The sequence below is a fragment of the Mus caroli genome, unplaced genomic scaffold, assembly GCF_978045245.1.
Source record: "Mus caroli unplaced genomic scaffold, Mus_caroli_1 scaffold_2, whole genome shotgun sequence".
In the NCBI taxonomy this organism is placed as follows: domain Eukaryota; kingdom Metazoa; phylum Chordata; class Mammalia; order Rodentia; family Muridae; genus Mus; species Mus caroli.
The window spans coordinates 135,560,514-135,632,602 of NW_028227257.1; the positions used below are offsets into that span (position 1 = coordinate 135,560,514).

The following is a 72,089-nucleotide window of genomic DNA, read 5'->3' on the forward strand; positions in this document are numbered from 1 at the left end:
CCATCCCTTCTCCCCCTGCCTCTGTCTTTAACACTGAGCTCAGAGGTGGCAGACAGGAGTAACAGGAGAAAGGTTATAGTTGTGGAGTTGATAGATGTCAGGGAGGGGGGGATATTGATGTCAGAATTAGAGGTGCAGGCTTCAAAGTGGACAAGACACTCAAAAAAAAATCAACTGAGATGTTAGAGCAGAATTTCCAAGATGAATTCATCAAGACTGAGGGGGTTGCAATCACCAAACCAAAGAAACATAAAACATCACCAAAGAATCAGATCAAATATCAAGGAAAGGTCAAAGCATAGTGTTGTGGAAGAGTTGTGGACTGAGGACTCAAACAAATCTCTATTTGGTTGTTTAATTTTGTGGCATAATCCCTTCACAGCCTTCTTCTCTTCACCTGGAAGAGATGTCTACCAAATAAAGTTGTTCAGAGAAACAAATGAATAAATGCAAACAAAACATCTGAAAAGAAATAGTCGATGAATTTTATCATTAGATGGCAATTGACTAAGTGTGGTGTCTCGGAATATCCCAAGAGGGTCAAACGTATCCTTGTTTCTGCTGTTCACTGACCTTTCCAGGCAAACTCCAGGAAAAGAATCAGTGGGACACATTAGAAGAACAACTTCAATCAAAATTTGCAAAAGCACCTTATTTTCTGTTACAGTTCTTACTGTTATTCCTTTTCAAAGAAATCATGGACAAAAAAGTCAAAATCAGTCAGGACAATGCAAAGAGATATAACTTAATGAACATCTGGATACCGAAACAACGAAAACACCATTTCTAAATATTAGTTTTTGCTCAAGTTTTCATTCCTGGTACTTATGCACTTCTTATGAAGATAACTGATGCCCTTAAGTTAGTTTTTCTAGTATGGCCTTTTATATCTGTATAACCTGGAATCTTCACACATATAAAATGTAGCCTAATAGGAGAGCCAAAATCAAGTATATCTTCTCTGTTGTAAAACACCTATATCCATTTTAACAGTAGATCAATCCTTCAACACCTCAAAGTACAGACACTTGCTTTTACTTAAAAGCAAGTGTGTGTGTGTGTGTGTGTGTGTGTGTGTGTGCATGTATGTATGCATGTATTGAGGCTTGTTTATGTTTCAGAAACCAATTCAATAATCTCAAATTTTTAAGTGGAAAATACTCAACTTTCCCTCATGAAAAAGGAGTTTTCTGTGAGATTGTGTCCCCCATTTATGTCAGAAGCTACTTTTATACAAAATCACCAACACAGCTATCTAAACTTGAACTGAACAAGGACAACAATAGTCCCACAAGTATGGAGAGAGAAAGCACAGGCAGCTTTAAACCTATACAAAGAATTACACGAAACTAAAGTAAAGAAGCTGAGAGTAGAAAGTAGAGTCTTCCCCAGGGAAGAGCACACTAATTGGTTATCCAATACCAAACGGTCAACCTTAAAAAGATACATACAAATAATAATTTACAAAGATATCATGATTTTGCAGGCAAATGGATGGATCTTAAGAATATCTTCCTGAGTGAAGTACCCCAGTCTCAAAATGACATTCACGGTATGTGTTCACTTATAAATGGATATTAGCTATAAAATCCAAGATGCTCATGCTACACTCCACAAATCCAAGGGGCCTGAACGGGAAGGAGGGCACAAGAAAGGATGTTTGAGTCTCATTTGAAAGTGGGAATGGAATGGTTGTGGAAGGCAGATAAAGGAAGAGAACTGGATGGGAGAGGGCATTGGGAGGGGCTTGATGGAGGGTGTGGGGAGAAGACTGGTGGAGGGGGTGGCAGGATGGCCATGAGAGTGAATGCAAATCTGCAACTGACAACTGACCAACTGAGTAAGGAAAAGTAGGGACCATCTCCAGGAAGAGACAGAGACCACAGACAAGGGAGGTGCCCAAGAATCAATGGGGGTGACTTTAGCTGTGACTCACAGCATAGGTGACATGGATCCTAGGGAGGCTGCCTCCTGTGGCCAGACAGAAACACCAGTGGAGCATAGAGTCACCAAACCACCCATAAAACTTTCGACCCAAAACTTAGCCTGTTTACAAAAAATGCAGGGATTGGCGATGGAGCAGTGACTGAGGGAATGGCTAACCCAACTTGAGACCCATCCCATGAACAAGCACCAATCCCTGCCATTATAATGATACTTTGTTATGCATGTAGACAGGAGTCTAGTATGGCTATCCTCTAAGAGGCTTTACCCACCAACTGGCTCAGACAGATAGAGACAACCACAGCCAAAGTGGATGGAACTTGGAGAAGAGGAATATGGAAGAATGAAAAGAAGGATTGCAGCTTCTAAGGGCATAGGAACTCCAAAGAAAGACCAATAGTCAACTAACCTGGACCCTTGGAGCTCTCTGAGTCTGTACCACTAACCAGAGAACATACAAGGGTCAGACCTAGGCCTCCACACATATATAGCAGATGTGCAGCACGGTTTTCATGTGGGTCCTGAACAACTAGAGCGTGGAGTATCCCAAAAGCTGTTGCCTGTATCTTGGCTCTGATGAGCTACCCTGATGCTTTGCCTGTTTTATATTTGGTTGATTTTAGAATTTTTATTGAGTTACAATAGTTGTTGTACACAGAGTTCTGAATACAACCCCTTTACCAAATGTGTTCTGAAGATAATTTTTTTCAGCTTTCATTTTCTTCACATTATTATCAAACAGCAGAGTTTTTAATTTTTAATAAGTTCTAAATTATGATTTTTTTTTCTTTTGTGGTATCTGCTTTTTTCCTTATCTAAGAAATATTTCCCTTGCCAAGATCACAAAGTGCTTTTGCCATTGTTTACTCTATAATATTCTAGTTTGGAGTTCTGCTTTTAAATCTAAAATACATTTCTGCTTTGTTTTTTTAAATGAGGTTAGGTATAAAGTCAATGTCAGTTCCCAGTACTTTATGGAGTTCGTTCGTACAATGTATTGAAAACACCATGGTTCTCTGCCACCTGCCAGTGACCGATGGTATATGAATCTGTCTCTGAAATTCCCATCCTGCACTCTTGGTCTGTGTCTGGACTGTTAACAAAACCATTGTTGCTCATTTCTGCAGAGCTATGACTCAGTTTACAATGGGAAGTGTGCATTGCTCACTTTGCCTGTTGAAACTGCTTATTCCAGAGCCTTCTCTGCAGCTGTTGATTTCTCCATGTTAGTTCTGGAATCACATTGTTGAAACCTACACAAAATCCTAATAAAGGTTGTATATTTTTCTTGTCAATATACAAACCTGGAGAGAAAAGGCATCTTAGAACATCACCTTCAGTCTGTGAACATGGAATGTTTCTTCATTTTTTTCTGGAACCCATGAATTTTTAAAAACTAGGTATTAGTTTTCAGCATTAAAGTAATTCAGTTTTTGTTTTATTCGTAAACTCTTTTGTCAACATTGTTGGGAAATGAATTGGTTTTTTTTAATTTTATTTTCAATTTTTTTCTTTTTTATTAGATATTTTCTTCATTTACATTTCAAATGCTAGCCCCAAGGCTCCCTATACCCTCCCCCTGCCCTTCTCCCCTACCCACCCACTCCCACTTCCTGGCCCTGGCATTCCCCTGTACTGGGGCATATGATCTTCGCAATACCAAGGGCCTCTCCTCCCATTGATGGCAGACTAGGCCATCTTCTGCTACATATGCAGCTAGAGACACGAGCTCTGGGGGGGTACTGGTTAGTTCATATTGTTGTTCCTCCTATAGGGTTGCAGACCCCTTCAGATCCTTGGGTATTTTCTCTAGCTCCTCCATTGGGGGCCTTGTGATCTATCCAATAGCTGACTGTGAGCATCCATTTTTTTTTCATTACAATATAAACACAATTAATTTTGGTAGATTCATACCTTGCTTCAAATCCAATACTAGCTGTTGTGTTTTGTATCTTATTTGGGTTTTCTGATGTGGACAGGCCTTTATACAATTTACACCCCCAAAACTGCCCCCCCCTCCAAGTCCCCCCCCACCATGGTCCCTCACAATATTTCCCTCTTTGATTTTCTTGTGAGAGGGCAGAGCTACCCTCTGAGTATTCCCCCACATCAAGTCCCTACAGGACTAGGCACATGCTTTCCCACTGAGGCCAGACAAGACAGCCCAGTTAGGGGAACAGGATCCACAGGCAGGCAGACACTCCAGCCTTGCTCTAGTTGTTGAAGGATATGCACAAAAACTGAGCTGCACATCTGCTACATATGTACAGGGAGCCCCTGACAGCCTCTAAGGGTCCAGGTTAGCTGACTCTGTTGATTTTTCTGTGGAGTTCCCATACCCTCTAGATCCCTCAATCCTTCTCCCAGATATTCCATAAGAATTTGCAAGCTCTGTCCAATGTTTGACTGGGAATTTACCCATCTGTTTCAGGCAATTGCTAGGTAGAGCCTCTCAGATGACAATTATACTAGGCTCATATCTGCAAGTAAACAGAATGTCATTAATAGTGTCATGGACTGGTGTTTGCCCATGGGATCAGCCTCAAATTGGGCTGGTATTGGTTGGCCATTCCTCCAGTCTCTACTCCATCTTTGTCCCTATGTTACTTTTAGACATGACAAATTTTGAGTTGAAAGTTTTGTTGGTAGATTGGTGGCCTATTCCTCCAATGAGGTCCTCCTTAGGTACAGGAAGTGGCTATTTTAGGTTCAATATCTTCACTGCAAGGTGTTTCAGCTAAAACCATCCCCATAGACTCCTAGGGGTCTCCTAAGTCCCAGGTCTCTGAAATTTCCTAGTGATGTCCCCCATGCCTCACCCTGGCTAGCAGCCTATTTTCATTCATTCTCCTGGCCCTCTGACCTTCTCTCCTATCTTTCCTTACCTGATCCTGAACCCTACCATTCCCCTCGCCGTTCCATCTCTCACCCAGTTGTCTTCCTCCATCTGCCTTACGTGACTATTGATTTCCCTTTCTAACTGAGATTCAAGCATCCTCATTTGGACATTCCTTCTCGCTAGCTTCCTTGGGTCTGTGAAGTACAACATGAGTATCCTTTACTTCTAGCTAACATCTACTTATACAACATACATGTCCTTTTTGGTCTAGGTCTCCTCACTCAGAATGGGGTGTGTGTGTGTGTGTGTGTGTGTGTGTCTGTACATATACATATGTGCATATATTTGATACTAGCTTTCTGTCATATGTAGAGATGGTAAAAATCTTTCCCCATTCTGTAGGCTGCCAGTTTTATCTTATTAATGGTGTCCTTCACCTTACAGAAGCTTTTCTGTTTCATGAGGTCCCATTTACTAATTGTCAATCTTGATGCCTTCATTATTGGTGTTTTGTTTAAGACCCCAGTGGGGAAAATAGGTCAAGGACTGTAGGAGTTGAAGGGGTTTGCAACCCCATAGGAAGAACAGCAATATCAACCAAAAGACACCCCACCACCACCAAAGCTCCCAGGGATAAACCACCAACCAAAGAGTACACATGGGGGCACCCATGGCTCCAGCTGGGTAGGTAGCAGAAGATTTCCTTATTAGGCATCACTGGGAAGGAGCCCATTAGTCCTATGGAGGCTCCATGACCCAGGGTAGGGGAATGCTAGGGCACTGAGGCATGAGTGGGTGGGCAGGTGGGGGAGCACCCTCATAGAAGCAGAGGCAAAGAGGATAGGGCACTTCTCAAGGGAAAACTGGGAAGGGGAATAACATTTGAAATGTAAACAAAATAACCAGTAAAAAATGGGGGGGGGGGGAAGGTTATCTCTTGTGCCAATGTGTTCAAGGCTATTTCCTATTTTCTCTTCTATCAAGTTCAGTGTATCTGGTTTTATGCTGAAGTCTTCGATGAACTTGGACTTGACTTTGGTGCGGGGTGATGAATGTGGGCCTATTTTGCATTCTTCTAAATGCAGACATACAGGTAGACCAGCACCATTTGGTGAACATGCTTTCTTTTTTCCATTGCATGTGGCTTCTTTACCAAAAGTCGGGCATGAGTAGGTATATGGATGTATATATGGATCTTCTATTGCTTTTGGTAGGATGACATTTTTAATATATTGATCTTACTAATCCATGAGCATGGGAGATGCTTTTGTCTTCTGATATCTTCTTCACTTCCATCTTCAAAGACTTGAGTTTATTATCACACAAGCCTTTCACTTGTTTATTAGAGTTACCCCAAGATATTTTATGTTGTTTGTGGCTATTGGGAAAGGTGTTCATTGCCTGATTTCTTTCTCACCCATTTGTCATTTCTATAGAGAAGGGCTACAGATATTTTGAGTTCATCTTGTATCCAGGTACTTTTGCTGGAAGTGTTAGCAGCCTTCTTTTTCCCGGTCCTGTGCATCTGTTTCATCTATCGTAGCTTCAACAACTGAGATTCCCTCTCCCATCTCTTGTATTCTATTGGTGAAGCTTGTATCTTCAGTTCAGATTTGCTTACATAGATTTTCCATTTCCAGAATGCGCTCAGTGTGTGTGTGTGTGTGTGTGTGTGTGTGTGTGTGTGTGTGTGTTTGTGTGTATTACTTTTGTTTCCATTTTGAGGTCTTGACCAGTTTTATTTGTTTCCTTCAACATTTTTTCTTGACTTTCTTGGCTTTCTTTAAGGTATGTATTCATTTCCTCTTTAAGGAACTTTATCACCTTCATAAAGTAGGTTTTGAGGTCTTTTTCTTGTGCTTCAGCTGTGTCAGAATATTCAGGGCTTGTTGTATGTGGTAGGATAGCTGGGCTCTGATCATGACATATTGCTTTGGCTGATGTTGTGATCTTATGCTAGTGTCTGGGCTCCTAAGTTTCAGATTATTATAGATCTAGGTGAGGATTCCTGAGATTATCTTTGTGGGATGGGTGTTGTGTCTCTGTTTCTTCTCGGGTCTTCTTGTCGGTGTGGCCTGTGGTTAAGGAGAGAGAGGGTCTCCACCCACATTTGGGACTGATACAGAGCTAGAATGAGGGTTGGGCAGATTGGTAATAGGGTTTGATGGCACCAAGAGAGTATGGAAGGTCTACAGGCAGGCAGCCTACCTGATGTTAAGGTAATCTGAACTCAGACTTTCACCCAAGTTGAGCAGGGCGTCTCTGTCCCAGTCTCTCTCATTTGTTTCCATTCTAGCTTCTTTTCTTTTGTTTTTGCAAGGCTGGGAATTTAATCCAAAGTCCCATTTATGCTAAGTGAGCATTCTATCACTAAAGTTTACTCCAGTTCTTGTTCTTATTTTTCATTTAAGACAGTGTCCAACTACAGCTGCCCAGCCAGGATCTGACCTCCTTCCATTGCAATGTGGACAGTTTTTCCTTTTGCTTTTCCTGTGTGTGAGATGTGTGCATACATGTCTGCATATGTATAGGGTGTGAAAACCCATGGCTGCCTGAGAATATGGTGGTCTGGGAATCATTGCCTCACTGGTCTACCTTGTTGTACTGGCTGGTTTTGTGTGTCAACTTGACACAGCTGGAGTTATCACAGAGAAAGGAGCTTCAGTTGAGGAAATGCCTCCATGAGATCCAACTGTAAGGCATTTTCTCAATTAGTGATCAAGGGGGAAAGGCTCCTTGTGGGTGGGACCATCCCTGGGCTGGTAGTCTTGGGTTCTATAAGAGAGTAGGCTGAGCAAGCCAGGGGAGGCAAGCCAGTAAAGAACATCCCTCCATGGCCTCTGTATCAGCCCCTGCTCCCTGACCTGTCTGAGTTCCAGTCCTGACTTCCTTTGGTGATGAACAGCAGCATGGAAGTGTAAGCCGAATAAACCCTTTCCTCCCCAACTTGCTTCTTGGTCATGGTGTTTGTGCAGGAATAGAAACCCTGACTAAGACACTTGTATTCACTGTGATGGGGTCTCCCAGTCAAAGCCAAAGCTTAAGGACGACAGCCTCAGTCCTACTAGCCATCTGGCTCTGGGATCCTCACCCCTCCTCCTTCCAAGGCTGGAATTAAAGAGAGTCACTGTGCCAACTCAAATTTGCTGTGAGTTCAAAGATCCAAGCTTCTATCCTTAGGCTTGCCCAGCAAGCACTTAATGATACTGCATTTCTTCACCCCAACTTTGGCATTTTTATATACAGAAAAATAATTATCTTTTCCATTTTTATGAAGTTAAATCTGCTCATCATTCCCTTTAAAGATTTTTTTAAGGAAATCATTTATATCCACAGAGTAAACCACATATTTTATATCTTTCTTCCAGTGTTTGTGTATTAATTATTTCTTAACTTACCCTTTTTCTCTCTGGGATTTACTTCCTATATGATAAAATGAGATTTGCTAAATTAATCTCTCTCTAAAACTGAAATCAGTTGAAAATAACAGTGAGTGTTAGTCTTAGAAGTCTCCCTACTTATCTCCCAAAGCCAAGAGATGTGCATGGTACAATATGATGGGTAGGGTATGGTAGCTGATGTCCATAGTCATAACATATGGCATGGTTATGAATGTACTTGTCATTTTAGATGTAGTTGTCCACAGTGCTACTACTAAAACAGGGAGCATTAAGTGATGTATTTTAAACATATCTAAAGTGTGTTTAAATTGGTTTAATTAGCCAGAACTGCTGACAAATTAAGAATTTTAGATTCAAACAGTCTCTTGGTCTTTGCAAATAACTTTTTTTTTACTTCTCAAGGGCTTCCAAACAGACGTAGCTGTTTGGATGAGGTTATTGCTAGGCATTCTTATGGGTTTCACATAGACTATGCTCATTCTATCTGTGACCTAAGTACAATAGATTCTATTATTTAATAGCACAACACTGGTGCACTGGTATATCCTTAACTTAGCAAAATTAGCAAAACAATTAAACAAATTCTTTTGGCTTTACTGCTTCTGTCAAAATTCTACACAGGAGAAAGAAAATACATGAACATAAAACTTTTTTGTTCAAAGTTTCAAACTAATAATAAATTTTAGTGCAAAGGTTGACTTCTATACCAAATGTGGGAGTTTTCATAGCTTGGGGCTCTAAATCCCTAGGGCTACAGAAACTCCAAATACAACATGCTTTCTATAATTAGCATTTTCTATTTCTAACCCTGTTAAATTTCTGTTCTAATAAAAATATAGATTCAGGAAAAAAAAAATTAGTTCCTAAAATCAGATGGTTTTCATGGGCCAGAATTTTTCAAACTCCAAATCCAGGTTAGGAATTTTTAAAATATCAAATCCAAATCGACTTCTACTATTTGTTATCAAAATGAAAATATTTGCTGAGGAAAGGAACTGATGAGAGATAGACTGGAATTTCACCTCTGTCTCTGTCATCTAAATCAGACAAAACAACATCCACGTGCTTCTCAGAGGCACAAATAAAACATTCAAAATTTTAGCAGACTTCTTAATGACTAGATTTTTTTGTTGTTACATAATCTTAGCTATTAAACCATAAATCTACCTTCCAGATCGGAGCCCTGGCATCAAGACAGTCAGTAGAATTTCAGTGTTCCTGTTCAGAGATTGTCTTTTGGTAAAAAGACCCCCAAGGAATATTAAAGGGCCATCAAGTGACAGAGTAATCATCTGAGAATTCCAGCTGGTGTGCATCCAAACTATCTACCTTTGCGTTTGGTTCAGGGCCCTCCAGATCAAAGAGGATATTAGAAATTAAGATGTATTTTAAGTAAAGATAGTATAACATGACTTTTTCATGTGAAATCGTATTTAATAAAAGTACTTTTTAAGATATTGAAATTAAACTGGGTGTGAAATGCAATCATTCAAAGATCTCAGTATTCAGAGTAAACCCTGCATCCTCTCCAAGAGTGAACTGCTCCGGACTCTGGGACATCAGCAGAGTGCATCAGGTGTTTTACTGAAGACTTATTGCTCCATGCGTGCTCTAGACCAAGCCAAACGCTCACATGGCTGCACAACTGTGGTTACAATCAGGTCATCGGTGAGAACTCTGACCGTAAAAGTAAAATTGGAATTGGGTCATGGTGCTCTTTAAGTGGTGAATTTAAATGTTTTCAGGTAGGCTAATAATATCATTTGAACAACAACAACAAAGTGTCATTTTTACAGTGCTTTTCTCAAAAAGTAAACAAGTGTCCATAATTCTGATCACCTGCACAACATCTGAGTGTAATGACAATGTTAAATCACTTGTCAACGCCCCAGTTCAGGTTCCCCTGTCAGACTCAAGCTGAAAACACTTGGCATAAATTGAGGAGACTCTAACAACCTTAAATCATTGTGTCCTGCACATGCTCAGAACCAATGACTTCCAAATTTGAGCACATATAAAAATTTGAAGAGCTTCAATTATTTTAAATAGCCATGTGCAGTGTAGAGAGAGATTTAAAATTGTTGTAGTGCCTGGCATTTTTTAAGTACTTCAGCCTGGACATGAGTCAAGCAACATCCTGTCAGGAGACACTGGTTCAGCTTGACTTCCCAGACGTAGAAATACACATCTAAAGAAAGGAGAGCGGGATTTGTTGAATTACACGATTTGAAAACTGGGCATCTTACAAAATAAAATAAACATACTGTTCCAATCCAGTTACAAAGAAGAAAGTGAAGACCATAGCTATCACTGGGCCAGGCCAGAGCAGAAAGATGAAAATAGTAATTTGAAAGCAGGAAGAAAAAAAAAAGTTTTCAAAGCAGCATGAGATAGAAGCAACTCAATGCAAGAAGGCTTGAAAGGCACGGAAGTCAGATTCCTGCACTCCTGGCAGCAGGAACATAAGGACATTTCCCTTGCTGCCTTTTCTTGCTCCTGCTGGCAGGGCAAAGCTGACTTCCTTGTCCCTTCACGGAGGGGCCACACTTGCTTTGTATATTCCCTTTGTTGGAATTATTCTTCTGTGGGAGAGGGTGAGCACTTTGACATTTTACATGGCTCAGAGTTCACGGTCAACATACAAACCCTTAAAGAACCCCCCTCCCCAAATTACATCTGCACAATCAGGCTTTTTAAGCATGTCTTTTCCTCGGACTTCCTATCTTTGCCACCAAGCAAAAAGTTCTGGTCTCCTTTTTTGCCTTTGGGTATCCACGGTCTTGAGGCTTGGCACTGCCCAGGGAGCTGGACACTCTTCATACTTTTGTGTCAGGGAAAGCATAACGCCCTATAGTTAGTACAGGAAAAAGGGTAAAGGGAAAAAAATAAAAGGAAAAAGCCTGAAGGCACTAGAATAATTAAGCCAATGCGGTGACAGCTGTGGCAGGTCCCGGGCAGAACTGGCTCCACTGAACTGAATTAATGACATCAACAGCCCAGTATCTCCATTAACACTTGATCATTAATTATTACCCTCTGACAGTAAGAGCCCAAACCTTGTTAGGAGTGGCCCCGTTATTAATCTACCTTACCTGCCCTCCGCACGACACCTCAGCACAGTGCAGTGAGTGGAACTCTTTCTGTTCCAGTCCTTGCTTGTTGTTTTTGTTTTTGTTTCTCAAACCTCATCTCTTGCTCAAGTTACCTGAGTAAATAGTGATGGCCATCAGATCATAAAGTCTGCTTTGAGTCGCTAGGTTTCATGCTCTTTCATCTACAGCTGAGGCTGATTGGGGGGTGAAGGGGTGGGTGCTACCTGCTGCACTGACTTTTTTTCATCCAGTTTGGAAAGGTCAAGAAATGCGGTTTACCTGACAAAGTACAAAAGGCAGCAGATGTGTAAATTATTCACCACTGTCCTTTTATCTGCCCCTCTGGGGAGAAGAATTCCTTAACTTCCCTTAGGCTCATCCTTGGAACTCAGGTCACTGGGCATGTATCTTTTCAACTCTAAAATTTGCTCACTTAAATTGCTTTCAGGAGCCAGTGAGATTGCTCAGTTGTTAACAATGCTCCTGTGATAGCTGTAGGACCTGAATTCAGTCCCACCCCTCCCTGCACCCACTGCATAGTAAATGAAGAGGACAGACTCCCCAAAGATGTCCTCTCACCTCCAGGCTTACTCTGGCATTCAATACACACACACACTCATCATCATCGTCATCATCATCATCATCATCATCACATCACCATCATCATCATAACAATTAAGTTTTAAATTCTCCCAAAATATAGGGATATTCAACTTTATGTACACTGTACCAAATATTACCTTGGTCAAATTCTGATCGTCCTGAGAAAAAGACACATTCCTTTAACTTTACAAGAAACATTAGATTAGTTGGATTTTGTCTTAAAAGAATTAAGGATTTGCCATATATTTGCACCAGAATTTTGAGGCAAAATTTCAGCATTTAAAGATTAAGTCACACTTTTAAACATTCAGTACCCACCTGCTCAAGTGGGTACAGAGAGAGAGAGAGAGAGAGAGCAGTAGACACCCCACAAGTAGCTATGGAATTCCAGGAGAACTGGAAAGTGAATAGAGTAGCCTGTTCGTAAGACGCACTACCAAGATCTATACTGAAAACATAGCATGAGTTTCATGAAAAAATAAACTCAGGGAATGCAAGCCCAAGCCACGAGTTAAGAACTCACTTCACAGCAGCAGACTGTATAGCACTGGAGTGATAATTAACCTTTACCAAAGACTTCATAGAAGTCTAGTACATTAATTTGCTGATTGTTCTTTTCCTGCTAAAGACATACTCCAGAGCTCACTTCTTCGTCATAAACATAGACACGGTATAACTTAATAGAGTGTCTGCTCCAGCTAATGGCCCTGGAATGCACTGAGAAGACCCCAGCGCTTCAAGGAACAGATAACACACTTCCCAGATGGCATCAAGACTATAAAGAAACAATGGCAAGAGCAGACCATGTTTCTGTCCATTCTATCTTCCATAAGGCAGAACAGATTAACAAATTCTAAAGAGCAGTTTTGTAAGGCTTTTTCATAAAGTGATGGTCAGGAAAAAAAAAGTCAAAATTAATATACATGACACTCACTAACAGCATTGTGCTTAATTATACCATGAGGACTAAATGTTTGCTCCTCCAGGCACAATCCTATCGCTAAACACAGCTCTGCTCAATGTCTGTGTTTACAATACCGTGTGGGTCAGTCCTCTGCAAGATCCTCCTGGGTCCTTTGGTTCATGAATGTGGTTAAGCAAGCCCCTCATTGGAAGCCATCACTCAGAAATCCCCAACACTTGGAAATGATAACATGTAAAATAAAGCCATTGATTCATGCCAGTATTTCCTATCTAAAATCATAAAATAGGGGAGGGGTTTAATTCTATGAGCCCTAATTCTCTTATTCAGGGGGAACTAAAAAAATAGTAAACAGCACAACTTCTTGAAAATGTAAAGTTGAGACATGTGGTAAGTGATGCAAATTTGCTAATCAAGAGAGGTGAATGGAGAGGCAAGAAAGAGCAGGTAAGCAAGGAACAAGATCAAGCAGCATTTTGTAAACATTTAGCAAAGCACTAAGAGTCTTGGACATTGCAGGAAGTTTGGTGGAGAAGGAGGAGGACAACGACAACTATGATGACAACAACAAGACTGCAAAGGTGGTGGTAGAGGTGGAGGTGGTGGGGTGGTGGTGGGGGTGGTGGGGTGGTGGTGGGGGTGGTGGGGTGGTGGTAGAGGTGGAGGTGGTGGGGGGGGGTGGGGGGGTGGAGGGGTGGGGGGGTGGTGGTAGAGGTGGAAGTGGTGGGGGGGGGTGGGGGTGGGGTGGAGGGGTGGAGGGGTGGGGGGGGTGGGGGCGGTGGGGTGGTTGGGGGTGGGGGGGTAGGGGGGGGTGGTTGGGGTGGGGTGGGGGTGATGATGCTTCGCTGTTAATGCACCATTTTGTTTGTTCCTCAGAGGAATTCCATTTGCCCAGCAGTCTTTCTCATCAAGGAATTGAGTACCTCTGCTGTCTGTGGCCTTCCCCATTCTGTACAGTGTTGGTTCCCAGGACTTGTCCCCTAGTTCACTTCCTTTTAGTAATGGGCTGATGCCCCCGAGGGCCCAAATATGCCTTCCTCCTCCCCACACAGATATGTTTTTGTCTCACAGACTCAGAAAAACTCACTTGTTTTGACTATTTTTCTTATAACTTCATCAAGCGTCCTTTGGAGCATCATTCTAAATGCTGCCAACGTATAAACAGACCATTTCTCATTTTTTTTATCCAAACTTGTTTGTTTATGTAATAGTAATACTGTATTGGTTTAAACAATTCTATCAAATTTATACTAGTTAGCCATCAAGCACCCAGGGACACCCAATTTCACATCAGAATCTTTAGTTATAAGTTTTCAAGAATATTCCAACAATATAAAACCAACTCATGTTTGAAAATACTTGGCAAAAAGGAAATGAAAGAGCATTGACCATTACTGAGAATTTGCATGATACTCGCAACAAAAGTAACCACATTCTACATAGGCAAGCCTTAGAGAAAAGGTCACGATATTAGACACCATCGTTTTATATTTTTATTAAATATTTCCCAAATTTTCCTCATCTTAGGACAGACACACTCACAATGATTCTTTAAAGAATTAAAATCTTGCATTTTGATTACCTCTTTTTAACATTTACCAGGGATTACAGAGAAGAGATTGTTTGACATTGAATTTCTGTTAACCATGTCCTCCACTGGAACATAGTTGTACACATTGTTTCAGAGCTAACATAATGGGGAATATTTTCAAAGAAGGCTGTGTTTCAAGCCAGATGGTTTATCTGCTGAAACAATTCTCCCAGTAGAGAAATCGTGGCTGCACAGTTGCAGTAGTGTTCATAAGCCTAGTGCAGTAGATTCATTTGGCACCCACATTTTGGAGTCAAACAAAAGTACAGTTTGTGTGAATCTCAGACTCAGATATTCATGAGTGAAAAGGAGTTCTCTGAGTTGTGCATTGTGCATTATTGTAAAGACTGTGATGTGTTTACATCATAAACACAATGTGGAAATAGGATAAAATGTTCACGTATATATTAATAGTTTCCCATATACAACCCAAAAGGCCTATGTGGTTAGGATAACTGCCTTAGAGATTATCACAGTCTGGCTCAAGACCTAAATTGCCATTACTTGTGTGGAAAGCAAATGGATTACCAACCTTCAAGCCTACTGTATCTACTAAAACTTGAAGTAAAAAGATTAAATATGTATGCTTTCTTGGGCAAAGATGAACTGTGGTCTCAGAATGGTAGAGAATGATATCAAGCACTTAGCAATGTTGCCACATAATTCTTCCCCCACCCCAGGCTCACACAGATCTCGAGTTTTTAATCTTTACTATCAATGGTTCCTTAAGGGACACCTTGGTGGCTCACTGAGTTGGTTTCTGTAGCCCACGATGGTCTTCGGATATGTTGTGATGCAGCGTTGGGAATCTCACCCTTTGTCACAGAAACAGTCACTGGCCACATTTTAAAAATAAAATAGGAAAGTTTCAGGAGTCCAACAGGGGTTGCCATGCCCAGGAATGTATCAAGCATGTAGAGGGATGGGAAAATCCCTGAGATTCCAGAGATTAAAAAATAACACATGGGACGTTCTAAATAAAGAAATTCTTGGTTATGTCGTGGAAGTTGGCACCAGTGCTGCAGGTCTCTGCCTCAGAGACTATTTTTGTTTGAGTTAGCCAGTAGGACATGCATGAATGTGACCTTCTGTGCCTAAAGAACCTAGTGAATATTGGTGACATTTTCCTTGAAAAATGAGATACTTTTAACCTTTACGATTCTCCATTAATTTATTTATATACAGATATCTACATATGCATATATGATATTATCTTATATCTCATTCTTTAACAAACTGTGCTACCTACTTCAAAACTTTAAGAAGGAAAATTAGACATGGGCTTTTAACATTTTGAATCCACAAAATTAATTAATTTAAAATTACACTCTAATTAACACACACAAATAATGTGTGCTCTGTAACAACTGTAGCATAGGAGAAATAAATAAAGAAATTAATTAATTAATTAATTAATTAATTAAATACATAAAGCTTAACATTCTAAACCTGAGAGCCCTGTAAACACATACATATGGAAATGTATGTATGCCCTTAAAATAGATAGAAGACACCCAGATCAGAAAACTGCAATCCAAATTCATGTGTATATTGAATCAAAAAAAAACAATGCTGCAGACAGGTGCCAGGATGGAAGTCTGTATGCAACTGTTACCTGTGGGCAGTCAGATAGTAAAGCAAATGCCCAATAAGTGACTGTCTCTCTCAGAGCTCCAGGGATCCTAAACATAGGGATCCGTGTCAGTACCTACACACCCCAACTTGATCTTTGGGAGCACAGATTTGCTAAGTTGACACTCAAAGCAGCCATTGGATATGCTCAAACTACCAGAACTGTGGTGTTTTTAAGTGGCTTTAATGAGGCTGGCTCTCATTTTCTGCTTTTCTTTGTATCCTTTTATGAATGTCCTCAACCAACTAAGTCACGGCTTAGTCATGGGACATTGTAGCAACAGACTCCCGATTACATTCATAAGAAAACCTTTGAGAACATTTTGTAAACAGTATAATACTACATTTATTGAAACAAAGAAAAGTCCTTGAAGTCATAAATCTAATGTCAACAGTTTTTCTGAGTATTTAATACCAGGTATCTTTAGGTACAAATGTCCTGAATACCAGGAGTGTCTTCAGTACAGCATTAAAATGGTGCCTTCGTTTGCATTTGACCATTACATCACTTCAAATGATTTTACCAAGAAGATACCAGAGTCTATATTTTTCCTACTTTTAGCTATATTCTATTATGAAAACTATACATATAAAGTCAAGGAAAAGAGGTGAAATACTCTTTGAAAGCCAAGTCGGGGCCATTTAAATATTTGTAGCTTAATGAGTAAATTATATATTTCTAATAAATGAACAAATGAAGCCATTCACAAAGCTATATCTAAGTGATCCTAAGAGTTTGCACAGTAACAAGGTGGAGACTAATTAAGGTTTGTAAATATTACATGCAAATGAAGACAAGAAGACTGGTGTCTTAGTAAGTTGGTGTATTTGAAATATGATTTTCCTAGGGGGCAGGGGGAATAGCTCATATGCTCACGATAAAAAAAAAACTAAAAAAGCTACACCGTGATACTGTTCAGCCTTACAGAATATTCAGAAAATCACACAATTGCTGAGAGTGAAAACAGAGTCCTAACTTCTGCCACTGCAGTAGCTGTAAGAGTCTAAGCTTCTCCTTTCGTATGTGTGTGTGTGTGTACATACATGTGTATGCATTCTCGCACATGTGTATGCATGTGTGTGAGCACTATGATTGAAGCTAGAATTTCATGCTTGCTAGGCAGTAACTCTGCACTGAAGATCATTTCCAGTGCCTACCGTGAAATATTTTTTCACTCAAAACTGCGAGGCATTGATCACAATTTATCCTTTTAAAAAGGGGCAATCCAAGACAAAATAAAGACAGAAAACCAGAGGAAGAGAAGAAAAGACATGAGGTGGAGGATGGCAAAGGCAGGAACAAACCAACTCAATACTTAACTTTATTGTTGGAGTGACCTCTCTCTCTCTCTCTCTCTCTCTCTCTCTCTCTCTCTCTCTCTCTCTCTCTCAGATGGAATGCATTGCTTGTGTTCCTAATGTACTCTGTGAGAATCTCATGATAAAAGAGGAAACCAAATTTTATCTCATCTATTATGCTGATGATAGCCTTCCTATATCACACGTTGGGATCCAGCGTGGTTTCCAGCAGGGCTGCCTCGGGCTGCACAGGTCTGCCAGGGTCTTCCTGGTCAGCAGTGCTTACTCTCATTTACCTCTCCCTGCTCCTGCCAAGCACGCAATGGCCACAGACCAGGGCCACACTTTTACATATGTGCTAAAGTTTCCAGGTGGCCTGTTTGTGTTATGATTGTGCCTGGCCTCAAAATAAAAACAAATTGACAATCCCTCACCTCTCCAAAGCCAGTGCCAGATTTTAAATAAAATGTCTAGTAGTGATTTATTGCCAATGCAAACTGCCAGACTGGCATCCTGTCCACTCACTAAACAGACAGATCAGTAAAAGCTATGTCAGCCTTGCCAGTTGCCCTAAGTATGCTCTAGGAACATTCCAAATGTCATGTTTATTCTGTTACCAAATTCCATATTCATGTGCAATAGGAAACAGGATCTCTAGATGACCTTAATTCTGTAATAGTGTGGTCATTCTTCCCTTGGGGACATCCAAGGATCATCTGCATTCTTCTTCCCTAGATAGGGCACTGACTTGTACACCAAGCTGAGAAACAAAACCAAAAGAAGCTCTTTCCTCCAAGTAACCTCAGGTCAGGGATGAGTTTCCTGTCACTTCCCCAGAGAGCAAACACCTGCCTGGTGATTCACAAGAGATGTTTCTTGTCCTTGCTATTCATCAAAAAGAACAGCACCCTTAGTCCACCCTGTGCATCTTGAAATGTTGATTTAGGTCATACTTAACTTTATCCATCTTTATTTTTCCCCAGCAATCTGATCTCAGTCTGCTCTAATACAGTGTGTTTTCGGCGTGTAGTATTCTGGATCTTCTCTCTCTCCAAGGCTGGCAGGTCCCAGAAGATGGCTACATATCTAAACAGAAAAGACAAAAACCTGAAGTTCTCAGTTGGCATTTCTGTGAGATTACCACCAAGCTAGGCAACCACATGACCTTCTTCCCATCTTACCCAAGCTACCTGAAGTGTACACTCACCAAGTCAGTGAGAAGAACTCTCCCATGGCTCACTCCAAGCTTCTGTGTCACTTGTACATAAACCTCAAAACTGTCTATATTTCATGAGCCATTGTCTTCATGTATTATTTAATAACATGTTTAACAGCATGCCTAATTACAAACATTTATTATAGAATTCAACTCTAGAAGTAGATGAGAATGTGCTAAATTGTTTGCTACCTAAAGTTTTAATGAGAGTATAATACCTTCAGCCCATATGCTTCAAGAACGTTATCCTTAATTATGTAACATGGGTATTTTACTGATATCTGTTAACTGCTCGAGCAGCTGTGGTTTTCTGCTATTTTGCACAGCTCAGGAGGAGCAGTGAGTTCAGTTTCCCCTTTTTGGGGGGTTGCAAAATCCATGCCCCAAACAGGTGTGTGCAATCAGGAACCGCAGTGATGAGCCCAAACTGCTGCCTTTCTAAAAATTCCACCAGCCGGTGACACACGCTGCTCAAGGTTGCACAAGCTTGTTTTCCACCGGTTATTTTGATGATTCATTCCCCCATGGGGAGGTGAACTTCAGCCATTATTTCTCCTCTCCTGTTTCTGATAATTAGAGGAATCACTTCCTCATTTGATGATCTCTCACTCTGCCTTCCTCCCTCTGTCTTTCTTTAAAATGAATTCTTACCTTTTGAAAGGTATTGCCCTCTTCTCCATAGACCTCAAAGAGTAGGAGAGGTAAAATCTCTCTCTCTTTCTCTCTCTCTCTCTCTCTCTATCTCTCTCTCTCTCTCTCTCTCCCCTCTCTCTCTCTCTCTCTCTCTCTCTCTCTCTCTCTCTCTCTCTCTCTCTCTCTCTCTCTCTCTCTCTCTCTCTGACACACACACACACACTCAGAACTCATCAGAACTCTTTGTCAACCTGTTGCAGTAAATCTGTCTACACAACAATGATATCATTCATTAAAACTATGACTACTCAAACCTAAGAAGCGCAGTCCACTTCCAAGCAGTGTCTTTGCAAAGCTGTCCTCTGTGCTCAGGAAACATGGTGGCAATGCCACTCAAGCCTCCTCCATAGTCTTTCAAATGCCAAATGCAGAAATCACTCTCTCTAACAAGACAGTTAGATTTTCATAGACATCAAGTGTTTACTGAAAGCCAAGTCTTCTGACAAGTGGCAGGAGTCTTCCTAAAAATAAAAGCAAGGTTGACTATTAAATGACAAAATTTATGTCTGTAAAAACAAGTACATCAATGCAAAGAAAATTTCAAAGCAGGAGATGTGAAACATTTTCAGCACCAGCAACAGGGTCAGCCTAGACAAGCCAACGTTCCTCCATAAATTTTTGGAAAATCTAGACAACATAAATTTACCTTCCTATCTTGATTTTTTCAAGAAAATGGGGAACTCCAATTAATCTATTCTCTTCCTAATTGAACAATAATTTGCAATTTAATAATGATACATTGTAGGAACTGTTTTCTTAATGCTGCCTAAATAGACTCACATGTACATCAACCCATTTCACATTTCTCTAAATATTTTCATAGTGGAAAGCGGTGTTCACAATAACAGTGCAAACTGTGGAGTCTGATAATCCAAATACAAGGTGTTGTTTTAACCACACACTGTCACCTTGAGTGGGCGACAGAAACCCTAAGAACTCCAGTTTTCTCATCTGGTAAGCATTGGAAAAAAATAGAAACCTCATACAGTGTGCAGATGAAATAGGCTTTAAAATACCTCAACCAGAATACCTGATGCATAATGGAGGAGTGGAGCTTCCCTGACATGGTATCGTTTTCTGACATGCCCATTTTCACCTGGAAGGGATGTCCCTACCGTGCTACCCAGCACCCAGCACCCAGCACAGTACATAGCCCATGATAAACCTAAACAGTTGTTTACTGAACTGAGATAAATGCATTCTTCTGAACACAATAAAAAATTTTAAATTGGAAATAGAAAGTTAAAGATTTTCAATTAATGTATTGTGAAATTAGTTCAGGGATAATTGTGGTTTGATTTAATTCATAATATACCCACACCTCCCTTTTAACAAATATTATTAAAAAATAATAACATCACCATATATTTCAAAGTGAATGATTTCTTCATTTTTTAACTCTTTGTGTTCACTTCTGTATTTTAAGAGATTTTTTTTTTTTGGCCATCAATGTAAAATTATTTCTCTAGACATATTCATGAACACTAGATGATTAGTTGACTGTAGGTGGACTCGGTGAATAAGATAGCAGAAGTCATAGGTTAGGTCCAGATGGGGAGGTGGTGGGAGGAGAGCCCTAGATGGGAAGAACACTAAGCCACCACTTCTAGAATTCTTGGTAGCTGCAGGGGTGTGGGCTCTATAAGGGTGGCGGAACACTGAAGCAAAGTCACACTTCCCCAAATGCAGAATCAGTGGGGTAAAGTTTCTCCAGATACAAACCTGAACACTCACACCTCACTGCCCAACCATGTGATCTGATGCTCATCAGTACTGGGCCTGCAATACATAGCTATGAAACAAACACATCAATACACATCACTTCATTGTGTTATCTTCCTCATGCTGCCCTACTTTTCTTTATTTTTCACTGTTTCAGATATCAGAAGACTCTTTAAAGAAGATAATTCAAAGAAATTCAAAGACAATCTTAGGCTTAGTAGTCAATTATACAAGGTGTCCTATTTGGATGCAAAGCTATCTTTACCTGTGCATCACTTTATAGTAGCAGGATGAATGGATTCTTTTAAGCAACATCTTACTACAAATCCTGAGATAGTTGTAACTACTCCACAACAACCAACAGTCAAGTGTAGTGGACCTTGATGGTTCTCTAGTCAACATCAAGACAAGAAAAATGGATGCCTATGGGAACAACTACACATCCCAAGAAGAAACAATGATGTTCTTAGAAGCCTTTGAAAATAGAGAGAAAATTTAAAACAAAACAAAACCTGCATAGGTATCCTCAACTCTACCTGATGCTGCTCACTGCTTAATGATGCTCATCCTGCCTCTTCTGGGGCACCTGGTTACAGAGATAACTGAAGGCCACCTTCAACTTAGGTAGGTACCCTCTGGAAAAGCTGTGCTCCTGCCATGGCGCTTAGAGAAGAAGAAGAATTACAAACAAGGAACAGAAACTGCGGACTTTTTTTTTTTTAAATCTTAGGTTGGAATCCCATGACCCAAGATTTTGCAAGTCCTGAAGGAAATTCAACTCAGGCAATGAAGAGTCTTATGATACAATAGCCTGCAATCTGTTAATGCTTAAACTCCTGATTCATAAAGGGGGAGAGGAGAGGGAAGAGGGTTCCAATAAAACAGACACAGCCCCACTCACCTGACAATTCATCATCCTGCTTCTCCCTACTCATAGCTTAGAACCACTCTCTTGAGAAACCCTTCTTTTCTTGGTTATGTCTATTGGCCCTGGAGGCTATGAGTTACATTAGGGCAAGGACTGAATCTTATACTTCCCTGTCATTGCTGCTTCTGGTATAGAAATGGACTAAGATGAGATCCTTGATATTTGTTAAATGACAGATATATAGTGGGTTTTGAAAAGAATTTGTCTGTGACTAATAACACAATTTTTTTTCAACTCAACAAGTACCATGTAGTATTATATTATATTATATTATATTATATTATATTATAGAAAAGAAAGTTAAATATCTTATACAGATTCTGGGGCCAGCTTCTTTCCTCTCTTACCCATTTTTACATCTTCTTCAGAACCTGGTTCATCAAGGGTTGTCTTGGCTGAATCTTAAAGGTTAGAAAGAGAAGGAATTGGTGTGATAATCCCTGGAAGTTTCATTCTCTTGGCCTTAATATTCAACTTCTCTGTTGGTACCATTGAGATCCTATTAACCATCCCCATCTCAGTAAAAAGACCTTCCATCTTTTGTCACTCATGCCGAAATTCATGGGGCGTTGTTAACATCACTTTCTCCCTCCTACTTCATAGTCAAAGTCAATTGAGAAATCCTATTGAACCTACATTCCAAATATCTCCAAATTCAACCCTTTTTCATTATCTCCTCAGCCAGCAACTTGACTCAGGCCAACACTATGTTCATGTAAGTTTTAGAAATGAGTTGAAACTGCTTCTTGCCTACCCATAGCACTTTCATAGTAGGGGAGTCAGGGTGACTCACTTCAGTTATCAGCAACATCATTCCTTCAATGTAAGTTTTTGAAAGCACTCAGAGGAAAAGATGAGATTCTTTCTCTGACCCACAAAGGTAACATATTATCTGTACCCTCCAAACTGCTGATTCCATGACCTCTCTTGGATCTCTGATTACTCCCTCATCTCTTTGCTCCAGGCACACATACTAGGCACCATTCCCAAAATTAAATAAGCCATGCTTAAGAGTGCTGACTGCTCTTGAAGAGAACCTGAGTTTGGTTTCCAGTACCCATGTTGGGTGCCTCATCACCACGTGTAACTCTAGCTCCAAAGTATGTGACACCTATGGCTTTACACTCAGGTACACACATATAGAGACACATTTAAATTGGGAAAAATAAACCTTTAACAAAATGTTTAAAGAGAACTTAAGAAGCCAGCATACTAATTTTAAAACCCAATTTATCTTCATGGAAACAATAACCTATTTAGAGACTATAATGACACAGGGGAAATTCTATTAATAATATCAACAAAGTATGAAATATTGTGGGAGAATTTTGAAAACACAAAAATAAAATGTTCAAACTCTATTAACAAAGGCAAAATCACTTTAAACTCATATACATATATATATGTATATATATATACATATACATACATATCATTGATAAATTATTCAAAATTAGTTTCAGTGCTCAGAAAAATTCAGGAGACCACTAGGCAGCAAGGGCCCAGCCATGCACAGCATGAGACTCCTATGTTGTGGTATCTCAAAGCACCAAGAGTTCAAGTCATTCCCAAAGTAACTCAAGGATCTTTTCCACCTATGCAGTCCTAGCCCACTGGCCCCAGAACTGAGAATGGCACTAGAATGTATCTACAGCACAGTTTTTTTCATTTTAACAGTGTTATTTCTTTCTTCTTCTTCCTCTTCCTCTTCTACTTCTACTTCTTCTTACCATAATTTATTTTTATTCATATTACATAAAAATCACAGCTCCCTGCCCCCTGCTCTCCTCCCAGTCCAATCCTTACATGTTTCTCCCCATTCACCACACAAATCAAAGCCACCAAGAAACACAATTGACTTTCTCTCCTAAACATTTCTGACATCTGCCTCTTGTACTACTGAGATACCAGAACCTGAGCCATCATCTCTATGCAATGTCTGCTTCAGAGGCAGCTTACTCTTCGAAGGAGTAGACATCTTTTAGGAAAGCTTTGCAATGATTCTTCATCATCCAGATGTTATAAAAAAAAAAAAAAAAAAAACATCGGTTCTGGGAGTGGGAAGGGACATGCATAAGGAATGACAAGGTTTTTACTATACAACTCTAACTTGCTCCTAACTGAGTCAACCTTTGATGGCATGAAAATTTGAGTATCTTCTTTCTCTGCTGACAACTAATAAACACTATTGGCATATGAATTAGTGTACAGTGTGCACTCAATAGAAAAATTTTAAGTTCAATACTGCCTTTAGACTAGATTCCAGTGGGACCTTACCATTGCATGATCAACTAGATTCTATTTCAAGTTCATGAATATGCACACATGTTGGCATAAGTACGTGCACACACACATTCACACACACTAAAACTAAAGAATATGTGAATATTTTGCCATGTTACCACATAGTACAACAAAATGCACAACCCTGTAAACCTATTTTTACAATTAATGCCTTTCAGAATTCAGAATAATGTTCCTTCTCAATGCCTGCCCTAAATCTCAAAGCAAGAAGCAACATACTGGTTGAGGATTATTAAAAAGGAAGTGTGATTCAAATGAGAGGAAAATATATAACTAAGTAGAAAAGACAAATTAATCATCGTGATGAACCCTTGCTTTCAGACAGTATGATATAAGAAGTAATTGCAAAATAAATACAATTTCCCCAAAATATCTAATATTATCTTGCTTCTATTCACATATCAAGTTGTAAACCTACACATGAGAATTTTCACATGTCAGAACAACAAAGTTTATACCAACTCAGGGTTGAGAAGGTTTAAGCAAAGAAGCACTCCTCGTGTAATGTGATAATAAAATGTTTTAGATGAGTTTTTAAGTGTAAATCAAAATTTAGCATCTCATAACCTGTAGCCAAAATATACCCTTCCTAATTGGCTCTGCCCTTCCTTACTCTGAGATCTCAAGCATGTTTCTGAAACAAACAATAACCCAGTTTCTTCCTCGGTTAAATGGGAGTAGTTTAGGACCTGTTTCATACATTCTCAATTTGTGAAGATTAAAAAAAGACACTGAATATAAAGTATCTATTAGCACAGACCATGGTCCATAATCAATGCTTGACTAATATCAGGGATCAGCATCTTTCTGTCACCAACTTTGTGATTATCACTATTAGAATAGACACACTCGATGTACAATTCCATCTTTTAAAATGAAAGTATTAGAAGTGGAAGGAATTTTTTTAAAAAGGAAATGTGTGCTAACAGAGAAAGCCCCTCACTACAGACCTGTTCAAATGAAAACATTTCCCAGGAAAAACTATGGCATAAACATGTTTCAATATCATTTATAGCATGATTATATTTGTGTGCATACTGTTTATTTACATGCAAGTAAAACAGGAAATCCCACAATGATGTAACCAATCTTAAAAATTGGTCACATACATAATATCTGAGTTAAGTAAGTGATTTTATTAATCATTTGATATTCTCTTACACTATTCAAAGTCATAATATAAGCATTTCTCACTTTTATTATTTAAGTTTTCAATTTGTTCTTTTGTGACATTTTGCATCTTTTGAATTCCTAACAGTCACTTATTCCCAGATATGCATACTCTTCTCTGGTACTTCATGAGATCTGTTCTCTTTTGCAGTCTGGTAGGAGCTCTGTGATGACTTCCTGACATTCAGCTGCAGAAAAAGATATGTCACTTACGGAAAAGACACAGTTAGAGGCTGTCTGATGTCCCCGTGCTCTGTGATTTTTGTCCTCAGAAACTTAGAAACATATATGATGTCTCTGATGCAGCCCTCTGGCAAGACACAAACTTTGCACAGCTTGAGAAATGCCACTCATTAGGGGCACTGCTGTTATCTTCTGTAACTTAAAGGGAAAAGGTTCAATACGTCTGCATTAATGATGTTGGTCATTGGTTTCCTTCTCAATTCCCAGACATAGACTATTATCGTTTAACTTACAATTATTTGCATCTTCCAAAAATTTTGAAGTGTATTTTACCTTCTCATCTTTGAACACGAGTAAATAAAAAAAAAAAAAAACTTTTCTAGAAATACGATGTATTTGGATTGAATTACATTCTTTTAAATTGCAAACATCCATATGAAGTTTCCTCCAAATAAGAAAGCTTCAAATATTCACTTGTAGCAGAAGCATAAAAGACTGGGACAATTAGCCTTAAGAGAAGAAGAGTGCCACGGTCACAACCGAACTGGAGCACCTAGGGTGAGTATTCATAGCAGACACTATGGAATGTGGTGGACAGCTAACAGCAGTGACTCTCTAGTCTTTGCCAGATAAGGTAATTCCAAAACGAGATTTTGAAGATGACTCTGTTGCTGAAGTGTTTGCCACACACACATAAGGATCTGAGTTCAGATCCCCACAGCCCATGGAGAAAATGAGGTGCAGTGGCATGCTTTTGTAAGCACAAAGCTAAGGAGATGGTAGCAATGAAATTCATAGGTCCCTGAACATTCCTGCCCAGCCCATTAATTCACCTGAATTGACAAGTGTCAGGCTCAGTGAAAGACCCTGTCTCAAAAATAAGGTGAAGAGCAATCAAAGAAGACAGCTGATGTTGAAATATGGCCTCCATAAGCACATATGAAAATGTGCATGTGCATCTATACAAACACACACACACACACATACACTACACACATGAGGAGGGGGTTGATTTTTAACAAGTACAAGGGAGTATTTGGATACTATAGTATACAAATTTTGTTCTGAAATTTGAAAAGTCGCTAAAGATGTTTGAACGAAAGAAAATATAATCTGTCTGTCTCTGTCTCTCTCCGTCTGTCTGTCTGTCTGTCTGTCTGTCTGTCTGTCTGTCTGTCTCTCTGTCTGTCTGTCTGTCTGTCTCTCCTTGTTGAATGAAGTGATTGTGTTTTGAGCTATGTTTACCTGTATGATCTCTCAGAGCTGCAATTCTGTTTAATTCAGCTGTCTGTGGCTGGATATCACCGTTCGTTCTGCTGTTAGAATTATTTCATTACTTCTCATTGGGGATTGGTAAATAGTGCTTAAGTATTTTAAACATGTGAAATTCAGTCCAAAATCAGATTGATGTCAGTAGAGTAATTTAATTGAAAGCCATGGCTACAGCCCACAGAGATGGGGGTTTGATCAGATTGCATCTGAGCAGAGAAAGGTAAAGGGATGCTTACACAGCATCCTTGACTCTCATCCCACCTCACCACTTACTGGCTAGGTACAAAAACTGCAGGTTAAAATTGCACAACAAAAGAAGACATAAATTACACGAAACCTGACATTTCACATGCATTTCCTCAATTATTCCCGTAACAGAATTTCCCTTATCACCTGAACTCAGAGCTAACTGTCCCCAACAGGACTATAAAACTTGAGTTTGCACTTTTTGCAAAGCGCACAAAACCTCAGCAGGTGGAAACCAAAATTCCCATGCATGTAAGTTTAATGTAATGTGATCATTACTGCAGAGTTAATACTTGCCCACATTGCTGGATGACTGTCTATTGTAGGAGGCCTGCATCCTGTAAATACAATAGTTGCAGCCTTATTGCCAGAACCACTGGCTCAGAACACCAATAGTGCCTGAGAAGGCACTATTGGTGGCTCTGGTGTAAAGATCACTCTTTATTCTTTGGGGTCCCCCAGGAGTTCTAACAGAAGAAATCTTCTCTTTCTTGTTTTTTTTTTCTTTTTCTCCACACCAAGGGGTGGGTGGTCCAGCCATTTAATCTAGATTGGGAGTTTTGTTTTGTTTTGTTTTAGTCTCAAAACCAGTCTCCTACTTTAATTCCCCTTCTCACAAAAATATTTAACTCATGCTTCAGGTCTGAAAAATATTTATACTTTTAACAGAGAAATGGAATGTGAGTTCTACTTCGGGGAAAGCACTGTAAGGAAGCAAACTCAGGTGAGGTGATCCTGCTCGCCCAGACATCCAAAGGGAAATACTGCAGACAGCCTCAATCCCCAGCAAGATGAAATAACAAAACAGGAATCCACAGCCACTGCATGCCATGCTCCTGAAAGATGGCTCACCAAGCTCATCAAGAAATGTTTATTAACGAATTACACCAGATTTTAAAACTATATAATCAATATGCTCCCAAACTTATAAATATGTGAAAAATCTAAGCAATAAAAAGTTAATCGTTGCAATTTTATTTTCTCTGATTTTCAAGTTTCCTAGAACCCCCCTCCCTGAACATATTTAGAAACATAGCGTGTATATCCAAATGGGAGCTTTATATTTTTCTGGAACTTACAAAGTCTAACTGGTGTCATCAGTTCTTAGGTAGAATAAAGAAACCCATCCCATAAGGCTCAACCACAATTCAATGTAGGAAGGCAAATTATCCGAAATACTCACACTCTGCCAGGTCAGAGAAATGAGAATTACTCAAAGCCCTGATGCTGACACTGAAATGTTTCTACCCCACAGCCAGCCAGCCAAATGCTGACGCTTCAGTTGCAAAGGCCCTGTCAGTTCCTGTTAGCTCACATCCTCCTTGGGCTGGCTGGTCTAGTCTAATTCAGGTCAGTTTTTAAGCTATACACAAACCTTAGCTCTTTTAATACCTCTTGATTAGGCTGGTGGTGTAGAGACTCATGAATAGTCACCCTCGCATGGCGAGTCTAGCTATAGAACTAACATTGATCAATTCACTAGTTCCCAGACTTTTACATTTTATGAATTGGCCTATTTAGATAGATAGATAGATAGATAGATAGATAGATAGATAGATAGATAGATAAGGAATCTCTGTTCTCACCTTTATTTTAATTTTTAAAGGACTCAAACATGCAGCTTCTTAATTTAAAAAAAAGTTATGTGAGCTACAGACAAAATTATTTGCACCACAATTCAGTGAAAACAGAAGTCTGAGAAGCCCTTTCTTATAAGCAAAATGGTTTCATTGTCACCTAAAGATTTTATTAGAAAATGAGTTAAATCACAGACTTCTTTTTCTTTCCCTAGCATAACATGTCCCCAGGAAAGACCAAGCAATTACTTACATGGTAATTTACTTTTAAACCCTTCAATTTTTCAGTACTAGAAAGATGAGTTAGCAGTTAATAGTAACTGGCTACTCTTCCAGGGGCCTGGTGAAATTCCCAGCACCCAAATGATGACTTGCAGCTATCTGAGACTTCAGGCCCAAGAGAATTGATCTACTCTTTTGGCTTCCACAAGAACTAGACATATATGCGAACAAAATACTTATATACATAAAATAAATAAAAATTTAAATGAATTTTCTTGATATTTCAGGGGCTAAAATAACAGGGCTGGATCTGTAACTCGGTGATAGGACACTTGCTAGCATGTATACAAACCTTCGATATCCAGCACTGGGAGGAAAAAAAAAAAAAGGTAGAGGAGGGTGTTAGAGGCCTAGCTTTGTTAATACTTACCGTCTACCAACAAAGGCATTACAGTCTTCAGAAAACTGTTCTTAGAGTAAGTTTAGATAGAATGCTGGAGCCATAGTATCCTTTAGTCTTGGAACTCACTAGATAATCTCAAATGTGCATTAAACCTATTATATTACAGATGAATGGGAACACATGCAAAGCCAAAGGAATTTTTCTTTTAATTGCTGACATGAAAGACCAAAACCTCAGTTCTAAATTTCAGTTCCATGGCAGTCAGATCGGCTCACCAGGAACTGAATCTTCTTTCTCGATCACTCTTGATATTTCCAAAGGCACAAGGATGACCCATGCTGATTTTCTGGCCAAGTCCTGGCTAACTTATCATCATGTACAGGAGATGTAGCATAGATTAATCATGGGCGTTTGCCGGTTTCAAACTCATCCCGTAGTCCTTTAAGGTAATACAACTTTTAACAAGAACCAAGGAGCAAAAGGAAATACAGGCAAACGAAAGCAGACTCCCTGCAGACCATTTGGCTTCAGCTAATGGGCTTTAGGTAACTCCTGGACAAGGGTCAACATTCATAATCATGTTTTCTCCAGCTTCCTAATCCAAATCCAAAGGTAGTGGTTTCTTTTATGAATATTTTATCAGACAAGAATAAATGTAACATTTTATTTGGATTACACCACTCAGAGAAAGGGGCAAATAGAGAAAGGCCAATAAATCTTAAAGAGTTAATTATTTATACAGAGAAAATTTACTTTCTATGTTGTGACTTGTTTTATTGGTACACTGCAGCTCAATTTAGATTAAGAAGCAAAAGGATTATTGTTTCCCAACAGAGATGTATCATAAATAAACACAGCATATTTTTTATTTGCCCCCAACCATCTGAAAAAAATCTTCAGAATAAAAGAGAAACACATCCTAAAATTCTTTGTTTTAAACTCTTCATCTAACAAGAAACTATACTTAGTATCAAAACCTGCATTAGTAATGACTGTATAAGTAAGACCAGAACAATGAGAATAAAAGTGGACACATTAACTTAGAAGGGGGAAATTTTCACAGGGTCCCTTCCCTAGATAAAGACCTATATGCAGATGTTTATGGAAGCGACATTAGCAAATGCAGAGTGGTCTACCCTGAAACCAGAAGGTTGTACTTAGATATCTGTATACACATATATGTATAATAACAAGGTTGTATTTATATGTCTGTGCATACACACATACATGTATGTTGTAACAATAACAACAACAACAACAAAAGACTATCAACTTGAAGAAAAGAATGGGGAAAATGGATATAATTCCGTTCCAGTTAAAAACGTGTTGGTTTGGTTTTGGTTTTGGTTTTGCTATTGTTTTTCTTGTTGCTATTGTTCTGTTTGTTTTGTTTTGTTTTGTTTTGTTTTGTTTTTTAAGAAAAAAAAATGTAGGTCGGGCAGTGGTGGCACATACCTTTAATCCCAGCACTTGGGAGGCAGAGGCAGGTGGATTTCTGAGTTTGAGGCCAGCCTGGTGTACAAAGTGAGTTCCAGGATAGCCAGGGCTATACAGAGAAACCCTGTCTTGAAACAAACAAACAAACAAACAAAAAAGTGGTCGAGCTAATCAGGAGAGAACCTTTGCCTAAGAGATGACATCAATGGGAGGTCTGTTGTCATAATCAATCGCCCCACCTTTGCTAGAACACTTGCTGATGTTGCCATTCAGTTACAAGGAGGAATGAGACAACATGTGTTGTAAGACTTTCACCCTGTAATGATCTGAACTGTGGGTCTTCGGAGTTATCACTGCTTGACGTAGTAGAAACTGTTATCCTGTTAGAAAAGAAAGAAAATTGGAAGGCAAGTTTCACCTGGTACAAAGTGTATGTGTAATAAATATTACTAAACTGGATTGGAGGGTGTATTGATGGATAAAATAATGGATGGGTAGATGGATAGATGAATGGGTAGATAGATAAATAGATAGATGACTGGATAAACAATTATTAAAGTAGAGGTTATTCAAAGCTGCTGGAGAAGCCCCAAGAGATGCATCTCTCCTCCAATCTGTACCTTCAAATTAATGATTCTCTGTCAGATGGTTACAAACTTGAATCACAAAGTGCTTACAACTTCTGCAAGTTTTGTTGGAATATACTAAATGTGAAATCAAATTGGCCCTTTCAACCACTGCAGCTTGTCGTTCCCTTAACTTATTTCTTGTACCACATCTTGTTTAACCTTTAACATTCATATTATCTGTAAGTCTAAAATGATTTCTCTGTGTACATGTTATTGCATGGTGTGTGTGTTTATGTACGCTCATGCTTTTGAGCACATGCATATCTATGTGCATGTGGAGACCAAAGCTCAATATCTAATATATTCTTCCATCACTGTCTACACTCCTGGTTTTAGGAAACAGCATCTCACTGACCCTGGAGATTCCCAACAATAGCTGCCAAGCATGCCCTAGTAAACCTTCTATCTCTGCTTCCCCTCACCAGGGTTACAGACAGTCAGTCAGGCTTTAGGGAATTCTGCTTCACATAGGGTGGTAGTGATCTGAACTCAGATCCTCTGGTTTGTGGAGCAAGCATTTTACTAACTAATCCTTCTCTCCAGCCCCTCAGCTTACCTGTCAATCTCTTTACAAAATTATAAAAATAATTGATAACATTTATTAAGCCCTATATGCAGACCACTCTTCGTGTGATGGATTTCAAATCTGTAGTTTTGTGTGGTGCTCATAAAAGCCATCTACTTACACTGATTTATTCACAGATCTAATAGTTTCTGTACTAAGGATGTTCTGAGACCTTAGAAGTTAACAGACAAAAATCTCTGTCCCCGTAGACCTCACATTGTTCTCAGAGTGGAGAAGGGAGACAACAATAAAAAAAATGACTGTATGTAGTATTGGTGATATCCTCACTGTAAGAATAAGAACTTGTTTAAATAACAAAACGATTTCCCAAGGAATATATTGGCCACAAGCAGCATACTGGAGGAAGACTTAAAACCAGGATTTTAATCTTCAACACCTGGTTTATTTTTGACAATGATTCCATGATTCAAAGGAAGAATTAGACTGGCATAGGTGACTGATCACAACTAGTTACATGGTGACTGTGTCAGTCTCCAGACCTCTGTACCACTGCCAAACAAAGTGTGGCTTCCCACTGCCCCTTCTGTGATTATAACCTTTGCCTAGCAGCAAGAAATCATGACTGAGCTCATTTCTACCATTCCAGGCCACACAGGCTAGGGAAGATTGCAAGCTTGTTTCTGCATTTAGGAGGACATGCACCTACTTCTGCCCAAGGTGCTGCAACCATGCATGAGCGCGTCCTTTGTGGAAGCAAATGCATTCTCCCTCTTCTGTGAAGCCTGGACACAGTTAGGAGGCTAGGTGTTCTTCAGTATGATGGGCTGAATGCTGACAAGGCGCCACCCCCTGCTGAGCTGGGCAGGCAGGAGACACAAGGAAAGGAACCTTGTTCTTTGCCAGAGACACATAGAAAGCTTTTCCTTCAAAACTGACTTTTCTTTAGGGGGTCTTAGAATTTTTCTATTCTTTCCTGAATTGCAATTATGGGGTGGTAAAGATAAATCAAATACAAATATGAAAAGCATAACTCAGGAGGTAACAACTTATAACTGGTATAGAACCATACTAGAAAGCAAAGAAAAATTATAGAATTTTGAGAAAAAGAAAAATCATAAGAAGCATATATTATGAAGTATTAGTAAAGGTAAATCAAATGTAACCAAAAAAACTCAAGATGATTATTTGTATTCTGAGCCCATTGTATTCTGTGTGTATTCTTAAAATAATACCTGGTTGAAGTAGTATGTACTCAGAGAGTCTTAACTGCACAGGGACTAGGGTGAAGAGGATCATTTTATACCCAGGAGTTAGATAAAACCCTGAGACCCTCATCTCAAAATAATTAATAATAGTATTTCAATAGTAATTCTGATCATGTGTATGTTTCTTCATAGTTTTCTTATCAGAAGAGACCCTTCTTAAACAGAAGATAGGTTCCGGGGAGACAAATTATTTACTCGCCATATTCCAGAATTCCTAAATTGTTGACAACTCCTTAGGAAGTTGGCATTCCGATCTGAGAGCACATCTTCACTATATAGAACCAGAAAAAGAAAAGACCTAAGGAGCGCAAGATGCCACCTGCATCTGTAACTTCCAAATGGAAAGTGAAAAGGGAACAAATGTGGTCTCATTGCTTTCCACCAGGGGAAACTCCTACCACAGCAACGCCCATCACACAGGTTACCGATCAGCAATGCCCATAGCATATGTTACCCAGAAGCAACACCCATCACACAGGTTACAGAGCAGCAACCGCCATCCCATAGACTACCAACCAGCAATGTCCATCAAAGAGGTCACCAACCAGCAACACCTGTCACTCCAGTTACAGAGAAGCAATGTCCATCACATCACACAGGTTACAGAGCAACAACACCTGTCACACAGGTTAACAAACACAGCATCTCTTTAGAACTTTTGGAAATATCCGAATCTATATATACAGAAGAAAATCAAAAGGTCCACCATATGGTTATGTCTCGCTTTCCATATATGTTATAAAAAGACTTGAAGAACTCCAACTAAAGGAACAAAGAGATTTTGGTGACTTAGTATCCTGAACTGAAATTGTTGTTGCTAATTTATATTTTCTTGTCTTATAATTCCTAGTTCTCATTTTTAAAATTGGCATTGCCACTTTTGCTAAATTTTAGCCCTTGATATACAAAGTCATTCTGGCAGCATTACATTAATTACTTATTTCATGATCCTAATTTCCATGATTTCCTGGGTTCTACATAGAAGGTAAGATGATTACATAATAGTCTCTGTTTTATAAAAACTCAGAACCATACACATAAATGAGAATGACGAGAAGTTCTCAGGACTTCTTGGGTTCTCAAGATATAGGAAACTACATATCTACAAGCTGTAGATATTATCAAAATCACTAAGCTAGTACCCACTTAGTATGTGAACAGTACACGCTTACAATTACTATCCCCAAAGAGTTGACATCAACAAGGAAATACAGAGTGATTATAATTTGATGAGAGAAAGAGTCAAGGTTAATCTGTAGAATTATAGAATGGGGATTGCAACCCCATAGGAAGAACAACAACATAAACCAACCAGTCCCCAGAGCTCCCAGGGACTAAACCACCAACCAAAGAATACACATGGAGGGGCCTATGGCTCCAGCTGCATATATAGCAGAGGATGGCCTTATCTGATATCAATGGGAGGGGAAGCCCTTGGTCCTATGGAGGCTGAATGCCCCAGGGTAGGGGGATGCTAGAGAGTGGATGTGTGGGTGGAGGAGCACCCTCATAGAGGCAGGGGGAGGGGTATAAGGTGGGGGGGTTGCAGAGGGGAAACTGAGTAGGCGGATATGATTTGAAATGTAAATAAATAAAATAAGCAATAAAAAATTAGTCCTGGGAAAGAACCATCAATTGCATTATATAAAATTAAGACTATGAAATATAATATTGGCTAAAAAATACAATAACTGTAAACAGCAAAGTACACTTTAGTAATAAAAAAGAATTATAGAATTGTTCTAAATATCTCCAATTATTTCACTGGAGTTTCAGTTTTCAATCCAAATTTCTTGGATAAAATTCAGAAGCACTCACAGTGGCCCTTACCTTTAATTCATAGGCAGAAGCAATGGTATTCTGAGAGTTCAAGGCCAACCTGGTCTATAATGGCAAGTTGAAGATACACCAGGGATATACGGTAAGACCATCCTTAAATAAATAAATAAATAAATAAAGTTTCACAACTCACCAAAAACAAAAATTATACATCAACCAAAGAAGCAAAGGAGGCTCCAAGGCTTCTAAGTACTCACAAAACTCAATTTAAAACAATAATACTAGTACTCAGGAGGCAGAGGCAGGCAGAGCTCTATGATTTTGAGCCCAGCCTGGTCTATAGAGAGAGACTTCCAGGACAGCCAGGCTACAGACAAACTTTGTCTCAAAAAACAAACAAATAAGAGGGGGGGGGCGGAGAGAGAGGGAGGGAGGGATGGAAGGATGGAGGAAGGGAGAGAGAGAGAGAGAGAGAACAGAAAACAATCTGTTACATACTTGTAATCATAAAGTTTTACCTTCTGGATATGGTATACAGCAACTTCTGCCATGTTCTGCAGATAGATCTTGGCTAAACACTTGTATCATGCAATGCACAAGGTTCTAGGCTAAAACAAAGTTTAATAAAATACTGTTGCCGCCACCAGCGTTATCACTTAGTTTAGCTCAATTGCACAGCATATTAGCTTAATGAAGGTGTGTACTTGATCGATATGGAGTTCCAGCATTTACACTCATTTGAACTGCTACAAAACACACCCAATTGTTAGACACCTCTGCCCTGTTTCCAAAATGGTCCCAGCAGACATCATAATCATCTCGGTACACACACATGATATGGAATTTTTATACTATTTCACATATATTACTTTTTATATACTCCATGTGAGTATTTTTACATATATTTCTTAAACTAATGGGTTATGCCACAGAGAAAGGAAATAGGAGAAAGAATTTATAAAAGTTATCTTACTCTATGCCTACTATGTGGGGAGCCCTTTGAACATCTTATATTATCTCTCTGGAAACAGCAGTGTTGGTATTGTGTCTCTTATATAAATGAAAACTTTAAAGAACAAGTAGCTTATGCAGAGTTGCCCAGTTGTTACATAATAGGTGATAGCTGAACCCAGGTGGATCTGGCCCAAAAACCTATGCTCCCCCCCCCCAATATACCACACAGCTGAGTCGCACTTATTTCTGCCTCCCAACACTTATTTTCCTTTCCAAAAACCCCTGGTTACTGTCTGGCCTGCAGTGAGTCTCATTGCAACAGTCCTGATGTACAGGATACACACTTTCACATCAGGTTTTTTTCCCCTTAATTGGATGTCCTTCTTCCTCTCTAACTATGCAAACATTATTCACCCTCCAAGGGTCATTTTCTCCACGAAGTCTCACTTCCTTCTCTCAGTGATCGTTGCTCAATTTGGTTTCTGTGAGCATGGTGTGGTGGGGAAGAGGGGAGAGGGGTGATCTTCCTTGTGTGTTGTATAATTAGATCTCAAATTTGATGTCATTACAAATTCCTGTGTTTTGGCTCCCCTTAATTCTGCAGTCCTCCCCCTCAGTGGTCACAACCTTAGTTTAAGTGGCACAGATGCCTCATTGCTTTTCCAAATGTTATTATTTGACCACGTTTAATCAATTAGGAAGTCATCTCATGTGCTGAAAATGGTGTGGAACTGACAATCAAGAGGCCAAATGGTAGTCTATGTCAAGGGACATAAGTAAAGTGAACCCCTACCTTCTGCAGCTATGAGGGGCAGGTTCCAACTAGCTGTCATGTAAACAGAACGCTTCTCTTTATTTGCTTTAAACTGTGGTTCTGAAAAGAAAAATGATATCATTTGAAGCTACGTCTACTTAGCTCTTTCTCGCTCTCCGGCTTTCTCTTCATTGATCAAGTCTAGGGGACACACTCTGAAAGCTATAGACACTAATAGAAAATCCTTTTTACACAGTGCCCATCTTCTGAAGCAAAACCTGCATCCACTCCAGATCTACTTAACATAGGTGTTTCTGTAAAATGTGATGTATTAGCAGGAATCACGACGTTCTCTACTCTGAAGCTCAGAGTAGACGGCTCCCTGTGAGTGATGCTCTGGGAGGAATAGAAAGTTGACTAGTTGTCCACATGCAAAATTTGGGAGAATGTCCATCCATCACTCCAACTGCTCTTTCCTTCCATTACAAGCCCACTTTCCTCTGATTAAGCTGTTCACATAAAACAGGAATGGGAGATAGGCTCAAAGCTGATACAAATGGTAGGTAGATACAAATCTGGGCTTTGTAAAGTTAGTTATTAACCTAAGAAATATGTATATATTAATGTAATGTATCAAGAAATCCTCAAAATAAAAAACAGCACACACAAATACTGTGAGGATAGTAACAATATCAATGGGGCAAGGCATTCTTTAGTTTTTCTCTTACTTCTTATCTTACATACTTCTTTCCTTTAATTCGGGGTTTTATTTACTCATGCACTCCTATGAATATAAAGTTATAGAATCTACTTTGAATCAACAATCAAACTGGCTGCTTGGTTTCAATTTTGTCATGTGTGATGAAAGTGCTTTAATGCTTCTTTTCTAGAACATAGTAAAGATGTAAAATGCTTAAAGAAAACTGAAAGATTGGGGAAAAGCAGGGACCTCTTACATGTAACTCTTTTTGAGTCTGTAAAAGTCAGATGTAAAAAATGAAAAACTATGGAAAGTGAAGAAAATGTCTCATAGATGTGAGAGAAAATAATGGTTGAGAAAATCGTTAAGCACATGGTTCCAGGAAAGGCTGGGAGATACGCCACCTCATTGCTACTCTTTGAAATGCTGTTTGAAATACATAGCTATAACTGTAAAGTTGGCTATATCTTTAAGAATCTAGAGAAAAAAATTCTAATGGAGTAGAACTGTTTTCTCAAACATGATTTACTTTAGATCAAATAAAGCCAAGGTGTTTATGGTTTTCCTGTGTCATCTCCTTTGCTCCACCTAATAATACTTACACATTCTATTGCAAAGGCTCTTTCCAACAAACCATTCTATTTCAAAATAAATGTCCTGCTAAAACATCATTACCTTCTTGGGAAGGCTCCTTTAGCCTGGCATTTTGCATTTAATATTGGAGTCGATCATGCTGGAGGTCTTAGGTGTTGCCATTATACAATGAATGCTTATATCTTGGGTAAACAGGTTTTGTTTGCATTTGTTGCCTTGACTGTGGCAATTGATCTTCTACAAGCATTCTCAATGAATAAATGCCTAGAGTTGATAATAGTACACAAGGTCCTCAAACATTCACAGAAGTAAAGAAGCAAGAGAGAACTTGGGGTATTGTATTGACATTGTGTGTGTGTGTGTGTGTGCGCGCGCGCGCGCGCGCGCGTGTGTGTGTGTGTGTGTGTGTGTGTGTGTGTGTGTGTGTAGGAGCTGTTACTTTGACTTTTTTTTAAACAAAGTTATCGATAACTGACGAGTGTGAGTGACTCCTAATACATCAAGCATATTACATCCATGCTTCACAAAATTTGGCCAGTTTTCTTGCATTCTATCATTTTATAGAAAAGGACAAGACTCAGAGAAGTTTAATAAGATAGTGAGTCACTGAGCAAGTACATGAGACGCCAGATATGTCCTCAGTGTGTCCAACTTCCACTGATGTGCTGGCTGCCAGGGTTCTAAGGCTCTTTTTCCCCAGCCGTCCACCTGGCTCACTACCTCACTTAATGAGAGTAAGATGTGTAAAAAGCTAGGGCTATGTGTTCAACTCCCACTAGGCCAGTTCACTTATCAGAAAAGAAGAAAGTGACCTCAAATTGCCTTGGTAATGTGTTCCTTTGGTCACTCAAGGAAGCAATGCCCTAATAGAATTTGATCCCTGAAAGCTGAACAGTTCAAGGCGACCTCAGGACCACTGGTCACAGAAGAGGGATAAGGATGTTGGCCGAATGCAATGTGCATCCCATTGAGAGTTGTTTTCGGGACATAGTGACTTTTAATATTTTTCAAGTTGAAAGTACTGATAAGCACATGGTTGGGCCATCTCCCTGGAACTCTGCTTATATTAAATAAAATTATTCTTGAGACTTCACACCAAGGAGATCTTTTTCTTTAAGGAAGCAGAATCATGTCAAATTATATAAATAATTCAAAAGGTGGTTGTGGACATCCCTGCCTGCTCTTTGTCAGTCACCCAACAATCTGCAAAAATAACCAAAGGAAGTGTTTTTGGTGGGCTTTTGAAGATATTTTTAGCTAAACAAGAAGAGGTTTTAAAATATAAGTATGTGAGTGCCTGCCATTTGGAGAAATCACCTGCTCACAGAGTTCCGTGGAGAAGTGGAATGTTGTCATGTGTGTCACTCAGACAACATGTGGACTGCATTAAGTCAGGTTATTGCAGGACATGCCACGTGACACAGCTGAGCCACATTTAATCATCAGCAGCACAACTTGCTCAATGCAACATAAATTTAAACAGGAGTGGGATTTTTCCCCTCAAAAAGGCAACAGCTGCTGTAGATAACAAATGCCCACACTACCCCACACTGAGAGGGGTTTGTGTTTGACATGATCTGAATTATATGTAGGTAGAGGAGTACATCTATATTTAGGGCCATCTCTAAATATGAACAATAGTACATAGAACACATTCTCTAAGTGGCACGAACCTTGTGGTGTTTTCTAAGTCAGTCTTGTCATTTCTTCCTAGTAAATAAAAAGCATCTTAAAATATATCCTTTAAAAAATTAGACAGCACTGACAATTTCTGGCTTAGATAAATTGGCTTCTAAGGCAGTAGGCAAATATTTGGTGGTTTAATTTAAATATAAACACTGCCACAAGGAGCCCTACAGGGCCCAGCAAGGAGAAGCTAAGATGAGCTACGGAGAAGCAAGAAAGGGGAGAAAGGCGAGAGATCCTCTGCAAAAACCAACAGTCTGGAGAGTGGTGCCCACAGCCTCACAAGCCAGAACTGCAGTCCCGAGAACAGTATGGGCTTTTCTGCCTTTCAGGTGCTTTCTCTTCAGAATAGGATGCTAGCTAATGCCTTAACTTTAACTACGTTGATTTTAATACCACTTATGACAGCCTCCTAAGAACCTAGGAGAAGCCAGAAGAGAAAGTTCTTACTACAATTTGTCCCCAGCTCTGGCCACTCCCACTATAATACAACCAGCCCAAGCACAGAAAAGTCACCCAGGTGCTGGCTTATAAATCTCTCTGAAACACAAATGTCTGATCATGAGAGGGATGGGAGGTTTTGTGAAGTCTCCTTTTAATTTGTCAAAAACAGAAATCCATTTTCTTTAACACAATTTTGGACACTGAAAGCAAGTATATTGTTGAAGATGCAACATGTAAGCTTTGGAAACATCTCAAGAGTGAAAAAATAAAATAGAGCTCACCCAGGGTAGAGTCCATGAGTGTGTCTAAGAAAAGTATAAGACAGTTTGTGTGTGCTGGGCACATTTGTTGTCTGGCCTAATGTAATCCATAAGAAAATACAAAGACAAGAAAAGCTTGTACAGGTTAAGGCAGTTAGCCAAGCTCAGGTAGCCGGCATGTGCTTAAGATCCTGAACCTGTGTTCCATCCAATAGCTGACTGTGAGCATCCACTTCTGTGTTTGCCAGGCCCCAGCATAGCCTCACAAGAAACAGCTATATCAGGGTCCTTTCAGCAAAATCTTGCTGGTGTATGCAATGGTGTCAGCGTTTGGAGGGTGAATATGGGATGGATCCCCGGATATGGCAGTCTCTAGATGGCCCATCCTTTCGTCTCAGATCCAAACTTTGTCTCTGTAACTCCTTCCCTGGGTGTTTTGTTCCCAATTCTAAGAAGGGGCAAAGTGTCCACACTTTGGTCTTTGTTCTTCTTGAGTTTCATGTGTTTTGCAAATTGTATCTTGTATCTTGGGTATTCTAAGTTTCTGGGCTAATATCCACTTATCAGTGAGTACATATCATATGAGTTCTTTTGTAATTGGGTTACCTCACTCAGGATGATGCCCTCCAGGTCCATCCAGGATGGAACACAGGGCCCCCCAATGGAGGAGCTAGAGAAAGTACCCAAGGAGCTGAAGGGGTCTGCAACCCTATAGGTGGAACAACAATATGAACTAACCAGTACCCCTGGAGCTCATGTCTCTAGCTGCATATGTATCAGAAGATGGCCTAGTTGGCCATCATTGGGAAGAGAGGCCCCTTGGCCTTGCAAACTTTATATGCCTCAGTATGGGGGAATGCCAGGGCCAAGAAGTGGGAGTGGGTGAATAGGGGAGTTAGGGGGAGGGTCTGGGGGACTTTGGGGATAGCATTTGAAATGTAAATGAAGAAAATACCTAATTAAAAAATAAATTAAACAAAAAGATAACAGCACACACACACACACTCATCCACACACACAGTCCTGCATGAGTACTTCTTTAAAATGCAAAAAAAAAAAAACCCTGAACCTGGATCTTACTGGAGAGAGCCACATCTTCCAACTAAATCCTTATCTTTTCAAACGGCTCAGTGACCTCTGACTATGTTCAGGCTAACTCTGCTTCCCCTGGAACTTGCATTTACCCCTTAGAACATAGCATCTTAGCCACATGCCTACTTGTACATCTCACACAAAGTAGGCATGTGTTTGCTCTCATGCACTTCCCCATCAGTTAGCCTGTCTTCCTCCTGCAACAGCTGAGGTTCCTAGAAACAAGACCATGCTTATAAAAGACCTGGGTTCCAGGTGCATGTCTCCTGCTTTTATAACACTACGAAGTTTATCACTTAATCCATTTTAGTTTGGGTCCCCTCATCTGTAGATCCAAATATATATATATATTAAATATATATATTTAAAATATATATATTTTAAAATCTGTTTCATGGAAACAGAAGTGTTACATTCTCATTTTCTAATATGCTCTATAGAAAGAAAGATGCTGTACTGCCACCCCCTACCCCAGGGATCTGCTAATTCTCCCGGATGATGGGATGATGTCATCATTCATTCACACACAGAGTGTCCCTTTGTGCAGGAGACGCCAGAGGATGGGTAGGCACTTGTGAGCAGTGTAATCAGACTCTGCTCTCATGGTCTCAGATCCAAGGGAAAGACTTGGAAAACCTATTTCAATACTTTCATTATTGAACTATATCCACAATTTTATTTCTTATTGAAGGAACTTTCAGGAACCAATTTAACATCCAGCATATCAGTAAGGTTAATAATGGAAAGTTCTTAAAAAGTAATGAGTAAAGATTGTTCATGACACCAGAAGTGCAGTTTCAAAAGCCTGAGAAATTTCTGGCAGTCAGGAGACTACTGGAAAATGGCAGGAACTGTTCTAAAGACATGCAAACTCAGTTAGTGTTCTATTCAAAGGCTTCAGGAAAGATGCTGCCCTTTATTCTGACACTGCTTCAGTAAGGTGAACAATATGGCCAATGTGTACAACCTGGCTTTGGACAGCCCCATTGGTCAGGTAAAAGCAAAGAGAATCATTTTAACACATACTGATAGTTGATGTAACATTAAATATTATGGTGAATTGAACCTCAATATTGGAAAAAAAACTATCATTATTTATAGGACTCATCATGTTAACATTGATAAATTTATATTTATAATTGACAAATGTCATTACATTGGTAAATAGACCTCTTAAACCTGGCATCATCTTAAAAGTGTGCTTCTACTAAATTACATTTTGCATTTTGTAATATTGCAATTTATTTTTATTTTACATAAAGAATTGTGGGATGCAAAATGCTAATAGTCTTATACCAGCCCATCAGTGGGAAATGTAAGGAAAGATTTTTTTATAAGAAAGGAAGGAATTATTTACAGAGGATGTCAACTGACTCCTGAACTGGCTAAACACAGGCATAGAAGGAAGATCTATCCATAGCAGACTTCAGGGCCTCATCATTTATGATCACAATCTGTGCCTCTTGTCTTCTTTTCAAATGTCAGGAATGTATGAGTGAGGCACATTCTTCCTCTGCCAGTGCCTGCTCAGGCAGCTTACTAATTTGTAGCTCAGTAAACCTTCCACTGCACTGAGCACCTTGAGGTTAGCACATCCCTAATCATTACTTGATAACAGAAATCTGCCAGCATCACATCCCTAGTAACAAGAACATTGTATCTTAGCAACCAGCCTTGATATTCAAACAATTTCATTAAAGCATCCACCTCTTAGCAGGTGGGTGAGTGCGGGTGTTGATAAACATTTATAACATGATCACCCATTGTGTTTGCCAACACTATAATCAGCATGACAAATTCACCAATGTGTTTACAAGCTCCTAGATAGCCCATCAAGGCAGGTAAACTACATCTCAGACCAGTTAAGGGATCCAAAGATCAGACTCTTATTTGAAACGTAGAGTTTTCTTAGAAGCCTATCAATTTAAGAGATTGTCGGGCTCCTTTCAGTACGAAGCTATCATTAATATTTCCACTGTGGCTTGATCTACAAATAGTTGAATTTAAATGTCTCAGCAGAAAACTCTGTGAAGAAACAATGACAATGTTGAGAGTCCTGAGCGCTATGCTGAAAGGGACTGGTTTTCTATCTCTGCGTGGAGAGGAGGATCCGTGATGCTGATCTTTACCATTAACATCAAGGACTTAAAGGAGACCAAGGTAGTAAAGCCTACTTCTTAGGAGAGAAATGGATGCCACAGCAACTTGGTTCCATATTTTATAGACTTCATTACAAATGTATTTACATTCACTTAAGGTGATACTGAGCTGCCAGCCTCAGGAACTCCTCTACCTATGAACAAATTCTTACCTCTTTTTTTTTTAATTTATTTAATTTATTTTATGCACATTGTTTATGTTTTTGCCTGCAAGTATGTCTGTGTGAGGTTGTCAAATCTTGGAGTTACAGACAGTTGTGAGCTGTCATATGGTTGCTGGGAATTGAACCAGGGTCCTCTGGAAGAGCAGCCCGTACTCCTAACCACTGAGCTATCTCTCCAGACTCAACTCTTACCTCCTGCTCACTAACATTTAGTGTTTGGATTTGTTTGAAATTATGTTTTTAAAAGATTTGCATTCTTTATAGTGACCAATCAGAAATGCATACATATATGTTTTGGATTGTTTTGGTTTTGTTTTTTTTCTTTTTACATCCAAACCAACCATATAGTCACCAAAACTAAAAAGCCTTTTAATCTTTAAATTTCCAAGACAGCACTTTTCTGTCTTCAGTTACATAACACAGCTCCTAAAATGACTATAAGTCCCAAACCTGTGATTGCTCAAGTGTTTCCAGATCCAAAGTTCACTCCAGCATGCCCAGGCGAATAGGTACAAGAAAAACAGGAGCGTTTTGCTTTCTGAAGTTTGAACCTTGAACTCAGAGCACATTCAGGGCCTCTGGGTTCCTCATCTTTGAACAAGCTATTAATCTACCTGAAATAGGTGAACTTCAGTGAAGCATTATCAAATAGGTAACAAGTTCCCTTTCAAATTAAAACCAGTCAGGATGAAAAACAAGTTTGTTGACCTTGCTTGTTCACCGTGAACCATGACACGTCAGTTAATAGCAGCCACCTGCACCACTCCAGACTTCTTCAACAGCTAGCACCACAAATTTAGAAACATTCGGAGACCAAAATAATGAGCCTGAAAGACCAACAGCTTCACAGTCGTATATCATCAGAGAAGGAAAAAAAAGATGGAAGATGAAAAAAAGAGAGGGGGGGGGGTGTAAGGAAAGGAGAGAGAGAGAGAGAAGGAGGGAGGAAGGAAGTAAGGGAGGGAAGGAGAGAAGCAGGGGAGACAGGTAAGGAAAATCTCTTCAGGAAGAAAAGAACACTAAAAACTTCAGAAGTTTTAGTCATGGCATAAAATTGGGGCTAAATTAAAAGAAGCAACTTTAAAATAGAGCATTTATGCAAAGAGTATTAGCAGGGCAGGGACCAAAGATCAGAGGTGGGATGGAGAGAACAGGAGGCGGGGGGGGGGGTTGCATCATTTCTTAAAGCCACTGCTATACCACAGTAGTCATTTCTGCTGATTTCTTGAAGGCTTCTGCTAACAATTGCCTTTTAATGCTTTGTATATATTTTGTGCATATAAAAATAAAAACTGAAGAGAACAGAACTTGAATCTTGAGGTTACGTGGGCAAAGGTTATTTGGAGCTAGGTATCTGATATGGCTTTAAGGCTCTCTGTCGGTACACTATTAAGTTTATTTGTCAGCCTCTAATTTTCCTAATCTGTCTCTTCCAAAATTATGCCTATCTCATGATTTCTAAGTGAAGTCTGAGGCAAGAACCAGTCTATTCTTGAACGTGTAAAGGTGTGCATAGGTGAAACAGAGAAAGAAAACGTTAGTTTAAATTTTACTTAAGATATCAGTAAATTCATCTTCCTTTTATAAGATACCTGTAAAACTCACTGGCTTCATATTTGATTTGGTGTTTCTTATAATCTGTGGTCCATAAAAATACAAGCTTCCTAAAATCAATACAATCCAAGCTGAAATATATGTAATACAATTCTTGAAGAAGCAGGAGTTCTACAATTTTGCCTTCTGAACAGCATTGTACACTGTGGGTTAGCTTGCAGCAAACAGAAAGTATCACCTTGTTGCACAGAGCACTAGCTGGTGAGGTCCCTTTGAGCTATCTTTCTTTTTTAACAGTTAAGGCACAATGTGTCACCCACCTTAGAAACCCATCTCACAGAGAGGTGCCCACTAGCACTAGGCACCAGTGTAAACTTTAAGGTAACCAACAGCAGTTGATGCATGCTCAAATAGAGGAATTCAACCAATGCACAGCTAACATGTTTTCAACTCGGCTGCTAAAATATTAAAACCTGGGTCCCAGAGGCCACAGGTAAGAGCTGATGTCTGGAATGGCTTGTCATAGTATAAAGTAGTGCTCTGTAGTCCCTGGCAAGGAGCCACCTTCCCAGCAAGCCCCAGGGCAGCCCCTGTTAACAAATTGTGAAGATTAGAAATTCTGCCCGGTTTCCAGTGCTTGCTTTCTGTGTGGTACTTTCCACCTGCGGGTATCAAGGGGCAGAATAAATATTAACTCCCAGATCCTGTCAGCTTTACAAACCTATGAAGATGGGAAACTACAGTTTACAGTTAGAATTCCTTACTAACTCCGTTTTTCTCTGTTTCCAGAGAGAGAAATAAGATTTGTATTTCAACAAGGCCTGAGTTAAAATTTAAAAAAAAAAAAATCAAGATACCCATAGAACTAAAAATCTCAAAGTCTCTCTTTCTAATCATCATCAATTCTTTTTTGTATGGTTGCTGGCTTTGCTGCTTTCTTCCTTCCTTTCTTTCCTTTTCATGACATGCCATATACTCACTATATGCCTCTGAAGTGCCTAGAACTCACTGTATAGACTAGACTGGCCAATCCTTGTTCTAGATTGAAAAACTTCAGAATTATAATCATAGTCATTTCATTCAGCAAAGTCAAAGAAAAGGTATACTTCAAAACAACAACAACAACAGATCTCCAACATAATGTCCATGGAAATATTGTAAAACTGTATTGCAAATATCTTATCTTTTAAAGGTGAGCAAGCTGGCCATTTACCACGGAAGTGTGCTAAATATATATAGCCCTGATATCTTGAAACTATTTAGCACCTCCAGAGGACAAAGATTAGAACACTGTGTTTTTACTTTTGATTTATTTATTTATTTTTGCTGTGATTTGCTTTGGTGATGAGACAGGGTCACTCTTTAGCCCAGAATGAGCTGGCACCTTGCCTCTGAATCCTGCATGGGGACACTCCAGGTACATGTCACCACCCTTGGTTTAAGATTACAACTTCTTCTCTGTTCGTGTCTGATATTATAGACCTTTCTATTTTAAATCTCCTTTCCTATAAACTGCGACTATCTAAGTAGTTTATATTTCCTTCTAGGTTGCTGTATCTTATATAGTATTAGTCAAGGAAACCCAGATGCTAGAACTAAAAGACTAAACTCTTAATGAATGAGGGTCTGTGGGGGTTGGTTTTGCTTTGTTTTGTGGGGTGGTATAGTTTAAGACAGAATTGTACAACATAGCCCAGACTATGCTATAACTCACTATATAGCACAGGCTGGACTCAAACTCACCTCTATCTTTTTACCAGAGCCTCCTGAGCCAGCGTTTATAGCATTGTATCATAAATAGCCTAACATCTATAGCTTTTGTCAGTAGCTGATATGCAGAGTTTATTACACACATAGATGTATCCTTGCCGCTTCTTTCATCATGATAACTTAAATATATCTACGTTACATCCATAGTACAAAACACAAAGTAAAGAACCCGGTCATGGAACAATATATTTAAGATACATTTAAAGTCAAACTCAGGCTAGAGGGGTTGCTCAGTGGTTACCTCAGAGGGACATCACCATTACAGTGCCTGAGTGAAATCCTTATTAGCTAGCACAGGGATGTGCCCTGCAAGTTTCGTCATAAAGAACCTTTATTTCAAACAGACATATTTTTTTACCTTGCAAAGTAAATGTGACTGCCTTACAAAATATATCTCTCACCATCCCTGCCTTACTTTTGTTGATGCTGAGATTAAAATACCCTGATAAAAGCAACTTACGGGAGAAGGGCTTTACTCTGGCTCGTCATTTAGAATGATACACTTTCTTGAGACATCGCAACTGCATCCACAGTCAAGAAGCAGAAAGTGACAAAGGCCTGGGCTCAGCTCCTTTATATACAAAGGAGAAGTCCTTTGTATACAGTCTAGGACCTTAGCCCAGGGAAGGGTACCATTCACAATGAGTTCTTCCTACCTCAATTAGTCTAATTAAGGCAGTTTTCCACAGGCACACCCCACTGGCTAACCCAACCTAGAAAATCCTTCACAGCTGTGCCAGGAGACTTGCCCTACCCCCAGATGATACTATGGCAACACTAGCCATAACAGTTTCCAATAGAAAAAAGAAGTGACTGGAAGATGACTGGTATTAAGGCTCAGACTTAAGATTTCCCGTTACATTTCCCAATTATTTCTATGCCACATCATAGAGCCTTCAGAATGCAAAGGAGTTTATGGATAAGAGATATATAAAGTAATATCAGGCAAGTCTTCTCACACAGTGGCATTCCATGAGTGAGGGCCCTGTCAGGATTATAACATTGAGAACTTGCTTTTAACAAAGGAATCAAGTAAGTTGCTATCTAAATCCTTGATACTCACAAGTCTTTGAATTAGCAAGATGCCCCCCAAGGTAACTTGTTATTTACATTTTAACAAGATGTCCAGATGACTCTTATGGTCAGTAAAGTTTTGAAAAACACTAAAGGAAGAAAAAGACAAGAAAGGAAAGAAGGGAGAAGGAGGAAGAAGAGGAGGAGGAAGAGGAAGAGAAAGAGAAAAAGAAGGGTGTTCTACACTTCTTGCAATGTTTTTAAGAGGCTATATGCTTTCTAAAAATTTGCCACACAATAAGTTCACAGGGGTATGTGTTAAGACAAGCCTACATTGTCTAATACATTGGGATGCTTACAGTGACTTTTGTGACTAGAACTAGCTGGCCTTTCTGACACTACCCAGGAGACATGTCATGGTTCTTCAGAAGCCGTGATGACCTTGGCCTATGACACACTCTCTTTATAACCTTCTATTTTTTGATAAAGAAGCAACTGAAGGAAAAATCAGGCAGGATGTTCCTTCTGGAATGAGTGGGAAGAGCTCCTTTGTGAAATTTAGCACTCTACAGAGCCCAGACAAATTTCCCACTTTATCTTCTCTATCCTCACCATGTTGTCTTACCTCAAATTTGCTTAGATTACAAAGAAAAGCTAATTTGTATATTTTCTTTGCTTTATTAGACATGTCATAAAAACAGACAGGAGCATTCTTCTCTGTTATTCTTGGTAATGGTCCAAGGTTTAATAATCTCACAATAAAATAAAAATGAACTTTGGATCGAATGAGGGGAAAAGAGACCATATTTCAAGTCATATCTGTTTTAAAACCTGACTTCTGAAATTTTAATAAGCTATCCCCTTTCAGGAATCAATGAAGTGAGCTGCCTATGTGTATTGTGTCTGTGTTCATTTTGAGCAAGGTGTGTTGTATCCCTATGATAGGAAAGAATTCTAACTAAATTACAAAGCTAAGTCTCTTGGACACGGATTTGTCCCAAAGTGTCTCTTATTTGACTCAGTCATATATTAAGTCATTAAAAACAATTAACATATTAACAATCCTATTCTTTGAGGATTTTAACACTTTATTAAATACTAATAATAATAATTACTAATAGAAAATTGTACCTCATTACTTAGAATATAAATATTAAAAGTTTCTCCATTATAAGAATTGATACTTTTAGTTCTGATTAAAAGCTTTTTTTTTAACCATTTGCTTCTGCAGTTCATTTTCGGACACCTGAGATGATTGTTAAATGACAAATGGTAGACTCGATGATTTCTTCAGTTCTACATAAAATAATGCTCAAAAACATTTGTTTGCTGTTTTTCTTTCTTTGAAACTGGCCTCCCATACTCTGTCCCACTGTTTCTGTCTTTGGAGAGCTTTGATTACAGATGTATATTAAACTATGTATGTCTGGCTGATTTATAAACATTTGATCTGTTCTATAAAGTAACCATGAGCTATATGTTGCTTGAATATCAATTCTTTCCTGTTTTGCAGTTATCTCCAAGTTAAGAGAATATTCTTCATGTCACAGTCATTTCTGGGTGATGCAGAAAACTTCCACTGTGATTTCTATTCTTTTCACACCCTACATTTCACATTAAACTCTGAGCATCAACAACTATTGCTGCTGACATCTTTGTGTCAATGAGCTTCTGAAAATGTATGCCAAGCTCTGAAAACTCCACACAGGGTACCATCAAATTAAGCAAGCCTCGTTTTCCTGTGTTTACTAACTGAAGCACATACTCTCAGAACTTCAAAGTGAATGCCTGGCTGGGTAGTCATAGCCAGTTTTCACTATTTATCATTTTAATGGCTTTCTTTTAATCCCAATGAAATGCCTGCCTCTTAATTTTCTGTGAGTATCCTTTACCTGAGAGAGTGGAAGAAAAATGGTAACACTTGTTAAAAATTCATTTCTTACTTTTTCTGTAGTGCAGTATATCTAAAGAAGTAAAGCTTATTGAATCAAGTTCAACGACATAATAAATTTTTCCTTTCTGAAAATGCCATGGCTTAATTTACTAGTGCACTTTAAGCTTTTGCCTTTAGCATTGGATGGGTCATTAGCCTATATGTAATCCAGCAACTCAAACTCCTCAGAGTCTAAACTCAATCAGCAAAGACCAAATCTGTAGTTTCTGAAATATGACTGGTAGGTCAAGTGTCCTCAAAAAGAGTGCCTGGGGCATCCCAGATGCAGAACAGGGCATGGCAAGGAACAAATGAGGCCAGAATTTGATGCCAGCACTCATTAAAGACTTCATTCATTGTAACTCACTAAACAACTATTCTTCAAGTGATCGAATGCTACTTGTTTGATGTCTGCTGACTGTAAGTCCTGCAATGAAATCAGTAGATAGGTGCCAACTAGTTTTGTAGGCATGGAAAGTTGAGCATTCTAATCACATATTTGCCCCTAAGATGCAAACATAGATAGAGAGACAATGAGTCAAACAGACAGATAAATTCAGGCTTTGGAATCACTCTCAATTGTCAATAACTACTATTGATCAACCCTACATGTAAAATAAGCTCTTTTTCCCTGGTAGATAGAAGTAGTCTGCTTTCTTTGAGTGTTTCTTCTATGGCTGAGAATAGAAGTAATACTACTACTAACTAGCTTTTCTAAAAGTCATATCAGCTTTAAGAAAAAAAAATATTTCTCCACATCTTTAGTGACTGAACTGGCCAACCAGTCCAGTTTGCTTACATCTTCTTTAGTCTACATACATCCATTCAAGTGAGGCTATACACTGGAGACAGGTGAAGTTTGTCTCAAGGACTGAACACTGTCAAGCTAGTGAGTAACAATATACCTTCACCTACATCACCAACAAAATCATTATAACTACCATCGCAGGACACACCAATGTTACCATCAACTACCAGCTATAGTATTATCATCACCACCCTGGGATATGTCTTTGTTCTATATCATTTTTTATTAATTAACAGAATTCGTAACAAAAGACAGTAGTTATACCTCCTATCTGACATTATGTTTGGAAAAGTAGCAAGTGCAAATCCTCCACCTTCTACCAACCCTCTAAATTGGGATTCCTCCGTGTTCTACTATTTTTTTTTCTCTCACATCATTATGGTGTCATCCTCCTAAAGGAACTTGAAGAAAGAAAAAAAAAAACACCACCAACCCAATAGTTGAATTGGATCACTTTCTTTAGAAACTTAAAAGGCAGAATCTAAAATTGCTGGTTGGCCATGGTCCCTAGGAGCAGATGGGAGAACAGCAAGGGCCATGGTAGTAGGAACAGATATACACAATTCACATTCTTTAAAGACAGTGACCAGGAGAGCATGAGAAAGGAGGAGAGGGCAAATCAGGGAGCCTGAAAGAGAAGTGAGTAGAGCTTGAAGCAGGAGGGCAGAGGAAGCAAGCAAGGACAGGCAAAAGGAGAAGAGAAATTGGAGAGTGGGTGGCAGGGAGAACAAGCGAGAAAGAAGAGCACTAAACTGCAGCACATATGCCTAAACCCATGAAATTAACATATTGAAAATATCCAGTGCTTCCTTAAAGAGAAAACAGTGGTTGGATCAAGTCGCTGGTCCTCATAGATGAGGAAGCCAAGTGACACATTGTGGTAGGCAGCCTCTAAAAAGGCTCCTGCCACACTGTCCATGTATAATCCACTCGTTGAACGTGGGCATGGGCCAGGTCTAGTGACTCATTTCTAACTGAGAAAATACAGAAAAAAAAATTGATGGGGTGTCATTTCCAAGATTCAGTTACGAAAATGCTCTGCCTTCTCTGAGGCCCATCCTTTCTTGCTTTCTGTCACTTGCTCACTCTAAGGAATGCCAGCTGCCATCTTGTGAGCTACACCATGAAAAGTGCTACATGACAAGGAACTGAGGGATGTCACTGGCCACTAGCCAGGGAGGAAATGGAGCCCGCCAGACTGCCCTGCAAGAACACCCAAGAAGCTGAGCCCTGAACCACCTTGGCGGAGGTAAAAGCCAGTCCTCACTCTGCTGAGCTTGCAAAGGAGACTGACTGCAGCTGTGGATAACATTTTTGCTTCGACCTTGTGCAAGTCCCTAAAATAGAAGCACCTCTGCCACCACTCAGTCTTTAGCCACACAAACTCTGGGACAATAACGATTTGTCAGTTCCAACTGCTAGATTCCAGAATAATTTCCTTACACAATAGGGCATGATTAATGTGTGCATTTAATGTAAAAAACAACTTTGACTGAGGTTAACTCCAGATTAGTAGGTGAATTTCCAAATAATGCTAAATGGGATTGAATCTGAAGAGCAACCTATGAAAAAAGTATAGCTGTATCTCCAATTAGTTGTAAAGTTTACCTTTTATTTTGCATAGAGACCTAGGTTTGAACAACACTTTGGGACCAGGTCTCTACTCACAGAAAACAAGTTGTTTAATACATCTAAAACAGTCTTTGGTGGTGGAAAATACAGTCTTTATATGTAGAAGATGGAGCTTATAATTATCCTTGTTTGTCTGAACTGTTCTGAGATTAGCTTTGATCATGTGACAGAAACTACTTTGGACAATGTAAAAAAGTTCCCAAGATAAGTACTACAGACAAGCAGATCTCATTCACTGGAATTTCTCCAGGCCAGTAGCATTTTATACATTTGCAACTCCTTAAAAACTACTTCCTCTTTTTACGAGACACCATGAGCACACACACAAATTAATCTTTGCCATTGTTATTTTTTAGGTTGTTTTTTTGCCCTAACTCAAATGCATTCTTCTATTGATGCCCACCTCAAAACTAACCATTAAGTGTATATTGAAGATGTGGACAAATAATTCTAAGATTATCCTGTTCATTATTTTAAAGGTATATATCTTGGCCAGCTTCCCAGAAACTGACCCAGAGATAAGAATTCTTGTTGGGATGATCTATGAAGAGACTATTCTCAAAAAACAAGGGGGGCAAGAAAACTGATAAAGGAAGGGAAGAAAACTGATAAAGAGTAGGCTAGAGTCCACCCTTAAGCCCTAGACCACAAAATCATGCCCCATATTAGGTGTATGTCAGGCAAAATCACTGGTCTTCTGTACCTGTCAGCCATTGGCTGACTTCTAAATGTGTTCTACCAAACCAAGCCAGCCACTGGAGTTAAATCTAAATACCAGTCCCTAAGGGGCCTAGGCGACACCTACTAAAGGGGTGTACTTTGTACTTTTTTTCCCCCTTTCCTCTCTTTGGTATATTATAATTATTTTTGGAAATGGATCTCGATATGCTAAGCATTCTTAGTACTCGGTGGTTTATACACCAGCTGTGTTAAATGAGACAGTAGAAAGAGCGGCTGTGTGGAAAAAGTAAACTGTCTCCAATCAGGGTTTCGAAACTGAATTTAAATCGGATCAAAGAGAACAGGAACGGCGAAGGAGTTGTTCTTAAATGCAATCATTAATAAACGTGTGAAACCGGTCCCTGAGCAAGGCTGAGATGTAGAAGTCACTCAGAAACCACGGTCCCTCCAAAAGACTCTGAGAAGACAGAGGGGCGAGCCAGGGAGGAGCTCGGGAAACTGGACAGATTCTTGAGAGAAGCAAAGCCAAAGAAGCTAAATCATGGCCAAGTGCACGGGAGGAAGGAAGGCAGAGATACTCATCGCCTGAGAGGAACAATGAAGACAGGAATATGTGTAAACAGTTTATGCCAGGCGGGGTCCTCGAACCCAGTGCCCTGACAAAGCCTCGCCGTTTTCCCATCCTTCCAGCGTCTCAGTATCTCAGATCTGGCGGGGGCCCCGCTCTTTTCCTTATAAATTATTTACATTTGAAAAGTTCCATCATGAAACAGAAGATGGTAAAATATCTACCTGTTTGCCCTGTGGCGGTTACTGACACTTCAGCTTTAGCTCCCTGGGAGGGAAGATTGAGGTGGTCTTCGTTACAAGTGTGTTTTCACTTCCTTGGCCCCGGAGAGATTCTGAAGCTTCAGAAATTCTGAAGTTTCCTGGGAGAGCTCTGATGAGAACCTCAAGTCTGGGCTTGCTCGGGCAACACGGATCGCTCCCCCCTCCCCAACCCCACTCCCCACCCCCAGCACTACCCTGTGCTCATTGGCAGCCTTTGTCTGTGTTTCTGACATTAATTAATTTTGGCTTTTTTAGTATATCTGACAAAAAAAAAAAAAAGACTGGAAGTTGTCATGTAAAACTTTACAGTGGCAATACTATTTTAAGCAGAATTCAGTCCCTTCCCATCCCTCTCAAGTGTAAGTTACCCACTTTCTAAAACTACTTCAAACTAGCCCATGTTTATGTGTGATAAAAGTGAAAAATGTAAACGTGGGTTTAAGGCAATTGCCCAGCTTGCTTTCTATAACAAAGTATCTGTTGGTTTTTAAATGTATATTGAAACAGTATGTTGAATTCAGTTCTGACAGCATATAAAGATATGGGCTTTCCGAGATGCATAAGCATGAGCTCGTAAAGGCTAGACTAACTTAAGGACTAGTTAAGTAGTGGGTAATTCACAGAACAATATCTTCCGTCACTCAGTGAACACGGAGGGCAAACACAATTTATTCTTCTAAGACATCTTCCTCTCCGTTTTTCATATTCTTTGGAGGTGAAAAGTATTTAGAAAAGACCTAAATACATTTTTTTTGTTATTATTGAACTATCAAAGATGTACTCTCTTCGGGACAGCCTTCACCCCCTTATGCCGTATATGTTCTCCCACTTCAGAGACTGTGGTGAAATGAACCCAAAATGCCAACTTAGTATTTGCATTATAAATGGAGACACAAAAGGATATTTTAAAACTTTTGGTTGATCTGGCATATCAAAGATTTCTTTCTGAGCCACTTCAGTGACTGCATTGAAGTACACTGAAAGCAATCGCTTGAAAGTGGCTTTTTAAAAGTCGTCAGAGAAACAGCTTATTTCCATGGAAATCTTCAGTTTACTCTCTGACCTCCCCATACACACACACACACACACACACACACACAATCCTCTCTGCGTTTCTTTCTTACCCTCTTCTCTATTCCTATGAGTCAAAGAGAAGGAAACCTGGAAATTTCCAGTCGAAGAGTTGAGCTCATTCTTCCTGATACAGAATCTATTTTCTTTACCCTGTCCTGCCCCTAGCCCAACTTCCTGTCGAATTGCTTACGAACGCAAGCTTTGGCTCCTGCCTCATGCTTTGCAATGTCTTCGTTTGTTCATGAAGTATTCAAGAAGTCAGGTAGACTCAAAAGTAAGGCTGAGTATATACTTAAGCAAGAAGGTGCCCGGACTTCACAATAGTAACAGCTTTCTGACCATTCCCTTCCAACTTCAGAGTGAAGTCTTTACTTTGTTTTCAGAATGGAAGCCTTGGCTTTTAAAAACGAATCAAGTACCTACTGCGCATGATGGAACCTTCCATTGTCTCTCCAAGACTCAGGCTGCTGTGTTCCTGGTAGTATCTGTGAAACAACACAAGTTTTTCCTCTTCAGCACGATCTTGGGGGAGTTGAGGACTCGAGCTAAGAGAACGATTAAGAATTATGGAATGCTCACAGAGTGAGATCTTAGTGCATGGGGGGGGGGGAGTTCCTTAGACGAACTCTAAAAAGTAAAGTGCACACCATTGCTGGGTGTCAGAACAATAATATATTGCTAATGTGAGCTATGCCTGTATGGGACCATTTGTCCTTTTAAAGTGTTGCTGAAACTATGTCCTCTTTGGATAAGACATCCCCTGAGCCTCTCCCTTTACAGTGTTATTTGAGCCATCTTAGTAGAGCAGTCAACAAAACCTATCCATAATACCAAGTACCTACAGAAGTAACACAAAACTTCTTTTTCTCTACTTAACCATACTCACAATTCCATTACCACTTTATAATCAAGTTCTGACACAACGTATATTAATAGAAAATAATTTATGTAGGAACAAATACCTGTGAGTGTTTTCTTTTTCTGTCAAGTACCACTTTGTGAATATGAAACCAGTGCACACTATTCTGACTATAATTTCACAAATTATTTCACTGTTACAACTAGTAACTTCCCAGATACACACACACACACACACACACACATACACACACACACACATACACACACACATACACACACACACATACACACACACACATACACACATACACTTCAACTACTGGGAGAAAGGAGAAGGGAGTAACTACTTCCTCGGATTCCATAAAGTAATATTAACAATAAATTTTGGATACGGCTGATGAAGGGGGTTGCAAAGAGTGACATTTAACAATATGGAGCTTTTGAGACTGAAGGTGCATCTGTCTCTAATTAAGTTAGAGAATATAGTATGAAGTCATTTCAGCTTCAAGTCAAAATTTAGTTTTGGGGGTGATTTGATTTTGGATTTGGGTTTGAAGTACTATTATCTGTTCTTAAACTATAGTGGAAAATTTTGCTTCCTATTCCAACATGAAATGCTTGTTTATCTGTTCAAATGTTTTGGCATTGTTTTTAAACAAATAAGACCCCTGTACAAGCATCCACACATTTGTATGGTACCACATCTAGCTAACTCAAAGCCACAGTGGGAGCTTTGTATATTCTGTGTTCATTTATGTCTTGTCTATTAGTCTGTCAACCTTTCCAAAGTGCAAGTTCATAAAAATCACAGAAATCGCTCTTTTCTTGGGGCTATATAAAGCCTCAAATTACGCATGGCAGTGGCATTCTGGATGAGGACTTTGGTAATGCTGTAAAGTTCCCACACATCCCTGTGCTCCTGTCAGAAACACCTCAGTATCTTTTCCTTTCTGCCACCACCTCGTACCTGCTTCCTCCAGTTATATGACTCAAGGCCATGTTATGACCTTAGACTCGTTTCCAACGCTACCACCAGACTCGTCTGAAAGCACTCCTCCCTCACATCTCCCAGCTAAAGTTCTCAGGAGAAGGCTGAACATCAGAAAAACAAAGGAAGCAGCAAACAACACTCAAAATAATGCAAAGCATCACATACGAGCAGCGCACCGCAGTCTTAGCCCCAGCTGGCCCCACTGAAACTGTCCACCCCTCTGACCACTCCCTGAGGCTTCTTGCCGAATTAGGTTGAATTATGTTGAATGCTTCTTACTGGTCCTTAAGAAGAAATTACTGCAAAGTATAGCTTTAAAAGACTTTACTGGCGTTATTAATGCTCAGCTGATTAAATTGTTTAATAGATTTCGAAAATGAAAGGAAATGGGAAAAGTAAAGAGTGAGACATTAGAAAGCAAGTGGTAAGAAGCAGTGGATGCCCTTTTGCAGGATTTCTGTCTGCATCCGTGTACAGGAAAAGAAAATTTGAAATATTAAAACGTTCAAAATTTCATTTTAGCAAATCTCCCTGCTGTAAGACGATGGAGGTATTGCCAAACACAGCATATAGAAAATAATGAAGACATTTTTCCTCCTGAGAAAAATTATCAGATGTCCTAATAGTGTGATGGACAGTTTCTTGAGATTCCATATACATCAGATGTCTAAATGACACTTAAGAATCCTTGTATTTTTGAAGAGAAACTAGAAAATGTTGGTCTGTCTAACTGTACACATTAAAGCCTGACAGAAGAAAGAAACTAAAAGAAATTCTTTCCTCCCCATGTTTCCACCAAGGTAAGAAATATAGGCTATGGAAGGGGACACTTGATTGACAGGTATTCACAGACACCTACTGAGCCCCAAGAAATATGACAGGCAAATCAGATCCCAGGGTAAAGATGTTATTTTTCATTTCTACCACTGCCTGCAATGATATTAGGTTTTATTTTTTTTTAAGTAAACACACATTGTTAAAGGTTCCAGCTATGAATCCAATCTAGAACATTCTTTGCTGTGAGAACACAGAGAACACAGAGCGTCTTGCTGTCCACGCGCCGGGAAGAAACTGCACCCACCCCCACCCAGCTCAGGTGCAGACACCATAGTGGGTTTTCCTGTTTTTCTGCGGCATGCTTTTCTTCCCATCTTAACAAGTGAAGCTGACTGTGCTATCTGCCTGCACAAGTTCCTTCCTGAGCACAAGTGTGTCTTATCTGTTGAGAAAGTCGAACACCAGGTAGACAGTTGTTTATGTCAGAACAATAGCTCTCGCAGATAACTGTTGGAAAGACCTTGACACGTGAGCAAGTTCTCTGTGCCACTGTCCAATGCATTGCTCCTGTATGATGTTTACTACAAGCAATCTAATCATAAGTGCATGTTTTTAAAGCTCTCCAGTTATCACCTCCCCCCACTCCGGACTTAGCCCCTAAGTGACTCCCTTCTGCTTAGTTCCCATAACGTAGTCAAGAGAAATAAAAGGCTCCTACTTTTTCGCACAGGGGCTAAGAACACAACAGTACAAACTTAGAGAGGCCTTTCCCCTGGCTTCTCTCCTACAACTCAGCCAGGTCTGTCTTGCAGGCTTGTTTTTACCCACCGGGTTGGCTTGCTGACCAGGTTGCTTCTGCACTGCTGTGCTCCTGCTTTGAGCAAGAGTCAGACAGACTAACTTGAGTATTATCACAGCCACATCACCGGCCACATCTAGCTTACTAAATGATGTGTCTAAATTTAAACTTATAAATGGCCGGGGAAGATTTTAATCGCCCATTTATGCTCTCTTAATCAGTATGTACTAGACACTATTCTGAGATTCCAGAGATGAATAAAAGAATCCTTACCATGGTGGTGATCAGAATTCACGGAAGGAAGCCTGTAAGAGCCAGTAGAGTCAGCCCTGTTAAAGTTGTACAGACAGTAACAGGAGAATATAGCCGAAGCCCTAACCTCCATAGAATTGTTGGTGAAAAGGCTGAGAAAGACATGCTAAAGCCATGACTCGTGACATGGTATAAAACAAGTGGGAATGATACGGGGAAGACAAGAAGGGAAGGCTAGATCCTGAACCAAGGCATCGAAGTGGACCCTGTGTGGTGTACAGACACTGAAGCCAGGCTCTGCGGATCGTGTTAAGACCCAGTGCCAAGGAGAGAGATATTTTTAGTTCCGTGTGTATTGTGAGGACTTTTAGTCACCATCCCCAAACAACAGCTTCCTTTTCTGGGGCGAGAGTGACCCCAACTTCAGTATTCCCCGAGAACTCTCAGATCTCTCCCATAGTTAGCCTTCCTCCTCTTGAGGGTCGGCCCATCCCTGGCTTTTAGGTGGTCCTCTCACCCCTGAAATTTTCACAGAATCCTTTGCACCTATTTTTGTCATTCTGGATTATTTCCTTGTTTCCCCTCCAAAAAACTGTGACTGAAGAGACTTCCTCTTCTACCTTCCAGAACATTCTAGACCTCTGTAAAAACTGCTAATTTAGCATCAGAGTTAGCATTGTCATAGAGAAGCAGAAAACGACTCTCTCTCTCTCCTCTCTCTCTCTCTCTCTCTCTCTCTCTCTCTCTCTCTCTCTCTCCTCTCTCTCTCTCTCTCTCTCTCTCTGGAAACATTTTGAGGATGGAAGGTATTAGCAAAGCAACTAATGTACAGGAGGCTAAAGTTAAGCCTGGGTAGCTTTATGCATCATCTGTGCATCCTATGATTCAAAGTGCAGATAGGAGCAGAGTCAGATGTCTATGAAGAATCAAGTGTTCTAGCCACTATCATCCCATTCAATCCTCTATCCTCATGTGTGACATAGCCTCGGTGTGACAGATTCTGGTTTATAGATAAGGAAACTGTAAACTGAATAAGTGGAGACGAATCTGCCCTCGTCAGAAAGAGTCAGAGCACACGCCTGCAGAAGAGGTTCCCCAAGAGCCAAAAGTGGCAGAGATTTAGTCTTGGGAGAGAAGGAAGACATGCTCTGTGTAACAGGACAGAGTCTAGACACAAACGTATAAATCACTCTGACTGGAGCATCCACGTCCCACATGTCTTTTGTTATTAAATATAGTTTTTTTTCATGCAATATATTCTGATTGTGGCATCTCCCCCCACCTGGCTCCACGCCCTTTCTGTCTCTCATTAGAAAGTGAACAGGCATCTAAGGAATAGTAATAAAATGAAATAAGATTTTTTTTCTTAAACATCAGAATAGGATAAAACAAACAAGAAAAAGCACAAGAAATGCATATAGAGCCAGAAACACACACATTCACGCGCACAGGAATCCTATAAAAACACAAAACCAGAAGCCATAACATATACACAAAGGACCTGTAAGGTAAAACCAAACAAACAAAAATCCCTGACTTAACATTATGAGAGAAAGAACCTCCAAACATGTCATTGAGTTTGCTTTGTGTTAGCCATCGACGGCTGGGCATGGGGCCTACCTTCCTTTAAAAGCAGGTTCCCTAGGGAGACTCCCTAGGATAAAAACCTGATGCCATTTGCAAATGGCTTCTGTTAGAGATATTTTCTGGGTTAGGGATGAGGACTTATGTCCACTTCTCTTTTCAGCTCAGGGAGCCTATCTGGTACAGACCTGTGCAGGTCCTGTGCAGGATACCAAAGTCTCTGTGAGCTCATATGATATTCCATATATTTCTAAACCCAGAAGTTCAAAATGGTATCATTTTCAAATGCACACACAATTTACTGGCTGCATGCTCGTAAATAAATAGTTAAATCCAGTAATTTTCTGGAGTTTCTTATACAAATAGCAACGAACATAAACTCCCTCTGGGTAATCAAACACTAGAAGTTTCTTGTAATAGAAATATTTCAGCTACAAGGTTAAAAAGGGATTATATTAATAGAATTAATATATTACAAACTCTAATGAATTAAGAGATCGGGACAATGATTAAAAACAGCTACAAATATCACAAAAAGAGAGACAAATGAGCATTGTTTGCCTCCTGATAGATATACATTTTTGCATTTATAAAGCATAAAAATTATATATTGTTAATATAATGATTATTATATATCATAAAGAAAATCTTTTAACTTGAATCAAACCATGCCTTAGGTATCAATTTTCAAGAAATGGAAGCAACTGAAATATGGCACAGAAATCTAATCATTAGAATCAGAAAATTCACAGGAAAAAAAAATGACCCACTTTCTTCGCCAAATAGCTGTTAAGGAAAGAAATATAGATGGCAACGTATAGATTAAAGAGACTTGAGACCCACAGTCACCAAGTTATCCGTGGGCCTTATTAGGATCAAGATTGAAACAAATTGTGTGAGATGCGTGTGTTAAGTCAAGAAAGCCAAGCCTTGACCTTCTGTGCTGTACAGCACGAAGGGATTGGGGGAGGGGTTAGACCTGTTGCTACTTTGCTTACACTTTACATCTTTCTTACTTTCATAGATGCACTTGGAAGCGTTCACAGACAGAGTTGTGTGAGGGTATTTTTTTTTTAACCCCAACAGGAATCATATTCACATCCAATTGATTGACTGTAAGGATGAGGCAGAAGTTGTCCACATATACATAGTTCCCTTTTGATAGTGAGCCCTTAGAGATTCACTATATACTTCACTACATATATATTTCAATAATAAATTGAATAAAAAATCTATTACTATTATTAATGTAACTACAAGTCTTAAAGTCACTGGTCTTTCTATTCCTCCTCCTCTGTAGACTCCTGGCACTTTGGTCAGGGATTCTTTCTTTCTTGAGCCCACACAAGGAAAAGAATCATCCAAGGTGGTACTCTATCAGGAAAATGCAATAACTCGAGCCATGCAAGCTGTGCGTGCTTCATGTATCGAACCAAATGTTGCTGAGGCGATGCGGAAATAAGTTCGCAGAGGACATGTTTTCCAACTCTGAACTTCAGCAACCTAAAAAGTGCACACCCTTCAAAACAGCTTAGATTACGCCCTGGCACACCCCTTCCTCATTTTTCAACTTCGCTTTTTACCGTCCTGCGTTTTGACATCGTGGGCATTTACAGTGATGAGCAAGGACACTCTTCTGCTTCGCAACCGTGGGTTTATTTATTGTTTACTTAGAAAAGCCAAGCCCAGGGCAGGCAAACTTAAATGAGGCCCCAGAGACCATTGGGTTCAGGTCCCTTATTTATCAGGTAGGTTAAGCTTCCAAAATGAGGGGAACTTGTCAACATACTGAGTCCATGTGATAGACCTGTGACCCCGCAAGATTACACCCCAACTTACATTTTCCTCTCCAAGAACAGCTTGCTCTCAGAGTTATCATTTTATCGTTCATTCTCTTCAGTGTGTCTTCAACACCATACATTTCTAAACAACACAGTCCTATTCCTCTGGCCCTACCAAGCAAGACAGCATTTAAATAAAAAACCTCCAGGACCAGGCAGGAGCAAATCTCAAGAAACTTGAAAGGTCTGGGAGGACAACAGGAGTGGATAGTTCAGTGTAAAGAGCGGGAAACACCGTATTCCCGTGATTTCTCCTATCCTGAAAATGATGGGTGTGCTTTCTCCCTCAGTCTTTGATACCCTCTTCCTTCAGACCTCTTTTTTAGATCCAACCTAATAGTTTTTGAGATTTTACTCATAGTTTTTAAAAGTCTTGTTTGGGAAAACTTTCTAGCCTACATTGTAGGCCCTCTTTCCCTCCTACTTGACACTAAATAGATATAAGAATTACTAAAATTATCATTCTTAATGGGCACCCTTGCATCTGCCATCTTTAAGCTGGAGCAATTGGCTGACTGTTGAAGATAGTGTTAAGGTTTCTGTGTTAGCCTGCCATAAGTGCTCCCATCTCGTGCTCTAAGTTTTATAGCTTTCCACGAAGTAACGAGGCCAAGAATAACAAGAGGGTTGCCCACTTCTTAGAGTTGGTAAATGCATGACTCAGAGCTAGAATGGGGCTTAGCTGACTCCAAAACCCACCCCTTCCCTGAAGGACAGGAAGGAGAAAGGAAAGATCCATCCAGCGTCCGCCAGAAACCAGAAGCTCTGTAACCGTCTTCCCAGGAAGACAGAAGCTGAGTGTTAGGACCATCTGTTCTTTAATTCTCCTTCATGATCTCCCAGTGAGAAGGCCAAAATCAGCCCTGTGCTTTTGACAGTGAGAGCTTCAAGGGCTACGGAGATAAAACCCCAGGATGAACCTGGTCCTGGGTGTGTGCAGATGGGTCATGGCTGTGCTGCTGAGTCTAAATGAGTCATGCAGAACACAGCGAGACTCCAACACAAACCATGTCCTCAGGCCTCGCCCTAAACTCGTGCCACAAGTGTATTCATTTTTGATGTCTAGCTTGGCACCCAAATTCCCCAAATCATTCGTGAAGCAGAACTCATTCCCTCAGCACACAGACTTGCTCCCCAGACAACTGGACCAATTGAACCAAAGGAAAGAATGTGAACGTGAAGAGGCCATACCCATACCGTCACCTACGCAGTAAAGGATACGCAGTACAACCAGTGAGTGAAGAGAGAAATCAAAGATCTCAGGTCCAAAAGACTGAGTTTTAAGTTCAGTTCTGCTCCTAATGGTGATGGGGCCCATGCTACTCTTGTCTTAGCCTTGCAGCAGATTCCATAAACAGCTTACTGTTGCTAAAATAACAGTACCAAAGCCAACACCACTTTTATTTTGCCTTCAGAATAACTTTGGGTAAAATTATCTGCATGATTGATGTACAAACAGTGAAGTTTATTCCTTCATGATACACTACAGTAATGTATCTGAACTGTATGAGGGTAGCTCTGTCTATAGTAAGGCTGCTCTATATTTGGTACCTAGAGAGAAAACAAAATAGGTTGAAAGTAGTAACTGTCATCAACCACAAGGTCTTATTTACAGAGATTATAGTCCTTAACAAGAGATCTTTGCCTGTAGTTCTAGCATAGAACTATGTCTAGGTATTTCCTTGTAACTTCTGAGTTCATGAGCTTACTTATCTTCTCTGTAAAGTTCAAAGTCTAATTTCTAACACAGGTTAGTCATGGTAATAAACTCTGCAAGCTCTGAAATGACAAGTTGAAAGATACAATTTTTTAGAGTTATGAATTAATAGCTATATATGTCAAATACTTTGAAAGTGCCAACTTTCTCATATTTATAGATATATTATTGAAATGATAAAAAATGAACTGAGGAAAGAGGAAAGAAGGGGGGAGCCACATCTAATGAATCAAGCATACTTAACAAGACGTGTACAGACACTTTGGTGAGCATCCCCTTTATTGCATTACATTAATCAAATACTACTAAAGACATCCATCTGAGCAAAGTGGCACAATGATATTCTATAAAAACACTCTCTTGGAAATAGGCCACCCTGACAGCTATATCAACGATATTGTCTTAAGTGATTGCCAGGCCCACACTTCTCAGAAATGAAGACAATTTATGTCTGCTCCCCTTCTTCCCCCACTAATCCCACCAAGCTAGCCTTTGACAAAAATAATAATTTAATTGGAGAAAATGCACGAATCCTTACAAGGACTCATAAACCTGGGAATAAATGATGTTTTAAGGGTTTTTAAATCATGATATAATTTCAGCTCCTTGTTACAAATTCCAATAGAAAATTCTGGTTACTTAACAGACTAACGTGAGCTCACCAGGGCTTTCTCTTAACATCGCACAGACCCAGCTGCTAATCACTGCAGCGTGGCACTGCTGAATGCACTGCATAAGAACTGCAATTTTACATTCAGTTGTTACTAATGGGAGTTTCCTTTGGAATCTTCTCTGAGCCCTACCTTATGGAAAACTCAGATCTGCTACCTAAGATTCTACTCAGGGTTAGTCTTAGCTCATATAAGAGCAAACAGGTGAGAAAAAATGGATCAGATTTCAGCATCTTTGCCCTCCGGACTATAAGAAAACACAACTGTCGTTAATGGCAGGGACAGTTGTGTTTGTCAGAAAGCTGGCACAGCTGTAGAATACACACCTTGCCTTCACAAGTCCTTCAACCATTGACTCAGGACAGTTCTCCATCTCTGTGCCTACAGTTTGATTTGGCCACATGCAAGTTAAAACTGAAATCTCCCAAGAGTTTAAATACTGAGTACAACTTACCACAAGAAGAAAAATTTCAAGACTTCATATAGAACTTGATCTTAATTACCATGCATTTGAGAGAAAAAAAAAAAGAACACTAAGTACTAGAAGCTAGTAAGTAACTAACTGTGAGACTGAATTTATTGTCTTTCTCTGAAAAGGGCACTTACACAAAATTGATGACAACTAGAAAGGGGACAGAGTTGCATGCAAAAGACTTAGTCACCAACCCGGAACAAAATACATTTGGGAACTATGAAAAAAATTGGTCACTTACAACTTTACCTGGTTTTTGTTTGACAGTTTTGTTTTCTTTAATTTTGTTTTTTATTTTGTTTTGCTTTGTTTGGTTTCCTTTTGAGACAGCCTTGAAATTTATTCTGTAGACTAGGCTGGTCTCGAACTCAGATCCTCCTGCTTCAGTCTCCTGAGTGCTGAGTCAAAGAACATTACACCCAGCTGCAGCCTTGCCTTTATACAGATCCCATTTTCTCAGCTGTCAATCAAGTTCTAATACTGAAGTTATCTGCTTGCTCTGGAGGGGAAAAAACAAAATCAGCAACTGATACATAAGCAGATAATTTTCTGATTGATATACATAGATATCTGCTAAGATTGCAGTAGGTGCATAGAAAAAATGAAATTATTAGCACAATGATTTTAGGATTGCTGAGGCCCCCTCTACAATCTGCTCCTCTCTCTGGCTCATGCTTCTCGAACAACTATATCTTCTCCCCGTATATCTCGAACAACTATATCTTCACGCCCGTGCGGACCAATACACTCTATGTAAGTATGACAAATAGCCACTAATCTTCATTACCGGACAATTTCTTATACATACATGGAAGAAAAATAACCTGGCCTAAGAGAAATCACTTTCATAATTTTGTTCAAGGCTAAGCCCTAAAACATAGCAAATTTTACCTTGATGTAAAATTAAAAAGCTACAGTAACATTTTTGTGATTGACCCTACTTGGAAAAAAGAAAAAAAAAAAAAACCTCATCATTTAATTGTGCTAGTACACTGGATATCAAAACATGAATGTGTTTGGTGGTATTCAAAATGAAAATGAAAAGACAACTTCCAATTTCTCTTAAAATATTCAGGAAAGGCATTAAAGGGTTTAAACTCGTGTCTACTAGATAGAAAATGTATCTGAATATTTATTCCAGGGAGTAAAACATTCCTTCCAGTGTCATCCGCATGTTTAAAGGCTTCATCAAGTGCTTCTATAGGATGAAGTGTCTCTGTGAAGGATGCAGCAGTACCAGACAGATCCTAAGCTGGACTTCTGGGAGCCTGTGCATGTCTGGCCTGAAAGAAGCCTGAGCTAGCAGGTTTGCTTCACAATGTCTTTTTACAGCTCAGGCTTAAAGACTTCTGTTGAGAAAGATCTCTGAAAGAACCTTCAGTGTTGCTGAAATGAATCCTCAGCATGTAGAGAAAACTCATAACCAAGCAGACCTGATTGGGGGGAAACTCCCTAAAAGACCCATTTCTAAGCATTGGGACATCGTAGTCATGAGGAACTTTTTAAAAACAGGCAACATCCACTCTACATGTAAGTTTGCTTCTGGTTTTCCCCTTTAATATTCTATTGGGATTAGAAAAAAATAAAGGTAATAGATAAGAGGGGATAATGTACTTGGAGACAGAAAATGGTCAGTTAGCTTTCACACTACAATCGGGCCGCTGGTTTGTTTCACTCGGACAAAGTGTTCACTTTTTAAGCATTTTGTTCCAAGATATGGGAATACTTATGGGTGTATTATAAAATTTGAGATTCAGAGTCTCCTATTAAAAATTCAGGCTATCTGGCTGTTCTGTATCTATGTGTGACATGGCAATGGGTTGGAGAAGGATACATGTCCCTCAGTTTTAGAGGTCACACGTTGTCCAGCTTGCCCTTCTTCCATGTCTTCCTCTTTAAGTACTCAACCAAGTTACTAACTTGATTTATAAAGTGTGTGTGTGTGAGAGAGAGAGAGAGAGAGAGAGAATGAGAGAGAGATAAAGAGAGAGAGAATGAGAGAGAGAGATAAAGAGAGAGAGAATGAGAGAGAGAGGGAGAGAGAGAGATAAAGAGAGAGAGAATGAGAGAGGGGGGGAGAAAGAGAGAGAGAGAAAGAGAGAGAGAGAAAGAGAGAGAGAGAGAGAGAGAGAGAGAGAGAGAGAGTTTATACTGGCTTAAGATATTTACAGAATTCTTAGACAACTGGTCCAGCCTCTGTTTTGTACAAGATCCTTGCCCAATTTTTCTTGCTTCAACATCAACAGCTCTCCATGAAGTTGGGGAAAACTCACGAAAAGAAAAAGAAGTAGGTCGTAACAGGGAAGTGAAGTCTGGCTTTAAGTAATCCGTGGTTCTTTTTCAAACAAACTGAACCACCATAGTCTCTCGATCCCAATTTTCAAGCATACAGGCTGAATCTGAAAGGATTGGTTTGCTTCCAAAACAGCTTAGAATTTCTCAACAGGCACCATCTCTCCCAGTAGGAACAGCAGGCAGGTAAAGGAACCTGCCAATTCTCTGTGCCTCTTTGGAGTGGCTCAAAGAGAGCCTGGGGGTAAAATAGGAAACAAACAGGGAGATGGTCTACGCAGAAAGAGACCCCTGGGTGGTATCCTTCCTCTATCCCCCTTTTACATTCTTACACCCCTCATGACTTTCCACTCATCTGGAGTTTTGAAAGAGAGAAAACCTCAGAAACAATTGGCAGGTGCTTTCCAGTCATTACCTGCCTGCCATGCTAATTACAAGCCATTACCTGCCAGCAGCGTGCAGTTTTGTACAGTTTGTGAGGCATAGGGAGAGTGTACTTAACTGGAAAGATCATTTTTCTCAGACTAAAGAATGCCAGCGCTTGGCAGCCCCGTGCGAACCGATAGATGTAATGTGTACCGGGCACACACTCTAAGAGTCATCCATGAAGATGCACATGCATCTTCCATAGAAATAGCTAGAGGGAAGTCTGTGATTTTCTATCATTCATTACCATGTGCCCCAAATTTCATATTGCCTGATGGGAGGGGAGCAAAAATCACATTTCACAGAATACACACAGCATCATGGTACATTTTATAATAAGCACGGTTTGGATTACTGTATACTTTTAAAGTTTTATAAGATATTATAATCTTAATTTCCACATGCAAAATGGGTATTGCTAATGCATGTAAATTATGCATGTCTCTGTTACACAGACGTCTATCAAAATTGTCATTTGTGCTTCATATAATATATAAACTGTGACTCAGTGGTTAATTAAAATTTTTAATGCTTTCTAACTTACTTTTTAAGTTACTAAGGCCTCAGATCTGCTTTCACTTTTAAGATTAATTTTGTTTTATCATTACTCCATCTCACTACCAAAAAAAAAAAAACCCAAAACCATACAATTTAACATCTTGTAATTGACTTAGCTAAATTCCCATTGTTTTACAGGCAAAGAATAAAAGTCCTAACAGGTATGATACGATACGTAATAAATTTTGCCTGAACTCTGAGGATAGTTCACAGGATTGTCCAATATGATACGTCCTTTCTGCTCAGCAGCTTGAACGTAAAGACAGAACACTCTTCTGCCTGCCACACAGCAATTATACCAAGTTAGGCTTTGACACTGTTGCTACAGGCAAGTGGCCAAAGAGCATCCGCAGTCAAAATATCTAAGCGCCTTAACAAGCTCCCTTTACTCTCCAAAGAGCAGCAGAAGAGAGGCATCCAACCCTTGAGAAATGTTAAAGTGAAGGAAAGAAAAGAGATTGTTTCTGTTTGTTAATGGAAACGGTGTCTGTCAGAGGCTTAGGCTGATCAAGGTGTGGAATCTGGGGCCTGACAGACATTCAGGCCTATATTTGACAGAAAGCCTTTCTCCAGTTTAGACCCGCTTGATGATACCAGCTAATGAATGACTCAGCGGTGAGCCTTTTCCTTTGGAACGATACCTTGCTTTATGGCTTGGTCATACTGGGTCACCTTCCTGGTCACCTCTCCCACCACTCTCAAGACTAAATGTAACGTCTCTTGTTTCCACCCCACTTTTAAAAATATTGCCACAGTTACCTTGCAAAAGGCACCAAAACTAATTAAGTATACTCAAAAAAAAATAAACTATTACAAATCATTTGCTTCAGCCAGAGAAATCAGATTTAATTAGGTGATCAGGGTTGTGGGGGTACAGAAACAAAAGCCATTGCTCCTTGAAAAGGCTCAGGCCCCATAAAGACCCAGTCACCTCACTGTGTTACAAATAATAATTGGGCATTTTTAGAAAAAAGAAAAAGAGAGAGAGAGATTTCTCTGTTAGAATCAAACCTTCTAGTTAAGGTTCATCTTCTTTTTCTACCAGGTGATTTAAGAACACAGCATATACACAGAAATTTCTATAGCCTATTGCTATTTGACACCACCATAGCACAGAATATAACTGGCCTTACAGGCATAATCTTTGCAGGTGATTAATCAAAATCTACTTGGAATCATCTTCAGTGCTAACAACAAACTTGATTAGTATCACATCGTATCAAGTCTTATATTTCCCTGGAATACATTAGCGAATAGATTTTTCTTTAGCACACAAAACAAAAGATTCAAATGAAAATTTAAATGCAATGAGACTCTTATAAGGAAAAAATTTTTAAGCTGTCAATTCTCAACAGCCTCACAGCTAGCACTTCAGTGTGGTCTACAGTCAACCCTGTTCTGATCATTCATTGAATGTTACTTTTTATATAGTGGCGATACGTGACAAAGAGTGGAGAAATTATTTTTACAAATCTTTGAGACGGAGTAGTTGTCAGTCCCTGATGGATATGTTAAACATAAAAGAAGGTGGTATTCTTAAAGAAAAATTTTTATTTTATATATGTGTGTACATATACATATATGTGTTATACATAAATATGCACATATATGTAATATATATACATATAAATGTGTGTGTGTGTGATAAAAATTGAAAACTCGGTGTCATTTTCTTATTTTCATATCATTGATAACCCATGGTCAAGCTCTGGCAACAAAGTCATCATCTTAACCCCTATATTGTGTTTGCATAAACATATAAATTCACAGATTATTAAAGTAAACAGCATCAATTATTTGATACACATTCCACGGTGTATCTTTCTTATACTGCCTGGTATCATAGGTTAAGACAACTCTGAATAATGGCTTTTTTATGCCATTGTTAAGCAATTTTCCTGGAACTTTTATCCAACAAATGCATATAATTTTACATGAGAAATTGCCTTAAAGCAAGTCTGAAAAAAAAGGCGTACAAGTTACCAAAAAGGCCAATGTAGTATTTTCCAAGTTTAAGTACACCTCAAAATTCCTTTCTTCTGGCTCATAAAGTGTTGAAAGGAAAATAATTCTCAATGCTGGCATTTAAATGGTATCATTCCGTGTGGAAAGAGTTACTGAGACATTTGTTGGAAGTCAACAAAAAATAATTTGGACATATTTTGAACTTATTCTATCTGACTCCTCGACATTTAATTTGGTGTGAAAAACAGCAACGGTAGAAAACAGATGTTAAGGGGCCAAGTATACAACAGAGGTCAAAACAAGCATAAAACACGGCTTCCATTTCTGGGAGGAAAAGCCCAGGATTCCTCCAGCAACAGGTTCTATGGTAAAGCTGCTTTTTTTATGGTTCTGCTTGTGATATCTGTAGACTACACAATGCAATACTGTCTGCGTGGAGCAATACCTCAGCACCAGTAATTTAAGACTTTCTTCTCTGTAATACACTGAACCATCATAACCTGTCTCTTCCCATTTAGTTTAACCTACAACCACCACATACTGATTTGGCTGTGTGTGGCTTTTTCTATTGCCATTTATTACTGTGCTCGACTCCTGAAATTCTGTTTGCAATTTAAGGCCACAAATTAGAAGCGTAAGTCATCTGTTTCCTATAATCCCCCTGTCAGGACTCGAATCGCATTTGGAGCTCAGCACTGAGCCTGGGCCTGGGCCCGCGCAGGCGTTCTGATTGGCTGGCGTCTCTAAAAGCAGCAGAATAAATAAAATGCCCCGGAAAAAAATAGACCTTTAAAAAAAAAGATGAAAGGGAAGAAACTGGGTTTCAAATAATTTCTTCTCCCTTTCATAATTATTAAATCAATTGTTGAAATAGTTGAGTTTTCTTTTTTTTCCTTTCCTTTCCTTTTCTTATCTTTCTTTTTTTCATTTCAATAACCACAGAGCTGACTATCCCTTCTTTAAGGACAGAACAGTGAGTGTTGACAACGCCATGGAGAAGCAGAACCGTCCTGCTCCAAGCAGCTCAGTGCGTTCTCTGCAAGTGAAATATCTTTAACTCCTGCCATGTTTTCTACAAAACCCACTTTGCTGTGTTGCGTGTGCTAATTAGGTGGGTATTTTTAAATAGTGTTACATATCTTTTACTATGAAATCTTAATCTACTCGTTGAACCAGAGTTTCCCTTTTGAATATATTTTGGCATGGTCCAGTCACTGCCCTGAATTTGTTAAAAGATTTTTAAAAGTTAAGTACTAAATCAGTGTATTTTTAAAAAAAAATATTTTTAATAATATAAGAATTTTCAAATTTTGAGAATCTGACCCTTTTTTTTCCTCAGATTTCCTTGGCTCACTTTAACAGGATCTCCTTGGGGCCCTGTTGAGGCTCAGAGTCTTCCTGCATTTAATAATTTTAAATATCTTGCCCATTCTGCTACTTTTTAAATATTCAACATGTCCCATTGCACATTAAAAACAACAAGTATAGGCTGAGACAAATGAGGAGTAGCCACATCTAGAAACATATTCTGAATCCTAAGTGTGAAATGCCAGCAGCCTTTCAAAAAAACATTATTTAATCCAACAGACTAATTAATATTAATAAAAATATTTATGTTAGTCACACCTGGGTTAGAATAAGAGAGGATCACCATTCATTGAATTTCTATTCCCAAAGCAGAGTTTGTGTACCAAGAGAAAGGGATGTTCAATGGGAACGGTTACATATGCATTATTAGCTACATTTTAGCCAAGAAACAAAAACTGGATCTAATCATTTCTGGAGAAATGGCATTTTAAGTACAACAAAAGGATCTGATATGAAATCATTCTAGAGGCAGGTAATAATTTGCAATCCCACTTCTGGAAATGTTTTACACTTCTG

The 72,089-nt window shown here is 39.4% G+C and overlaps 1 long non-coding RNA gene across 2 annotated transcripts; it reads right to left on the minus strand.

Moving 5' to 3' along the window:
- Positions 1 to 14,297: 14,297 nt before the first annotated feature.
- LOC115030382 (uncharacterized) lies at positions 14,298 to 58,959 on the minus strand. 2 transcript variants are annotated; one of them, XR_015046539.1, is made up of 5 exons: positions 58,701 to 58,959; positions 35,414 to 35,503; positions 34,947 to 35,048; positions 19,487 to 19,693; positions 14,298 to 18,409 (listed from the first exon to the last, which is right to left on the minus strand). It is a non-coding gene; the product is annotated as an uncharacterized LOC115030382 (long non-coding RNA). The 2 variants fall into 2 exon arrangements; XR_003835972.1 differs by lacking the exons at positions 34,947 to 35,048; positions 35,414 to 35,503.
- Positions 58,960 to 72,089: the final 13,130 nt, after the last annotated feature.